This window comes from Primulina tabacum, chromosome 7, assembly GCF_025594145.1.
Source record: "Primulina tabacum isolate GXHZ01 chromosome 7, ASM2559414v2, whole genome shotgun sequence".
Classification (NCBI taxonomy): Eukaryota; Viridiplantae; Streptophyta; class Magnoliopsida; order Lamiales; family Gesneriaceae; genus Primulina; species Primulina tabacum.
In genome coordinates this window covers 36,602,512-36,672,198 of record NC_134556.1, presented here as the reverse complement: position 1 = coordinate 36,672,198, position 69,687 = coordinate 36,602,512, and the positions used below count along the sequence as shown (strand labels likewise).

The window sequence follows — 69,687 nt, the reverse complement described above, 5'->3', positions numbered from 1 at the left end:
AGCCTAATTCCCTGATCTACTCGTTGTGTTCTTCCCTTTCTGATTTCCTCAGTGCAGCTTCCTTGTCCTGATTTCTTGATCGAATCACCAGGTTCTTCTCTGTTCTCTTTCTCCTGAAAGTCTCGTTTCTTGACGTCAAGTTTTTTTCCCTTTTCTATTTTTTTAAGAAATGTTTATGCTTAACCTTCTTCCCTTCTTATTCACTCCATTAACCGTTTTTTTCTGGTATCCGAAAATGGGCTTCTTGTACTCATCAGTTAAGAAAAGCCCAGCTTCTTCCTTATGCTCATTGGACTTCTTCTTATGGAGCCCAATACCTTACAGCCCAAACAATAGAGGAACCCGGTCTACATAAAAGATATAAATAAAATTCTTAATTCTTAATTTCACATATCTGCATGTCGACCAAAGTTATTAACACACAAATTTACAACGTTCACAACAAAAACACACACACATATATACTAGTAAAAGATGCACATACGTTGCGTGTATTATTATTTTTAATTTGATCAAATAATACAAAACAATTAACACGAAATTTTTTTAATTTAGAAGGTTTGTTCAATTTAAAAGGAAAGTTTTGTTTAAATTTTTTCTATGTAAAATATGGAGTGACTTGAGAAGATTTTTAGTAACAACAAAAACTTGTGTGAGACAGTCTTACATGTCGTATTTTGTGAAATGAGTCTCTTATTTGGGTCATGCATGAAAAAGTATTACTTTTCATGCTAAGATTATTACTTTTTATTGTGAATATCGGTAGGGTTGACTCGTCCACATATAAAGATTCATGAGACCGTCTCACAAGAGACATGCTCTTTAGTAGGATAAGAAGGGTAATTATGAAATTAAATATTTTGGTGTCTTCCAAAGTAATTATTTTAAGAGTCTCGCGTTTAATAACATAGCATATATTAGTGTGTGTGTATATATATATTTATTTATTTATTTAAAAAATCATCTCAACCGGCGGGCTGGCCTTTGTAGGCCTACTTGTCTATTGTTGAGAAAACTTCGACTCAACCAACTTAAATTAGTTGACGGGCAGAGCCGATCCCATGAACCCAACCCATGTTGATATCTTTAATTTCAAACAAAGATTATAGCATTAGTTCTATTTTATAGAAAACAAATACCCTTGCATGCTATTTATATAGGTTTCAATGTCTCGAATATATTATCTACTTTCTACATTTAGGATTAGTTTGGAAGTTTGAAGGGAAAAGAAAAGAAGAGAAAAGAAAATAAGGAAAGAGAAAAAGAGAGAAGAGAAAGATGTATTTTTTTGTTGGGGAATTGGAAAAGAAAAAAAATAAATTAAATTTATTTGAGAACAAATTATTTTTTATTTGTGTTTCCTCTCATTTTTGTGAGAAAAATAATTTGGGTTTAAAAGAGAGAATTTTCTCTCCATTTCCTCTTCTTAAAAATCTATCGAACAACACATTTTTAAATCATTCTTTCTTAATCTTTTATTTTCCTTACTTTTTAACACTCCCAAATTAAGTCTTAATGACAATTTTTTTTCCTATTTTTGTTATTTAATATATATCCATTAACTAAATTATAGAAATGTATAATTTATTTTTAAAATAAATTAAATAAAAACAAAATAAGAAGTTTATTTTTAAATTTTCCACCATAGGCCTCAACAATATAAATATAAAAATAAAATGTATCCCGAGTTGAAAATATGGGCTCCATCACCGAGTTTTACAAGTAAGCCAAATTATTTATGGGCGTCGGCCCACATTATGAAGGCCCAATACTTTGTCCAAAATTCATAGCTTGAGGAAAAAGAAAGGCGACTCGAAGAAAATCCCGTCGATCGCTCATCTCTCCTCTCCTCTGCTGCAAAGTCGCCAGTGAGAGGGAGAGAGATACATATAGTTCGTTGCAACTACCCAACGACGCCGTATCGAAAATGTTTAGAAACCAGTACGACACTGACGTCACCACATGGTCGCCGGCGGGGAGGCTTTTCCAAGTTGAGTATGCCATGGAGGCTGTCAAGCAAGGGTCGGCTGCGATAGGGCTGAGATCCAAGAGCCACGTCGTGTTGGCTTGCGTCAACAAGGCCAGCTCTGAGCTGTCCTCTCACCAGAAGAAGATTTTCAAGGCCGACGATCACATCGGTGTCGCTATTGCTGGGCTTACAGCCGATGGCCGTGTTCTCTGTAGGTACATGCGGAACGAGTGCATTAATTATTCCTATACCTATGAATCTCAACTCCCCGTCGGCCGTCTTGTTGTTCAGCTTGCCGACAAGGCTCAGGTTTTAAATTTTATTATCATTATGTTTAACCTTTTCGGTTTCCCCCTTTCTTTTGATATTCTTTCTCGCGAGATTTGATGATTTGTGGCGCAAATGTGCTAAGATTGTGTAGTTTTGAGTTAGAATTTCATTTGAGGATTGGCTGGGCAATTTGCTAATTTATTTCAGGGAAAAGAAAAACTTTGAGCAAATTTAGTCCGTTTTGTGTTATACGAAGTAATCTAGTTGCTTCAAGGTTGGTGCATATGTCTGTTCATATAATGTTGACTTCTTTGTGTCATTTTTAATTCAGTACTCACTAGTATCTGAGTAGAAAGACAGAAGATTGTGTACTGATATTTTGTTGCAATATGTAATTATGGAAAGAATGTAGTTTAAACAGATACTTTTAAGGTTCTGCTGATAATTGAATGCCTTTATTCTAAGGTTGCCTATGTATGTTGATTCCCCACTGTTCTGGTTGGGGTGGGAGTTCTTCTTAATGAAGTTTGACATGTCAGTTAGCTTTTGCCTAGTTTGTTTGGAAAGTATGCAATTCATTCAGTATATTTGCACTTCTGAAGCTTGTCGAACACAGAATGTGTCTTTCAAATATAATGATTTCTTCTGATTGTGAAGTATTGTTATCCATGAAAAAAAGCTATTTCTTCAAGTTTGCATCTTTATAATCCTTAATCCGCATATGTATCATGTATGGCTATATCATCTATCTGGTCGTTGGTGTGGCGTAGAAGTAGCACATATGGGTGTTTCTCCGGAGGGGGAATCAGATTGCTACCCATTCTCAATGGAAAAGACAAACTGTTACATAGTTATTTCTCTCTTTCTTGATTAATTGATGTTTTATCTTGTATGTTACATATCCCAACGCATGAGTTTCCTAATATATGCTCTTACTCATTTTTTGGCTGCAGTCGCATTTCACATACTGGATGATGTCCATTTCAAGTTCGTCGAGAACTTTTAGTTTTTTTAAAAAATAATTACAGATGGGGAATTGTTTATTTCTTATTTTAAGTCCATAATTGCAGAATCTTTTGTTTTCGTTTAAAAGTTTATTTCCCTGCATTTTCATATCTTAACATAGGTTGCGTGACATAGGTCTGCACGCAACGCTCCTGGAAGCGGCCTTATGGTGTTGGGCTGCTGGTTGGTGGTCTAGATGAATCTGGAGCTCACCTATATTACAACTGTCCCAGCGGCAATTACTTTGAATACCAAGCATTTGCCATTGGATCTCGGTCACAGGCTGCAAAAACATACCTAGAGAGGAAGTTTGAGAATTTCATGGAATCTTCACGGGATGATCTGGTCAAGGATGCACTTTTTGCATTGAGAGAGACCTTGCAAGGAGAGAAACTGACAAGCTCAGTATGCACAATCTCCGTGCTAGGAGTAGGGGAGGCGTTCCACATATTGGAACAAGAAATCGTGCAAGCACTGATCAATGAATTCGATATTGTGGGCGAAGAGCCCCCTGCTGACGAGACTGCTGCTCCAGATACATCAAGTGGTGCTGGTGCTGGTGCTGGTGCTGGTGCTGGTGCTGGTGATCAGGGAAACCCTGCTGGCCGAGATGTTGCTCCTATGGATATCTGATGATCTCGTTCACTGTGGTTGCCTCTTGTGGTGTAACGAATTATTTCTTACCCCCAAACACCCCTTCCCCCCTAAAAAACTGCTTGTGGATACGAATATTTTATCTTGTTGAGCAGCATTTACCTCGTGCTTTTGAGCTATCCTCCTGTGCTTTGCTTCGTATTTATATTAGACGTTGAATGAAATATAACACAAAACTGTTCTCGTTTCTCGCATACATTCTGAAGTTTACAGTGAAATCTAAATGGTAAGTTACAAGAATTCACCAAATATTAGCATTCGGGTAGTTTAAGCAAAAAAAAAAAAATGGATATGGATACAACGTACTATTGATCTAGGGATAGCAACTTTTCCCATGGGTTTGGGGTCTCGCGGGGAAAGCCCGAACTGGGATGGGGATCCCCGATTTTTTTGGGTTTGGATTCTGGGATTAAAAAAAATCCCCAATGTAATTCGGGACGGGTATGAGATTACTGTCCCCATCCTCGAAATCCCCGAACTCGTCTTGAAAATAATATCAATAATAAAATAATAATAATATTATTAATATTAATAATATAATAATATTATTATTTTTTAAAATATTAATAATCTTATTATTATTAATATTGATATTGATATTAATATTAATATTATATCTAATAATAATAGATAATAATAAGTTTTGGTTTGAGAAAATCTTCGAATTCGTCATCGTCTTGTCATATTATTATTTTTGAAACGGGGATGAGGATGGGAAATTAATCCCCAAACCCGAAAAAGCGGGGATGTGAGTGGAGATGGAATTCGGGGATAGGGATGGCAAACTCGCCCCCGCCCATTGCCATCCCTTTAATTGATCTCGTTAGTTTTCCAAGAATTCAGGCACTGGTCATGCTATTCATTATCGTTCAGAGAATCAAATGCTGGATCAGAAGGCTCAGATTTCCATATGATAAATAAAATTATTGAATCAGTTAACATATAGTCTGCAGCAGTTAAAAGACATCAGTTGCAGGCATGAATAAAACCAGGGCCCTAAACTCCAACTCCTAATAATCATACAAGCATAATGACACCAGCAATCTTTGATTTCACAATCACAATTGTCTGGCTCAGGGGCTGGTAGTCATGTCGTCTGCATTTGTTTGTGCATCCATTGCCAGTTCTCTGGAGTTACCTCGCCACCAAGAGAACGTATGACAGAACCCCCGCTGCAAGAGCCAATCCGACAGCATTCTTCCAAAGATAGTCCCTTCACTAATCCATACAAAAACCCACTCGCAAAAAGATCACCAGCACCAGTGGCATCAATAGCCTTTGCCTCCCCAATGGCAGGAACACGGACAACCTTAAAATGAATCCACTTCGTTACATGAAATGAAGCACAAGAATCACAAAATAATGTAAAATACCAAACCTGGAGGCATTGTTTCAGAAAACGATGCCCCTGGACTAAACGCGAATATAATATTCGTCTACTAGTATAACCTGTTGAAAATCAAAATATTTTAACCCACAGTAACTAGAGCCCAAGACGTGGACATGGAGACGATTAAAAGCGAGACTCGGCCCGTTAAGGATGCCTCAAGAGTAGGAATTAAGAACTCAAAATGAAATACAGAGTACTGGAATTGATTTTTTCTTATGAACTAATATTTGATTTATGGTTATTCAATAGTTAATTAAATATCCATTAGATAATCAGTGACGAAATTTTCTTCCATGTATACAAATTCTAGGATACAATGACTTAATGTGCCTTGTTTCAATAAGAAGTGTCTTTCCTCGCGCTTGCACTTATGATACATATGCGCCTTAGTCTGCCCTGAGCCTCTAATAACTTCGCTTCCACCCTTGTCCTTCCGTTTTTGTTGATTGTGTTTTGTTTTGGTATTCAGGATCACAAACAAACAAATCAAGGATGTACCGAACTAAACAAACCTCTTTTCCGTGTCTTGCTATGCAGCCCTTAGAGCCTAATGTCACCACAGAGTATTGACAGTGTTTGGCCATAAATTCAAGTGCCGACTCAGGATCCACATTGTTTTCACTCCTGGAAATTGTTTCAAGTAAAGATAACAGAATATTCTCTCTTTAAAACACTGCCAAACATAAGAAGCAATGGCCCATCACCTTAGAAGTTCAGCTGCTTCATCCTCATTGGCAAAGCAAAGGTCTATGTTCCCCGACTCCAGTAACTGTAGAAGTGGCAACTTGAACTTCCGCACCATCTGCCATAGTAAGGTGACCAAATATCAGACAACTGCATTCCTAGTACACTTGGGGTGAGCTACCAAGTATCACGTCTCATTCTCAACAAGTATTCTATTATAGCTCCATCAAAAACATTTTATGGTTGACAAGCTGTTACCTCAAAACTTGCCAGATCAAGTGAAACAGACACACCCTCTTGCTTGGCAATCTTGATGGCTGCCTGAATAACGTCTATATTGAATATTGCATATCTCAGCAAGAGCCACTGTACAAATAGATAAGGAATAGATGTGTGAACAAATTTGGAAGAAACAAGTAAATAACTTGATGCGACCAAGCATTTAGAGGTATAATATCTTATAATTTGTAAAACAAGGAATCAAGTGAAAATCATGATATGCATCAAATACAGCTATCTCTGAACTTTAAAGAACAATCCAACCTCTTTCTAAGATCTGGCCAAAAAATTGAAGAGAAGAAAGGGATAGGCAAAAGAGAAAGATCATGTCGTGATTTTGTCGGAGATTCCTCACCTTGGAACCTTTCAAATCTGCTGTAGTCAATTCATCTGCCTGGTAAAGGAAAAGATATGAGATATGTTAGCAAATATTGACCAACAAGCCCAAGATATTCTTGAAAATCATAAACTCAAATAGCAGACTAGATTCGAGTCTTAACATGTACCTTAACTTTTACCGCCGTAGAGAGACATGGACGCATTGTTCGATTGCCTAACTCGTCAACCAAGCAAACACACTGAATCATGAATTTGGAAATTCATGTCTCAGTACCAGTAAGTAACTATTCTAAGATTCTTACGTCAGAGGCAAAAGGCTAACCTGCCCAGTAGGTCCATTTTTCAGCCTCAATCTTGAGAGATCAACCTTGGAAGAGGTCATATTGTTTATGAACAAGCTTCCTTGATCATCATCCCCACATGCCCCAATTATACCACAAGTGACCCCAAACCCAGAAGCCAGGCCTCTGATAGTGTTGGCAACACTTCCTCCGGCGATGGTTATCAAGGGAGACGTAGTTTCAGGAGAAGCCGTGATGTGAGTATTAACCTCATTCAAGATGAACTTCAACTCTTCAGCTGCAACCTAGGACAGTAAAAAATGTAACTAAAAAAGTTAACGAGTGTTGTGGCATATTGAAAACCCACAAAAATCATCGGATTCTGGGTGAAAAACCAAGAAAGTTCAGTCTAGGCAAATCTTCACTTTATTGACGGATTCTGCTTGGCAAGTTCACGTATTTCGAACACCAGGTATACGAGTTACGACAACTATCAAAACATATAAACCTCTTACTATATAACATTAATCAATAGACAGATAGAAAAATATACCTAGAGCAAAAAATCTCGATAAAATTAGATTCAAACATGATTGATGATACTTTTCACAATTTACGCACAAGAAACGCACAGAACACGAGGATCAAAATACCAACAATAATTTTCATTTATTAGATTTTAGCTAAAACAATTTGCTCCAGATTTGAGTTCGTTCAACAATATTCGCTTTCAAATTGAAATGGGCATCCATAAACTCTAAAAAAATGAAAAAGATTCCAAATTTATCATAATAGGAAGCACAACGAACACAGAAAGCAATCAATCATCAACAATCTAAACATTGATTTGAGTCCAACAAACAACATTCACTTCCAAATTCCAGATGGGCATCCATGAACTTCATATAGAAACCCAAAGATTCAGCAAAAAAAAAATAGAACCAACAATCACCACCACAGAACAAACAGAGGAAAAGATTACGCACAGGAAACGAGCCACCGCGCTCGCCAGGAATTCGGGAGAGGAGGGACCAATCAACCCTGGCCACGTGGTCCACCAGGGCCGAGGGCTGGAGTCCCAGTATCAGAGGCGCAGGAGCAGCAGCAGCAGCAGCATTATTATTATTATTTTCATTCTTGATTTTTTGTTGAATTTCAACCCCCATCACTTTAGAGGGATATCCGTAAATTTGGGGGGAGGGTTTTAGGGTTTTGAAACAGGAATCTCCCTTGTTAATTTCCCTGCTCTGCTGCCCTCACCACGTCCTCCCCTCTCTGTTTGCTCTTTTGCTTTGTATTTATAGAGGCTCAACCCATGCCCTGAATTCTTTCGTTCCTTTTATTTTTTTGGGCCATATTAGCAAATCGAAAAATGACATTATATTTTTTGAAATTATATTTACATTCATCTTCACTTTTTCTTTTATAAATCGACAACATTAATTGTTTTAGATCATTTTGCTAATGATTCTCAGACATAAGATGACAAAAAAATAACATTAAATTTTTTCATATCCATAAAAATTCAATAAAACATATACAAAATTTTATTTATCAATTTATCATTTAAATATTTTTGTAAAAATTAATTTAAAAATGAGCTTACTTTAATTAATATTTTAAAATACAATGTATATCATCAAAAAATAAATAGAGTTAAGATAATAATTTTAATTTTAATTTATAAAAAACATGAATTTAATAATTAGTTATTTTGTAAAATAATATAATACTTCAATTTTAATTGTAAATTCTAATTTATTTCTCATTTGATTCTCAACTTGTTCAATTAAAAGTGTTAATACTTAAAATTAATAAATGTTTTATTTTAACAAATCAACCAAAAAAATTTATGCCCCGATATTTTTAGGGGTAGCTTAGTTATTTTGTATTGATTATTAACTTTTAAAATATGAAAAAAAAAATTATTAACATATTATGTTTATTTATTTTTTTTGGTAAATCAACATATATTATAAAGGAAAGCAGGGAATGTATGAATAAGAAAATAAAACAAAAAGTAATTGACTGGGGGTAATCTTCTCGAAAAATAAATATAAAATCAAATGAACGTATTTAACAAATTATGGAGTATAAATATCATTTTTTTATATTTTTCTCTTTATTAATTTGTTTTAACTTACACAATTTTATAATGAATTTTTTGAGGCACTGCTGGGTAAAGCGTATATGAGTGAGAGCAGACTGATATGAATTATCTCCTGAGAAGTTATCATGCGTCAAGATGTTGATGTTGCGAAGCTTGATTTGGTTGGCTAGATTGACCGTAAAAGACTGACACCATATCTTAACGGGTAATATTGTTTCTGCTGGAGACAGGACCGACGGTAGAGAAATGGCAAGACTGATCTCAACGAGATATAAGACAACACCAGCAAATAAACACGCACATCTCCGGACTAATGTGACTAATGGCCCGACCCATTAACACCCAAACAAGTTCACTTTGCACAGTCACAGATATAAAGTCGTGTCTTGGGCTCTTGACTAATAGCTATAATTTTTGACACATTTTATTTTTGTTCAGTTTGATAATCAGGAACCAGAGCATTATAATGTCACCCTCAACCAGTCCTTAAACTCCGCGAATTAGGGCCTCAAATAGACCCCAAGTTACCCAAAATCACAACTAAGACAGTGGTGGTTGACGAAAGCGAAACAGAATGTAGACGGCGACGGGCTTACCAAATTCGAAATTTTTCTACACAGAAATAGTATACATGACTATAGGTTAACATACATGAATATAATGAAATTTGGATCCGGTGATGTGCACAATACGTCAAATAAAGTGAACTATGTGTGATGTCCACATGATCCAACGACTCTAAAATGCACAATACTGTGCTCTGAAGAGAATCCAAATATGACATAATGTGTCAATGGCAACTCAGTGTTTACATCCAAAGAGTAATCATCAAACAAAAAATTCAATGAGATTGTGTTAAGTTAATTTTGTGAAACTGATATCGGACCCGACTCAATATTTTTCAATGTAGATATGAACTGAATAGATTCGTCTCACGGATGTATCATCTCACATGAGACTACTCTTACCAAATGAATTTATGTTTGTAATTACAATTATGTAATACGAATTCGAATATATAGTTTAAGAAAAATTGATGATAGCATGAGGTCTAGTTGGGATCGTTTTGGAAGAGCTAATTAATCCACACGATATAAAAGAATACGAGCGCTTATTTTGTTAAAAAGTTTTCCAAAAAAAGAATTTTATAATAAAAGAATATATTAATTGAGCTCTCCAACCAGAACGAGACGCTAAAATATTTGGTATAAATTGCACTATTTTGAAATTACTGTCGCATTAAAATAAAGTGATGAGTTTGAAATGAACCCAAGAGTAAATTTGTGTGGCCACCTTTGATCATCGTGTAATCCAGTCAGCAACTGAAAAAGAGTGTGTGGAATATGACATATAAATCCAAATTCCACGATCTTCAATCTCAGAGCAGCAACAGCACATGGATTAGTCTCTGTAATTTTGAAAATCATTCAATCCAAACATAATTTAGTTCGAGAGACATGAGCTTCAAATCCACATTATATGTACATAATCTTATATTTTAGCTTAATTGTCTAGATTCTCTAGTTTCAAATATGCTTTTGTCACTTTTTAATTTATGGAAATATCGTCTCAAATTTAGAGTCTTGATAGAAAATAGACTACCAATTATAGTTGATATGGTTATTTTTCAATGAAAAAATAAATCAAACCAGGGTATTAATCTAGTAGCGTATAGAGACAATAAGATAGATTCACGGGAAAAAGAAGAATCCAAGAAAATAACAAGAAATGAATAGGTACTAATCATTTGGATAGCGCCATGATTGGGGGCATGCTCTTTTTTTGTCCTTTTTAAATCAACGAAGAGAGCAGAATTTAAGGGAAAAGGGAGAGCTCCTCGGCTTTTCGAATTCCAACCAGCCGATCATGCTTTGTTTTTCTTAAAGATTCCCCCAACAATAATTCAAGAAAACTATATTATACTTTATATAGCCTACAGACAATCCTTTTATGTTAAAAATAAAAGTTTTTAACGACCTCAATAATTTATGCACATGGATTAGGTGTGCTAGGAACAACCATATGTTGGAGTTTTTTGCAGAGATATCTGCAAGGAGTATATAGATTTTTAAATTTTTGATGTGGATGATTACTTTCCCCGGAAGTCGAAGAGTACGATGATCTCAAACCCCATATCTCGTCCTAATAGTGTTTGATTGGTAAACTTAGAAATTTTCAAATAGTGATGTATGTTTTGTGTCTACTTCTTCTTTGACATAAATCCATAAATAAATACGCAAGGAACATCGGGTCGACCGGGGACTTAAACGCAGGACATGATTTTCATTAGACTGGCTTCTAACTGAAATGCGTCGTTGAAAATTCATATATGTATGACAAATACAAAGAATTATTATGCATATAATTGCCGGCATGGTCCAAACATCAACCATTCATCAAACAAATCGTCCCAAAACATGTCCTAACTTTATTCAGAAGAACACGAATGAACTGGTCACAAAGGTCTGCAAAGGTAGCTTCAACAAGAAATGTTTCAAGTGCGTAACACTCGAAACAAACTAACCGAGTTCGAATAAGTATTAGACGACTGCCTTTTTGGATTTATCTGGTAAGATGTTATCGGGAAGAACAAGTTCTGGTGGTGTTTCACGAACGACGCCGAGCATTGAATCATACTCTTCATCACGGCGAGCATATTTTTTACGCAGCATTTTTTCAAACTCGATCTCGTCGAAGGGCTTAGCGTTTTCAGCAGCATGGACCTTTGCAAGATTGATGTAATTTGTGGCAGATTGGGAGATGAAAGCGATCTCCTCAGACGTGAGCTTTCTCAGGAATTTGGCGGGATTTCCACCCCACACCTGTAATGAAAAAACAACAAGAACAATGTAAGTTATGGAAACTAATGAAAAGGAATTGGGAATTTAATTTTCATAAGAATCAATGTTAAGGTCTGTATAATTGATGAAAAAGTTGATGCAGATGCCACCTGCACAAGCAAATTGTTGATAAAACTCTAAGTATGAAGTCTACGAGTGTAACAAGAATACAGAGTCCGTTTTTTTACTGTGTACAGAGTCCGTTTTCGTTTCCAAAAAATACAAGCCAATGTCCGTTTGTATTTAAAAAAATAAAGCAGATACAGAAAATTTTTAAAAATTGAAATCAAAAATAAAGAAATATTATTCACTATTAGATACCAACATAAAACCGCCTCTACTTTTCTTGAAAATACATCTAAAGAACCTTCATGATTTTCGAAGCTGAACGTCTGCATCCAAACTAGCATTGTGACAGAACAAGCGAATAATGTCAATGCACACAAGCATTCGAATATCTTTACAATTTAAAGTACGGAAATTCATATCAATTTACTTGTTTTTTGGTCTGGAAGGCGATTCAATGCATACCTCTCCATAAGGGACCCTAGTATTCTGTCTCACAAGAGCTCCTGCAGCAACCATGGCATGCTTTTCCACGACCACACCGTCGAGCAATGTAGCTCCCATACCAACAAATGCCTCGTCCTCAATTGTGCAACCATGTACGACAGCACTATGACCTACGAGTCCACCAAATCTCAAGTTACCGTCAATGGGAATTAGGATGAAGCTCGAATGCAGTCCTTATGCGACGATCGTTATATCAATTTTTTTTTGCTTTTTTTTTAAAAAATCGCAATAAACCCCAGACATAGACACTTTTAAAACTAACAAGGCAGACTGGCAGAGGAAGTAAACCAAGAGATGACTCACCAATGGTGACATTATCTCCAATGATAGTTGGCAAAACCTTCCCGCTTAGGTTAGACTTTGCCACGTGCACAAGGGAGTTGTCTTGTATATTAGTCCCAGACCCAACAGTGATGTTATTCACATCACCTGCATTCAGGAAGAAGTCAAAGTGACCACCCATGCCACATCTTAAAACACAAATGATCTGATTCAAAACAAACACAGATGATCAAATTCTCTTAACAGGTGAGTGGGTAAAAGTGTCTCCCAATTTTCATTTTCGGAAATATAAAATGTCTGAAATTTTTAGAGTTGTTGGGGAAAAGTAAAGCTGAAACAGGAGCGACAGCAACAGAAGGTGGAAATTGGAAGCCTGTTGGTTGGCCAATCTCAGGATGATTAATCCTAGTCATACCAATATAAATGAGGAAAGTGACATTCACATCCAGCAAATAGTGAAAGCATTATACGTGTAATGGGTTTACAATGGCAAAGAAATGCTCCAAAGTCTACATCACAGGTGTAAAATTACCATATCCGACATCCAACTCTGGAAGGTAATCGGTTATTTTACTTGTGACATGGAGTAAGGCAGTTTGGCATAACTTAGCTATCCCAAACATCAAATTTGTGGAATTAATTTCTCATCTCAATACACAGAAGAAAATTATTGTTAGAAGCAGATCCTGAAATTTTCTGGCCTATGCAGGATTGCTGATCTCATTAAATCTTCTATTTTCCCTCATGTCCCTAAAAGATGAGATTGAATAATGAATAATTAATCTGAAACAACTGAATGAACACCTGATATGGTTAATCTTCAAGCTATTTCAAGGCTATCGGCCTACGACTGCAGAAAAATAGGAATCAAAAGATAACCTAGAATCATGACTGTATTCTCATCCTTTGCATGTCTTATTGACACAAAAGTATTACCCAAAACTTTCAGTCATTCAGTACCCAAACACAATGAGACACTACATTCTAAATACAATCTTCTCATACAATTTCTTTAGCTGGATCTTGCATGGTTAGCTGGCTCTTGCATGAATAACATAGTATTTATTCCACCATCCCTCTCAATAATCCCATAATTAAGGTGTATGAATTAGGTGATTGTTTGACAAGCAAACGAAATAGAGTGCACCACTATCAAACTCAGTCAGTCAATTTGCATTCTTTTCTACAAATGAAAATTATCAAATTACATAACTTCAAATGAAGAACCTTGGTTAAGTTAAATATTAATAAGGTAGAAAATATTCAACCACATGAAATCAAGACTGAATATTTTATTAAGGGCTTACCTCGAAGTACACATCCATACCATATGGATGATCCTTGACCCACCCGAACATCCCCAATGACAGAGGCACTTGGAGCAACAAAAGCATCCTTATCAACCACCGGAAATTTATCAAAGAGGTTCATCAGAGTCCGGTGCCTAGACACTGAAAATAAAAACCTATGAGATATTATGAATTTGAAGCAATCCTAAATAGAAGAAAGAAGAGAAAATGAAAGGTAAAAATGAGCATGAAATGCTCCTGAAAATTTCGTCTTTATGATTATTCACATAGACCACCAGATTCTACTGAAAATTTCTAATATTTCTATCATGTTCTCTTCTGTGAAATTATACATTTGCACTAAAAAAGACCAATTATGTACATTGATTTGCACTGTTAAACATATTTTACTTAAAAAATAAATTGTACGAGACTATTTCTTTAACCCTAATGTTTTACAAGAAGAAAGTAATATAGTGTCATCTACAAGCTCTTTTACAAAACTATTAGCTTGTATATAGCAATTAAAATATTATGGACAACAAACACCTAGTCACCACAGCAAAGAATTCTGGAAATGCAGTCCATTCATCAATGTAATTAGAAAAGCCTCAGTTGTATACTATTTGAGAATTGCAATTAGTTATCAAGTATCAACCACTCTTCTTCATCGAGCTCTATGTAATATTACAAAATAAGCGACTCGATTCACTTAAGTCATTTTTACTAACTTCGTACCAAGTAAATTTTGGCACTCCCCTCTTCCATAATCTGCTATTCATATTCCCTCTCACTTTATCAAAGATGCCTCCAGCTGTGGTATATAAAATGTCCAAACCATTTTATACATCCAATCCTGATAATATCTTTTCATTTACCTTCAATTCTAACTCGATGAACTTCTGTAGAAATTTTCAGTCCACCTTTGCACTAGAATATACAACATTAACGTTAAATACTTTCACTACCCATGTCATGTTAATTTTGACACTAGTTTACTTTCAGTTCAAGTAAATTGATACGAATGAGCTGCAATATCTATGATCCCCTTACTCACAACCTAAATCTGAGCTGCAATATATATGATATCCTCAACTCACAATCCAAATCTTCAAAATGATGTCCAAAGAATTCATATTCATGGAAACCATTTTAACCACATGATCTTATTATAAGACGAAACCCAAATGCATATGAGCACCAACTTATATATACTCATAAGAACCTCCTGATTTACAATTTCTTGTTTGACCCCCAAAAATCAAGAAAAAAGATAAGACGCCTCAGCTAACTCTTTCAATCCATAAAGTCTCCCCCTTTCCACAAAATTTCCAAGTATAATTTAGGTAATTCCAAAATCTAAAATCATATAAACTAGACAATTTCATACAGAACTAAAAGAAATAAGGTCTGCACATCCCAAACGTCATATAAAATCAAAACAAACCGCGACAGAAAATTTAAATAAATAAAAACGTGGGTAGCATTGTATCTAAAAAGAAAAGCTTTAAATACCGAACATACGTTGTTCATGGAAATAGTAATTTCCTTGGAGACGGCAGCCCAGGCGATCCATGGCTTGACCAGTTTCTCTGATCCAGTTTCCCAGCGAATACACCACCCTTCCCAAGCTCCCCATACCCTTCTGCCTGCAGATTGCTCCGTTGATAGTTGAACGTGGGGAAATTCTTGATTGTGTCCGACTAGTGAAGAGCTAACGCGAGTTCTTTTAGGGCGTTCGAGGGCTACAAGGAAATGGGGGCAGTGTCACTTGCAAGCCTTGGCTTAGAGGGGTAAAGTTGGTATTTAAAGTTTATTTGTAGGCCTTGTTTGTGTGATGAGTAGGTTTCTTGTGAGACGGTCTCACGAATCTTTATCACGGATTAACTTTACTGATATTCAGAATAAAAAATAATATTCTTTGTATAAAAAGAAGTACTTTTTCATGGATGACACAAATAAGATATCTGTATCACAAAATACGACTCGTGAGACCATCTCACAAGAGTTTTTGCCTTGTCTAATATAGACAGCAAATTAGCAACGCATAATCGCATAGGATCAATTATAGCTCGGATTGTTTTCGGATCGATTTGAGTTTTAATATTGTGTATAATTAGTATATACTCTACATGATGATAAAGTGATACTCATTATTTTTCTCAAGACAAAAAATACTAGAATTCGTTTTCTTATTAGTTATGGAGTAATTATACGGTTGGGTTTTGAACTCGAGAACTCATCCCAACAATTAAATTAGAAACTCGATGTCAAATGAGCTATAAATCCTTGACTTAAACTCCTATGTTTTACCGCACTCATTTCTAATTTCCCTTAACCTAACTCTTCTACTGTCCACAAATCTAATTTACCCCGACGCAAAATTAAAGATGATATTTTACACTCTGTTTTTATTTTTTTCATTAAAAATGGACAAAATATATCCTTAAAATTTCTTTTTTTAGTTCCATCAAAAAAATTAATAATTTTAAAACATAATTTTTAAACTTTAATTTATTTTACTTTTGGTAGATTTTATATTAATTATAAATTATTTATTTATTTGGTAAAATAAAATTAATAAAAGCAATATTTTAAATGAATGAGTGGAAAAAATTAAAATAAAATGTATAGATTTAAAATTAACATCATAATATTAACTAATCATTTATTCTTGTATATTAAGTCGACATAATAAATTTCATTTCACTGCATGGCAATTAAAAATAATGTTTCTATCTATTTGTACTCAAAATATTGACCACGCTCTATTTTGAATTCTTATATTACAAAATGAACAAAATTTCACTTTGTCAATTCTTTTAATCTACGAAACGAAAGAATAATTTTCAAATCATTACTCAATTTTCGTATTTTTTTTATATGCAAAATTTTAATACTTATTTATTTTTATAATTTGTTATATATGCTTATTGTTGAGATTGTACTTTCAAAATAAGGACTTTTCATATTTCCTAAGCAATATATTCTAAATTAGTTGTGGATATTCTTTGAATTAATTGAATTTTTTATCCCCATAAATCCTTTTATATTAGTGATGTTATTGCAATTATTTTATTTTTCAATTTGGGTTTGATTTTTATATGATATTATTATTATTTTAGTTATGTATATATCTCTAATCAAATATTTTAAATTACTACAAACGAAATGTGAAATTAGATATTAAAAATTTATTTTTATTTTAAATATATATACATATTTTATTTTAAATTTGAATGCTTTGTGTTGTCTATTTAAGAATAAAATTGAATTGAATAATTTACACGATTAAATCATTAGTTATTTTTCTGGATGCATATAAATAATATCAAAGTTGTAAAATTTATTTTAACTTTTTTCAATCATCCATTTAAAATATTATATTTTAATTATGTTCCAAATAAATAAAATAATTTGTAATTGATATAATTTTTTTCCAAAATTAAAAACAAATAGCTAAAAATAATGCTTTTAAAGTGTTTATTTCATGGTGGAGCTAAAAAAAACATTAAAAGTAATTTTGTCAATTAAATTTAAATAGCATCTCTCACACGAAATATACCACAAACCGTAACATTTCATGTAAAAAAAATAACACATCTCAGACAAACTGATCGAGGTATTCATCCACGGTGGTATACTTGACATCCGGATAGAGCTCCGACGCCTCCACTCCGAAAGACGGTTCGATCTCAAAATACGTTTGATCTCCCTTCACAAATATCGAGTGGTTGATGGATAATATGAATTTGTCGTCCACAGGAGACTCTGAAATATCGAAAAGGATAGAAAAGACAACAATCAAGAAATGCGACATTGTATGATCAGCTAATCAAATTCCATGATATCCAATGGTGCATGTAGTGTAGTCGAATAAAATTAATAAATTATTTTGATTAATCGTATATCAAGTAAATTTATTGGAGTTTAATTTCATTGAGTCTTATCAAGTCCATTTGAAGTCTCATAATATAAAATAGGATAAATTATATGAGCTATAACTTATTAGGCAAAAACTTGTGTGAGACGGTCTCACGGGTCGTATTTTGTGAGACGGATATCTTATTTGGATCATCCATGAAAAAATATTACTTTTATGCTAAGAGTATTACTTTTTATTGTGAATCTCGGTAGGAATAACAATTGAGTATGTCTCTTGTGAGACGGGCAACCTTACCGATATTCACAATAAAAAGTACTACTCTTAGCATAAAAAATAATATTTTTTCAAGAATAACCCAAATAAGATATCTGTTTCACAAAATACGACCCGTGAGACCGTCTCAGACAAGTTTTTGTCATTATCCTATTGTTAGATATTATTGGAATGACGTGAAACTAATTTTTGTGATTCGATTTTCTCGATCTTAGCTAACGGCATGTTACCTTGGATCTGTTTCAATACTTGTTCTTCTGGCACATACTCCTTCTCCAATGTCTTCCCAATCTTCTTCTCCCACAAAGCAACAAGTTCATTGAATGAATATACATTGTTAGGTGGATTAATGAAGAGAATCTTGTTCAGTGTTCTTGGATCATCCACTGCCTTGATCGTATACATGCCTATATCTCGTTCATCGTTGAATACAGCTACAAACAAGTATAGAAATTACAGACGCGGGAGCCGAAGATCATTGCATGAAACTAGATATTTTAACCAAATTACTGAACTAATTGATTGTTTTAACCTTTAACAATGATGAGTATAGTACATGTATATATGCGTACCTTTGGCATTTCCATCACCTAAGACGATCACTTTATCTCTGGGAGGAGCGGTGGAGCCTCGTTGCACCAGTGTCGGAAGGGAGTAGCCCGCGAAGTAGTTGGAGCAGACATGGGTGTAGGGAATGCCTTGTGCCTCAATAGCTCTCCGGATTCGGGCCTTGCATTCGTGCACGGATTTCGCCGGTTCAACAGCACGAGCACGATCTGCATCGTATCCGAAATCCGAAGGGAAGAATCTCTGCACATAGGATATAAATGAGTGCATATGACTTGATTCATATAGTTCTGGAAAGATCCAAGAATTGGGAAGCATAGCTTTTAATTATGTTCATAGGTTCGGTGAGACAACCGTGACTCCAATTTTTGGAATCGACATAATTCTTGAACATATGCATGATACGTTCAATTCAAGAACACATTAAATTAAAAGCCTTTTACAATTGTACTATTAATCATGAGATGAAATTAAGCTATTACTATAACTTTCATACAGAAATTTCTTATTTTAACCATATTTTCGAAGATCGTTTCCCTACTATGTTGACTGATTGGATTTTGAGACGTGAACTAGCTTGCAGTTTTAAAAAAAAAAAGGCATACATAAATATGTTTTATGGCGTCGCCTCAATTAATCAACCACTATTCAGAGTCACAGAACTTTTGACAACCCGAACTTCTGAGAATAGCTAATTTTAACTGGCAAAAGTATGGCAGAAACTGATACAATCTATATATTTTTATAGAATTTAAAAAAAGTAAATCAAGAAAAAAAGGGATTGTAAGAAAAGTGGGAAAACTAGAGAACAACCTTAACATTTCCAGCTTCTTTAGTAGCAGCAATGATGTTCACTTGATCAGCCAACTGAGCTATACCCACTGTGGAAATAACCACATCCACTAACCTTATAGCCTTCAATAAGCTTTCATGATCATTCAAATCACCCTGGAAAAAAATTTCCAAAAAAGACTAGAGTAATTCGATTACTTTGCAAGACTAAAAACCCAAAAAAAAAAATCAAATATACTAGATCAAATTCTTGTTTTCTAACAAAATTATCAACAACAATATTAAAAAAATTTATGGGTTTTTAAAAGCCATGGAGTCGAATTATTTACAGCAATAATGATAAAAAAAAATAAGTAACATACAGTAAGAATAGTGACACCGGAATTCTTGAAGTCTTGGATGAGTTTGGCCTTATCAGGATCAGAAATTGTGCGCTCTCTGCACAAAGCAAAAGTGGGGTGGCCAGATTTTGCACTTGCTTCCACTATATATTTGCCGATGTATCCTGTTCCTCCAATTACCAAAATCTTGCTTTTTTCGGCCATTTTTGGTCCAAAATCTGATCTCTATTATGTGGACGACAATGGAGATATGGTGGTACAAAAATATCTTCCTGTTAATGAATTTTACCACTTGGTATTTTTTTAAAATTGAAAATTATCCTGCTGAAGGATTATGAGGAAGGACAATTAAGGGTTCGTTTGGTAATAATTAAATTATTAATAATTTGATTGATAAATGATTGATATGATAAGATATATAATTTGAGAGATATATAATATCATGTGTGGTGTGAAACTAATAAGATGGATAAAATCATGATAAATATAGTAATGACCAAAATATCTTTCATTTTAATATTTAATTTATTTCCCATTATCGTTTTTTCCTCCCCAAACCTATGCCCTGTTTTCCGAAAAATCACACGCCAATTGTAAACCCTCTCCCTTTTGTTCGTCCCTGAAGATTGAAAGATGAGGTGAGATCCGTGAAAGATCTGAAGCGAAGAGTCAACAGAAACCTTGAGCATGTTGTTATGAGTTTAAAAAAATTTTTTTTACAGGTGAGATATCAGATATTAATTCTACAAATGTCGTTCGATACAGTGGAAGAAAGCAAGAGCTACCTGTGAGAACAAGTTATTGTGAGTAATTTTCGAAATTCTTATTCAATTAATCTTTTAATTCCGAGTTTAACAGAAACCAAATTGAACAAGGTTGTCCCCTGTCGATTTCGAAGTTCTTCAGCATGGGTCAATGGCACGAGTCTTCTGAAGAAATATATGCAGAAAAGAAAAGAAAACGTCGACTTGTGATTGATAAGAAAGAAGAGAAAACGATCGGATTGAAATTTGAGGGTTAATGATACTAAGTTACTAAATATTATGCCCACCCCTAGATGTTAGAGGAATTTAAATAAAAAATACGTTATTAAGAAGGAAGCTCACCATCTTAATCCAAACTCTTCAACTTCTTTACAAATTTTCTCAGCTCCTCATGGTTTGTCCAAAAACAATCATCTCTTCTTCATTTGACAAAACTTAGATACAGCATGGATTAAACAAAATGTTTATCAGAATATCTTCTCTCTACACGACAAAATCTAGAATATTCAGGTCCCAATATTTGTGAGATCAAGTTAAATGAGTGTAGACTTAAAATGAGTGTAGGACGAATAACCAGTTATGATTTAAAGTTTATAAATTTTTTTATTTTAATTTTTGTTAAAAATATTTATTTTTTAAAAAAATTATGAATATTATTATTTAGATATTCTAATGCATATGATGGGTCGAACTCGTTAACTTGAGGAAAAGTTGTCAGGTTCGTGCATATTAGGACAGAGCTAGATTTAAGCTTAAGCGGACATCAAACCGGAGTGAACATGCGTCCTTTATAATTTTAATTGTTCATCTACTCCTAAATCCGACCCATTGTCATACCTATCAGTTCGAAATTCAAAAGTAGATATGGATTTAGACTTAAAGAAATCGTTACGAACTTTTGATCCTTCATAGTTTGGATGAATCAAGTTTTCAAATCCTAATAAACCTGATCTCAACTCGGCAATAAACATTTTACAAGTTACCTACTCGTATCAATGTACACAAAAACATGAGACAACAAATGGGAAATCAATCTTTTCCCAAAAAGAAAAAATAATTCTCACATTAAAACGAAAGTAGATGTCTACAAAACCATGAAATATAAATATAAACTGTATATACAACGTTTATACTGCTATTTTATTTATAAATATTACATCATCAAACCACCACGTTTAACAGCCCCAACACGGTCATTGCGAGCCAAACTGACAAACATCAAGCACCGATCCCGGCCTGGCCTCGAGCCTCGGTCGAACCGGTTGCAACATGGAATTGTGACGCATACTTTTTGTTCGAGCCCTCCACTGCAATAACCGGCGGTTCATTTAAAAAAGCCGAGTTGCTGCTTATCCACCTAAAAATGGATCCACATACAAACTTATTTTAAAAAATAAATAAAATAATAATAATAATAAACAAAATCAAATTTTTTATTACCAGCCATTTTTCTGTATTAATTTTTCTAGCTTTGACGTATCATCCATGTCCAAGAGCTCCTTCCCTGCTTCATTACTTGCAGCTTCCTCGAACAAAATATCCTATTCAAGTAACGTAATTCCACATTCAAATATCCACCCTTTTTCTTCGATTTTTTGATTTCTTACATATGATGACAAGTCGAGATACAAGATTTCAGGAGGGGAAAAACCTCTCCTTAAAAAATCCATTCTTTTTTTTTCCTTTAGTTTAATAGGGGAAATGCCGTTCAACCTAAATTCTTGCCCTTTTGGATTTGAATTCTGACCTATCCACAGAATCCATTTCAAAATTTCAAGAGTTTCTAAATGCTTACAAAAATAATTATATCTACTTTTCCTTTATACCTTGACTTACGTAGCTTCTCGCGATCATATAATATTACATAATGGATAAAAGAAACTATAAAAATAAACATTCTGTGACAAATTATATACGGATTTAAGAGCTTGTGGTAAGAAAATGGAACCCGAGTTCTTGGAGACAGCACAGAAATATCTCTAAGGTGTTCCTCCTCTTTCAGCTTCTTGGTATTCCAAAACGACTCTATCCCTTCTTTTGTTAGTGACTTATTCCTTCTGAACTTCACTGGAAAAACCAAAAACATTTATGTTTTTAGAAATATAATCATAAATAAACACGTTGAAAACACACACAGACATATATACATGTATACATATTCACTATATTATAATAGATAAAAACTTGTGTTTCACGAGTCGTATTTTGTGATACAGATCTCTCATTTGGATCAAATATAAAACAATATTACTTTTTATGCTAAAAATATTATATTTTATTATGAATATCACATATAAAAAAACCGTCTCAGGAGAGACCTAGTCATTGTAATATCTATCTAAAATCCAAAGTATGCAGTTCCTTGATCTTGAGACACTGTCATTATAAGTCCGATGACGACGAATGATGGATAAATTGAAACATAAGAATAACATACTTATTTTCTAACTTTGATTTTCGAAAATCAAGTAATTTACCGAAAGATTACACGAAATACAAAAAGATCAATTAAATCAACAAATTAAGCAGAGCCATTTAATGTGAAACTTGTTGTTAGACAACCAAAAAAAAGTACATACAGAAATATACTAACCAGAATTAGGGTCTGATATAGGAGAATCCCAACCAGCCATGAGAGAACCCATAATCGCATGCAAAGTTTAATTTTTACTTCTTGCAGAGTGCGCCACTGAAATTTTCTAGAGTAGTCGCAATTTAATTATTAATCTCTATCAACTTTTGCAATGTGATAGAGATAATGGCTAAAACATATTTAATTGGTGGGGTCTAGTCAAATCTGTTTGCGATCTTATCCAACTTATATGTCTATTAATTTATTATATCTTGGTACTAGTAAAACAAAAGATAAACTTGAACCGCCTTACAAGTCAAACCAATTTTGAATATTTTATTTAGAAAGTTTTCTATAATAATACCACCTCACATAACTATAAATATTTGAGACAAGTTTTGTCCATCATATTTATATTAAAAAATGAGTTGGCTCTTGTGAGACATTTTCACGGATCATTATCTATAAGACGGGTGAATCCTATGGATATTTATAAAAAGTAATACTCTTAGCATATAGAGTAATATTTTTTATTGATGATCTAAATAAGATATCTGTCTTACAAAATACGATCTGTGTGACCTTCTCACACAAATTTTTGTCATAAAATAATAATAATATTTTTGATATAAAAATTAATATTTTTACGTGAAAATTGTTTTATAAAATTGATTTCCATGAGATAATCTCGAAAGTTTTTGTAATTTTATTTTTTTTATACCAATTTTTTTTTCCGGATTATGATAATTTATTTTTGCTGAATAAAATTTACAGGGTTTGCTGTTGCAACTTGCAAGAGCCCATAGAATTTCATGAGATATAAAATATTTGATTCACATGTATATCCGCTGTCACGTGGAATGTTATATCATCGTCATTCCCAAAGTCTTTGCCCAGATAACGATGGCATAAATAGATAGATATTATATTATTAGAATTAGTTACACTTTTCATCATAATGACTAATGCTGTCGATATTGTAAAAAAAATTAAATTAATTTGATTTACAATAATAAAAAATGGGATAAATTTCCCAAAAATACATCTGTCAATGTTTTCATTAAAATTCAGTACCCAACAATTATTTTCTAGAAATCAGTACCTGACAAATCTATATATTTAGTTTTAACTACCCATTAAGCAAACTTTACATTTTTACCTTTTATTATATAAATAAATATATTATTTTATCCACCAAAATTATATCATTTTTCTCCATTTAAAATATAATTTTATCAAAATATTGTTTCTCAATTATCATAGAATAAAAGTAAATACTTATTTTGACATACAAAGTACCTATTATGGGTTTCAGATACTTGATTTCGTTCTTTGAATACTCTAAATTTATAATAAAATAATATATTTTCGAGCATTCACCGAAAATTCAGTCATTGTTGGTATTTTAATGAAAAATGCATTAGGATGACTTATCCTTGTCATTTTATTTTTTTTAAAAAAAACATAGGTTATCACTCATCATGAAATAAGATTAAGTATTTATTTTGACCAACAAAATACCTATTTTGGAGTTCCAAATGCTTGATTTTACTCTTTGAATACTCCAAATGTGTAGAAAATACTGGATCTTCGAGCTATCACAATAAATTCAATAAAGTTGGTATTTTCATTGAAAATGCATTAAGATGGCTTATTCATGTCATCTAATTTTTGAAAAAATACAGTTTCTCACTCATTGTTGAATTAGAAAAATTACTTATTTTGATCAATAAAATACCTATTTTCGGGTTCCAAATATTTGACGTGGCTATTTGAATACTTCAAATGTGTAAGAAAATACTTAAGTTTCAAGTAATATTAAGCGACTTTTGATTGTGTCATTTGTGAAGTTAAAATGTGATACTTAAATTGGTACAAAGAGTGTCTAATTAGAGTATATAAATACATTATTTTACCCCGTAAATACTCATATCCAATTAATTGAGGATGCCAAAATATAATTTGAAGTTAATATTAAGTGACATCGATGATGATATTCGTGAAACAAAAATGTGATACCTAAATTAATACAAATAATACATAATTCGAGTTCACAAACACTTGATTTTACCTTTTAAATACTCAAATTCGATTGAGTATGTCAAAATATATAATTTGAAGATAATATTGAATATTTTTTGATGATGAGATTTGTGAATAAAAAACGTGCTACCTAAAATTGGTACAAATAGTACCTATTTTGATTTCACATATACTTGATTTTACCATTTTAAGACTCAATTTTGATTATTTCGAGATATAATAAAATATATTTAGTAATATTGAGTGACTTTTGATGTGTCATTTGTGAAGTTAAAATGTGATACCTAAATTAGTACAAAAAATATCTAATTCGATTCTACCAATACTTTATTTTACTTCCTAAATGAGAAGTATTTTAATTTGAGTTTGCAAATACTTGATTTCGTACATGATATACTCACACTATGTATTAAAATACTAGATATTCGAATAAGCAACGTAAGTTCATCAAGTGTTGGTATTTTTATGGAAGATAATGACATATTCATCTCATTTAATAATAGAAAACAAAACAAATTCTCAACTAAGCATGAAAATTTTAAAGTACTTAGTTTTACTTGAGAAGTAACTAATTTGAGTTTGCAAATACTTGATTTCGTAAATGAGATACTCACAATATGTATTAAAATACTATATTTTTGAATAGACAACGTAAGTTCACAAAGTATTGATATTTCCATGGAATAAGCATTTCGATGACATATTCATATCATTTAATATTTTTTCTGTAAAAGAAAAAACAAATTCCCAACTAAGCATAAAAATTTTAAAGTATTTGTTTTTATTTGAGAAGTACCTAATTTGAGATTGCAAATTTTAATTTGGTACATGAGATACTCATAATATGTAATAGAATACTGGATATTCGAATATGCAACGTAAGCTCACCAAGTGTTTATCTTTCCTTGGAATACGCATTTGGATGACATATTCATCTCATTTAAATAAAAAAATAATAATAAATATAATGAATAATTACCAATAAGTATTATGTCAAATAAGTATAATTGTCAAATAAGTCATTCAATGAATATCAAAAAGTATTGTCAATTAATATTTATGAGTATTTTATAAATCATTGATTCAAGAATCGATAGATATGCTTAAAGTGCAAACTTCAAGCTCATTTACAAACTATGTTCATAATGCATCTCTCAATTAGTCCATGATGAATAATGAACTATGCTTATTTATTTAAATGATATGAATAAGTATACTAATGAATTTTCCATGGAAAGATTGCATATTCGAATATCCAGTATTTTAATGCATATTGTGAGTATCTCATTTACAAAATCAAGTATTTGCAAACTCAAATTAGGTACTTTTCAAGTAAAACTAAGTACTTTAAAATTTTCATGATTATTTGAGAATTTTTTTACCAAAAAAATATTAAATAAGATGAATATATAATCCATGCTTAGTGATCGAGCAAAACTTTCATTGTAAAATTCTTAGTAAAAATTAATAATATTCAAGCTCGAAATAATCGCAAGTGCACGATGTCAAGTAATAATATAATCATGGACTTTCAATAATCGCAAGTGCACGATGTCAAGTAATAATATAATCATGGACTTTCAATAATCGCAAGTGCACGATGTCAAAATGTTCCATGCTTAGTGATTGACCAAAACTTTCATTGTCTAAGGACTGTATTTCTCAATTATTATTCTCAGTTATTCAATTTGTAGCAGCGATATTTCGGATGATTATTTACTACTACGATTATTAAATAAAAACTTAATGAAATGGTTCAAGGATTAAATGATGAAATAAATAAGCTAGAATGATTGATTAAAGTTCAATGAAAAATGAATTTGTTGGGAATCTCGGTTCACCTATCCCTCGTTAATCTACTTAATTCGTTCGACAATGATCTATGCTTTCGACGAGATTTCATATCCAACTGAACATGCCCTCTCAAGCTATGCCAAACTAATTCAACTCAGTGAAGTAATTAAATCTCTTTAATTATTTATCAATGGTGAATTGCATATCGTTTTATTAAATCCCATAGCTTTCGACCTACTGGACTATGACTATCGACATGTATCCGACTTCATATACTCTGAAAATTGTAAATCCACGGATTATACTTGTAAGGACCGTGTATCGTATTATCGTAAATCTTATATGATTATCGATAATTCAGGAATTTGTTATGTGATTATATATTTGATGTATATTATGACAATGAAATTGAGAAAATGAATATTGAATATGAATTGACATTGTAAGAGCTCGAGTGGAGAGGCCGGACGCTAATATAGTACAAAAATAAATATTTGTACAGAATGTGTGGCGCCCGGGCGGTAGAAAATGACCGCCCGAGCGCCAGGGTAAGTTAAATGAGTATGCGGGCAGAACATGCCGCGCCCGAGCGGTAGTTTGTGACCGCCCGAGCGCGGTACTAGTGAAAGCCGGGGGCAGAATGTCTCGCGCTCGGGCCCGAGAATTCTACCGCCCGAGCGCGAGAGGCGGTGGGATAAGGATAAGTTATTTTCTTTCTTTCCTCCGTCATTTATTTTCAGTAACTTCGAGGGAATTCGAAAGATTTCGAAATTATTTCTTCCAAATCGACTTCGAAACGCTGTCTGAACGCGAAACAAATTATATATTTGTGATCGTCGCGTTGAGGGCTTCTGACTGAGGTAATTTTCTTCTAGTTCCAGCAGCTCTAAATATCAAAGTGCTGGAATAGCATGTATTTGAAGTTGAATTTATGATATGTGATAGAATAACCGACAAGAAACTCATATTCGAAGTGTAATGAGTATGTTATTGATGTAGATAAAGTGTAATATCAATATCTTCAGGCTACATCAACTGGAAACGAAGAATTGAGGTATGTTGCGACCGGGTAACATACGACAGGTATCTGTATTATATGATATATGTCGGATTGATTTGATTGATTGGAATGAGATTATGTGTCTATATGCCTTATTTGTTGATTGATGTGGCATACATGACATTGAGATTGAGATATCGATGTATAAAATAAATGTTTTGTTAACACACATCATTTTATGCATACATCGATACATGACATGCACGTTGAGCTATGATCCTTGGATACCCTGATATGATTTGATTGGATTCCGGGGTTTGTGAATACAATCGCTATGCCGGTATTATATGACTCGTAAAGCATAGACAATTGTGGCCCCATATGATTGGATGTGAGATTTGGGATTTGATGGCGCTTTGCCGACGCTATCATACGAGTATCCCATATTGGCCGGTGTGCCAGCTCGAGGATTGATTTGATAGCGATTCGATTGATTCTGACATGTGCTCAGTGGATGAGCATTTGACCTGATACCTCCATGACATACATGCATTGCATACCATATATCATTGTTTAGATACTTGTGGTATATATGATTGGTTGTTTCATACGGAGCTTTGCTCACCCCAAGGGGGGCTGTTGTTGTCTTTGTGTGTGGACAATGGCAGGTACTCCAGGATATCAGGAGACCGGAGAGGGTATTTCTGGAGGGAGTCACAGTTTGAGTTGAGGTTTATGTTTTGTTCCTAGTATATATGTATATGTATCTATATACCAGGGCATGTCCCGAGGAAATGAGTGGTTTGTATATGATTGGTTTTGATTACGTGTGGGCATGTTTATGACGTGAGATGAAATACTATTTTAGTATTTAAATTATAGAAGAAATATTTCGGGCCCATTGTATAGAAATTTTAAACTCGCTTTCCGCTGTAATTACTTAACCCTAATCAGATTGTGTTGTAATAACGATTAGGAGCTAAGGGCCCCATAATACTACTCGTTCCTATCATGGGCTATTCTCTCGAAAACATTGTCCGGAAATCTTCAAATCTTCGCTCTAAGCCTTTTTTCTCTTTCGAAGCTTTGTGGCTGCTGAAATGTACTTGAACATGTCATCCAAATACATCTTGGATGGAAACACGAGCACTTGGTGAACTTACGTTACATATTCGAATATCCAGTATTTTAATACTCATTATGAGTATCTCATTTACCAAATCAAATATTTTAAAACTGAAATTATATATTTCGCAAGTAAAACTAAGTATTTGAAAAAGTTCAATACTTAGTTGTGAATTTTTTTTAACAATTAAAAAAACTATTAGATGAAATGAATATGTCATCCAAATGTATCTTGGATGGAAATGCGAGCACTTGGTGAACTTACATTGCATATTCGAATATCTAGTATTTTAATACTCATTCCGAGTATCTCATTTACCAAATCAAGTATTTTAAAATTGAAATTAGGTATTTCGCAAATAAAACTAAGTATTTGAAAAAGTTCAATGCTTAGTTACGAATTTGTTTTTTTAACAATAAAAAAAATAATTAAATGAAATGAACATGTCATCCAAATGCATCTTGGATGGAAATGTGAGCACTTGGTTAACTTACGTTGCATATTCGAATATCCAGTATTTTAATACTCATTCTGAGTATCTCATTTACCAAATCAAATATTTTAAAATTGAAATTAGGTATTTCGCAAGTAAAACTAAGTATTTGAAAAAGTTCAATGATTAGTTACAAATTTGTTTTTTTAAACAATAAAAAAAATAATTAAATGAAATGAACATGTCATCCAAATGCATCTTGGATGGAAATGTGAGCACTTGGTTAACTTACGTTGCATATTCGAATATCCAGTATTTTAATACCCATTCTGAGTATCTCATTTACCAAATCAAATATTTTAAAATTGAAATTAGGTATTTCGCAAGTAAAACTAAGTACTTGAAAAAGTTCAATGATTAGTTACAAATTTGTTTTTTTGAACAATAAAAAAAATAATTAAATGAAATGAACATGTCATCCAAATGCATCTTGGATGGAAATGTGAGCATTTGGTGAACTTACGTTGCATATTCAAATATCCTGTATTTTAATACCCATTCTGAGTATCTCATTTACCAAATCAGGTATTTTAAAATTGAAATTAGGTATTTCGCAAGTAAAACTATACACTTGAATAAGTTCAATGCTTAGTTGCGAATTTGTTTTTTTAATAATAAAAAAATAATAAAATGAAATGAACATGTCATACAAATGGATCTTGGATGGAAATGCGAGCATTTGGTGAACTTGCGTTGCATATTCGAATATTCAGTATTTAATACACATTCTGAGTATTTCATTTACTAAATCAAGTATTTTAAAAATGAAATTAAGTATTTCTCAAGTAAAACTAAGTATTTCAAAAAGTTCAATTAGTTGCGAATTTTTTTTTAAATAAAAAATATTTAAATTTAATTTACATGTCATCCAAATGCATTGAGAATGATGAGTGGAAAGAGAAGATGACCAATAGAAAATAGGTATTTATATCATTTTTTATTAATTAAAAGGGTAAAAAGGTAAAAATGCATAAAACATGTATTAAAAACTAAGTTGATCTTTTGTCAGGTATTAAAATACAAAAAAAAAAATTCCTGGGTACTGAATCTTAAATAAATCATAAACAGATGTATTTTTCTCCAAATTGCCCATAAAAAATCATAATTATAACAGTCGATATTGTAAAAAAAATATTAAACTATTTTGATTTATAATATATATATATATATAAACCATATCATAAATATAAATATTAGTGAGAAAATATAGTATAATTTGAGAAGATAATACTGAAAATAAGTCGAAGTTACAATTTTGAGAAAAACTACTAAGACAAAAATTTGTGTGAGACGGTCTCACAAGTCATATTTTGTTAGACATATCTTTTATTTGGGTTATCCATAAAAAGTAATACTTTTTATGCTAAGAGCATTACTTTTTATTGTGAATATCGGTAGGAATGATCCGTCTCATAGATAAAGATTCGTGATAGCATCTCACAAGAGACCTTTTCAACTACTAAAGGCAATTTGGCAACATATTGGTTTCTATAGCATGGATAAAGATTCTAATTAATTACTACCAACTGTGGTGAGGATATGCACATGTTCCGTGATTATATAATCGTTTATATATATAATGTTTTTTTGTGGAGAAATTAAGTATTTTTCTTTTCGATTTATTATATTTTTTGCTATGTATCATCGGTATTATTTTGGAAATTTTATTGAACAGGTTGGAGGCATTTTTTTTAGTAAACTATATGATGAAAATTTGAAAGAGTAAAATATAAATTTACTTTAGGGTGCAAACTCTTTATTTATAAATGGTATAAATAGAAAATAAAATATTGTTATACCATGAAAATTTGAATGATTAAAATATAAAATATTCTATATCTATCCCAAATCGAGAAAATTATGTATCGATGAGCCAAACAGTTCATCCCAGAAATCCAGTGTAGTAGCTCGAGTTCGAGCCTCCAACCCCATATATGAAAAGAAAATTTAACAAAAATAAATATTTTGACCTTTCTGCTCAGTTTTTTCACCCTAGTATCAGATATTGTCACTGATTCATTGCTATTTAAGATATAAATTATAATTTTGATTATGTCTATTAGTATTTTTGTGATTTTGATAATTTTATTTTGTCATATTTTGTCTTAGTCAAAGTATATTTATTTTCTTTCTAATTTCAAATTTTTTTATTTTTATATAGAACTGATGTGACACAAAGACATTACTAACTTGAAATCAATGTGACATTATATCAAATAAACACTATAGATAATAAAATAAAATAAAATTGTCAAAATTTGAAAAATATATTATTAGAACTTAACTTTAACAATATATATAAAATATCAAAATCGCAAATAAACAAGCATATATAATGAAAATTTTAATATTTTCTTCTCATTATGATGTTTTTACCTATTCTAGACCTAACATTGGTAAAAAAAAATAATTTGGAGTGGTTGTGTTATGCCCCGAGTACGGGTCGGCGGCTGCGTAACTGCATTATGGGCCCATATAGCAACTATTTCGCATTCATCCTTATTTTACGAAAATGATTAACCAAGTTGCTATAGAAGTCAATTATAAGCCCGTTACAAACCCATTTTAAATATTTAATTTTTAAGATGTGGACAAAGGATATTATAATTACCCGTCCTTCAGAACGCGACGTCCTTTTCACAGCCTGACCACTCGATCCACCAGCGCCGAGAATCTAGAGGTGGCTCCTACAGGTTCAAGAGGTGGCTCTCGTCGTGTAGCACTTTGCCCCGCAGGTTCAAGAGGTGGATCTAATGCACGTAGCATTTTGCCCCGCATAGCACTTATTTTCCTGTGTTCCTTGCTGTGGCCGGCTCCGATACCATTCTGTCACGCCCCGAGCCCGGCTCCGTGGCTGCGTCACTGCACAATGACCCCTATAGCAACTATTTTGTATTCGTTATCGCTTTACGAAAATGATTAACACAAGTTGCTATAGAAGTCAATTGTAAACCCATTATAAACTCATTTTAAATCTTTAATTTTTAAGATGTGAGACAAGGGATATCATATGTTGTTTATCTCAAAAGGAATGTGTGGTACTTAGTTTCCTCATGCATTATGAATATGGCAAAAACTTGTGTGAAACGGTCTCATGAGTCGTATTTTGTGAGACATATCTTTTATTTGGGTCATCCATGAAAAAATATTCATTTTTATGCTACGAGTATTATTTTCTATTGTGAATATCGGTAGAATTGACCTGTCTCACAAATAAAGATTCGTGAGACCGTCTCACAAAAGACTTAGTGCAATGAATATTGCTCCTTTTCATTTATTTCATCGATTAATTAATTATTTTTCGTAAAATTGTATTTCTGTTTATTTTATCCTCCCAATAACTCTCTTTCATAAATTTATTTATTTAATAGAAGTGAGTTACACTTCATAAAAATAATTTACAATTCACAAAAACTATCATAAGATAGAATCGTAGATAAATTTTGTGAGGCACGTTTTCAATTCGATTTGATTCAGAAAAAATATTATTTTGCACTACATATATAAGTCGAATTAATTCATCTCAGTGATATAGATACGTGAGATCAAAATATCTCCTCTTTATGGTTTTAGCGTGCGATTTAGTTTGTTAGGATTTTGGAAATGTGGAAATGATAATCAAATCTTAGTCGTTCTCGAATATTAGCCAGTGAAATTTAGAGGATGGAAATAAATCTATTTGGCTGGAACTTAAAAGGCCAATGTTCTTTTTTCAGTTGGATCCTATATATTTGTCATAATTCGATCTCCAAACTATGTATCATCTTCAGTTTGAGATTTTGGTGTTAAATTTATTATGATTTATAACTAATCCTGTTGTTTAAACAGATTTTGATTAATTCCCGTGCATTTGGTAAAGCGGTTCCAAACTTATTATTAGGAAAAAATGTGGTGGTGGGCCTCCTTTTCTATCTTCCCAGTTTATAATTTTTAATTTTAATATAGTCTATGATTTGTTCGACCATTTTTGTTGTTTAAGTTAGGCCGAGTTTGTTACAATAACGAAGTCGAATAATCGAGTATAATCTTGTGCGCCTCGGGTTATATAACTCAATTTAGATTTAGATGGATCCCATATCTGTTGATAGATGTTTTTTAAAAAATATTTCCGAGGTTGCAGTACCAAAAAATATCGAATTTGTCGAAATTTTCGGTATGATTTGTTATCGATACCGTAATATTTGGTACGATAACTATATGAAATTTGGAATTTTCGATATATCGTGAAATGATGAAATAATATATATATATAACATTTTTAACTAATAAACTTAATTTTTTTTTTAAATACAATATACAACGATATATATTGATATTATATCGAAATATAGGTATACCATAATATTTCAATATAATCGGTATGATAATTATATGTAACGAAAATTTTCAATACGATGTCAATATAAATATTTTTAATATCATAATTTTTAATACGATATATAATATTTTAAAACGGTATGGTTCAATATACGACCCCAGTTACAATGATTAGACCAAACACTTAATTTTTGAAGATAATATGTAGAGGTCGGTGTCTGATTACATGACAACCTCCCAATATTTGACATCGACAAACCGGACCAGGTGCTTCTTTTTCTCAAATTACTGGTATCAAATATTTTAATTTTTTTTAAAAACGAATTCAATTTTTGTTAATTTTCTCTGAATCGCACATATTCATTTATTTTTAAAGTTTTCGTAATCGAGAAATTTACTGCAAACATTAAGGACCGGAAAATTAATTAATAATTATACATTCTATAATAATTGCGACCGGAATATTAATTAATAATTATATATTCTATGATAATTGCGACTCGTCTTAGAAGTTGATTTAAGGCAACAATTTGTGTTAAACGGTCTCGCGGGTCATATTTTGTGAGACTGATATCTTATTCATCCATGAAAAAAATATTACTTTTTAGGCAAAAATTTGTGTGTGACGGTCTCACAAGTCGTATTTCGTGAGACGGATTTCTTATTTGGGTCATCCATGAAAAATTATTACTTTTTAGGTTAAGAGTATTACTTTTTATTGTGAATATCGGTAGGGTTAACCCGTCTCACAGATAAAGATTCGTGAGACTGTCTCGTTGACCCGTCTCACAGATAAAGATTCGTGAGACCGTCTCACAAAAGACCTACTCTTGAATTAAAAACATTGTCGGTAAATTAACATATTCAATCAAATCGAAAAAGAAATCACCAATTTATAATATATTGTTCAAAAAATAAAATATTCTTATTTCTAAAATTTTAAAATATAAAGGAAAATTTATTACATAGAGTGAAAAGGAAAAAAAAAACATTTAAGCTATAATTTTTCACAAATTTTTTTTATTAATTTCATATATTAAAATACTCGAATATATTTAATCCTTGTAGCGCTTGTCACGTTGTAAATTGGATCCTTCCTTTATGGAAATATGCATACACGTTGTGAATGCTCCTCTCAGTCCAGGGTGGATTGATTTGGATCGGAAGTGGATGGCCATCTTCACCTAATCCAAAATTTTTAAATTTCTGCACACAAATTTTAAGAAAATTTGTGCAGTAACTCTCACGTGAGACGGACTCAATGATTTATATTTGTGAAACATATCGTCCTAGTTCATATCAACAGTGAATCAAATTTATTGGTTCGTCTCTACGCCCCAAATTGATCCCTAAGAAAGAATTAAAATTAATTTGTATCTAATTTTTGAAATATATACACATACAAGAATGGATAACATATAAATTTTATTGCGAATCGGCTAAGAACCATAATAGACAGCCAATCAGAACTGGGTTCATGTTTGAATCGGACAAAATTGTGGGCTCATGGCACTTGATTCCAATGGCAAGAACACAAATAATAAATGGTGAGGCAAACTGTCGGGGCTCCACATTGAGTCGGGTCATTGTTTTCAGCATCTCACCTAATCTTTTCAAGAACTCTTCTACTTTAGTGGCTTGTGGTTTTCAATTTCTTAACAATGTACTGAAAAATATAGGCCTCTCCTTTTATGAAATAAACATCGTCCGTGCAATCAATTTTTGAATGAATTAAGCAGGGATACAATAAAAAGTTTGTGAGTAGGTATCTTGTGAGACGGTGTCATGAATCTTTATTTGTGAGACGGTCAACCCTATCGATATTCACGATAAAAAAGTAACACTCTTAGCATAAAAGTAATACTTTTTCATGGATAACCCAAATAAGAGACCCGTCTTACCGTGAGACCGTCTCACAAAAGTTTTTGCCAAAGTTAGTAGGTAATTTTGTTTTTTTCGATTATTTTCTTAATATATGTAGAAAAACAAACAAATCAATATATTTGAGACGAAACAAATATATAATAAATTGATCGTTCATTTTGATAATTTGGTTAACATGACCAATTATTATACATCAACAACCTCACATCGATGATCATACCAGCTAATAACTCATAGAAGTAATAATATAATTTTTTAAGATAAATTACCAAGCTAATGTTGTGGTGTTTTTAACAAAACTAGTTACTTTGCTTGCGATTTTTTAAATATAAGATAATCTCAGATTATGTTCTCACCTAGAACAATCAATGTAGTGGATATCGTAATTGTATATGGTAATTTGATGTAAATTTAACATTAAGTCTCAACGTTGAAATATCAAAGCAGTTGGTTTTTTTTTTTTTTTTGAGGCGTTTCATACACTATATTTATAAGACTGGTTGACCCGATTCATACTTATCATGGAAAGTAATATTTTTTGATATAAAAAATAATATTTTTTCATGAGTTGAGTAGGATCGAATATCTGTTTCACATCCCTATCCCCGCCCCTATTCTCGTTTAAAAAATATTAATATGGCAAAACGATGACGTATTCGGAAATTTTTTCGAACCAAAACTTATTATTATCTATTATTATTAGTTATAATATTAATAATGATAATGTTATTAATATTTTAAAAAATAATAATATTATTATATTATTAATACTATTATTTTATTATTGATATTATTTTCAGGGCGTGTTCGGGGATGATGATAGTAATCTCATACCCGCACCGAACTACCTCGAGGATTTAAACCGAACCCAAAAAATTCGGGGATCCCCATCCCCGTTTCGGGTTTTCCCCTCGGAGCTCCAAACCCGTGGAGAAAGTTTTCATCCCTACAAGAGCTCCACGTTACGTTATTTTCAACTCATGAATCCAAAACGTGTTATCATACAATATATCTTTAAAATGTTTTGATTGATACAAATTCAATTAAATGTTTTGAGACACTTATGTATAGTTTGGTACATGGGATAAGAGATATATTGATAAATAATCCATCTTATCTCATGTTTGATGTCTTTTTAGAAAGCCCATGATTAAATAATTTTATATAGATATAAATATCCCTTTTTGTGAGATGTGATAATTTTAATCTAATAATAAAAACATCACAAATGACTTAATTGCCCTCAATATATAAAAATCATAAACCATATTGTTTTCTCATTTCACTTGTAGGTAGAAATTAAAATCAAATAAGATTTTTATTTATTTTATGTATTATATAATATGATAATTATATAAATGAACTCGAGATAATTATATAAATGATTTGTACAAATCTCAATAAAATTATTCGTATCACCCGATTAACCTTAAAAATGTATATTTGACTTGACTCACAAAATTAAGGGCTCAATTATCATATTAAATAATATATAAAATTAGGTAAAAAATCATGCAAGCACTGTCGACGCATTAACAGATAAGAAATATGAACTCAAGCAACAACTTTGAAATTATAAAATTTATTATGATAAGATTAATTTTGTCATTACAATCTAATATATAAATTTAATCACTTTAATTAAAATCATACCAAATATTAAATATAATATCCTACATCTTATTTATCATTAACTTATCTTTATATTATATATAATATGTTTATCCTATCATGTGTACCAAATTATGCCTTAGAGTATGGTCTGTTTTAATAATTATATATATCAATAAAGTGTAAATTTGTTTAATATAAATTATATGTAGTTCAACGGGTAGAGTTTTTGTTTCTTTTACAAATTGTAGGTTCAATTCCTACTTGGATATTTTTTATTTCTTTTTTTTTATTTATTTTGTTAATTTATATATCAAAATTACAGTGCAGTCTCTCACTACTTTTTATAATTATATTTTGATTCTTATTTAAATATAAACCAAATTAATTATAAAAAAATATTATAAAAACACGTAACGCGTACATCAATGTACTATTGTAAAGAAAATTTTCCCTAATCAAATTACCTTTGTACCAACAACGTTTTTACAAAATTGTCATAGTAAATTATTTTCAATTGTATTTATCTTAAATTGTCCTCGTTAATTATACAATTAAAATATGATTTTTATTTTAATATAAATCAAATTAATTAGAAAAACTTATTTATTTTCAATATTATTTATCTCAAATTACAATATGATTTCTCATTAAATTCTAAAATTATAATATGAATTTTATTTTTATATAAATCAAATTAATTAAAAACCAAGATGGATTAAGCGTGTATTAAAAATATAGCCTGCAGTCCACTCTCCAGCGCATTTGACAGCGTCGCAATCACCTGACCGTTAATTTAGCGGAAAACATGAAAAGGACAGTTGAGTTTCCATTAAAAAAAGCTTCAACAATTTCAAGATACATAGAAAGCATTCGGGGAATCCCAAGTATCGCTTGCGGCCATCGTGCTCTACGTATACGCGGTGGCGGTGGGGTGGCTGTGGCGCTTGGGCTCGTGTTTTATGGATATCCCCAATGTTCCGTTTCTCAATTTTCAAGATAACAACAAAACCCCATTTGTTACGAACATTTTATTATTAAAAAAAAGGATTCAATTTGTTACAAGAGAAATAGAAGTGGGGACATGGTGGGATGTTTGAAGTATTAGCTGGGCTCTTTTCTGATTCATCGATTTGTTTGTCTTTGATTTTCTTCAGACATTGGGACCCTTTTAGGTGTAGAGGCTATACAGATACATAAAAGTATATCAATATGCGTGTTTCTATTATTGTGTAAGGGAGACATCGAAACGTGACAAAGCTTCAAAAAGATTCGTTTTTTGATCTCGATAACCATTGGGATTGAGGTAAACATGAATAATTCTTCCTCACTTTCATATATTTTATTTATTACAGTTTAAAAAAAATCGGTTTCTGAAAATATTTAAACGGGGGTTTCAAGAAAATGCCGACTTTGTTTTCTTTGTGGGAAGGTGTAGGTTTGATACCCATGGATTTTTTGAGATCAAGTCTTGACTAATTGGTGGGGGGAGGGGTGTATTGCCATTCTAAAGTTTTGTCCCTGTAATTTCTTGCTCTGTTTTATCAGGTGAACCATAAACAAATTTGATACGTGATCAATTATTAAATTCTTTCGAGTTTCAATCACTCAAAGTGGTCTATTCCAAGAAAAATGCCATTCAATTGCTCTTTAAGAGAGTGTCTCACTGGAGAAAATAGCAGAGATGAAAAGGGAAAGCAACAAACTGAACAAAAGAGACCGATAGACCTTAGAAGTCACCATTTTGCACCCGAGGAATCATCGTGTTCTTATCCACTTGTACAACAGAGTCCATGGGCAAACATGCCCCCCGAGTTGCTTAACGATATTATCGGTAGAGTAGATGCCAATGAGACCACTTGGCCGGCTCGAAGGGCCGTGGTTTTTTGTGCAGCAGTCTGTAAATCATGGAGGGAAATAACTAGGGAGGCCATTAGGACCCCGGAGGAGTGTGGTTTACTCACCTTTCCCAAGTCACTCAAGCAGGTAGTTTGAATTATTTTAATCAATGGAGGGTGATTTATGGTAACTTTGTAATAGTTTCTTGAAATTATATATTAGACTGGACCGAGAGATTCTCCAATCCAATGCTTTATCAGAAGGGAAAGGGCGACTTCAACATTCCGATTGTACCTTGGTTTGAGCCCCGGTACGATCTACTGTACTAATCGCGATTTTCTATTTTATATCAGTGACAAGTTAAGATTCATATTTCAGTAAAGATTCTTGTTTACTGACTTTTTTTAGATTCATTTCAGCTCTTTCAGGGGATGCAAGTAAATTTTTGTTGGGAGCAAAAAGGATCCGGAAAGCAACAAAAACAGATTTTCCAATATCCATGGCCGCAGATGATTTTTCTCGGAGCAGTAATAGCTATTTAGGGAAACTGAGGTTCCTTTCCATTCTAGTTCTTACTCATGTCTGGCGGATTAGTTTTTTGCGTTTCACAGAACGTACTGCTTATTGTAACAGGTCCAACTTTTTTGGTTCCAAGTTTTTTATTCACGACTGTCAAACTCCATCCAACTCCGAAATCCCATCAAATGGTCGGTCTCGAAAAAGAATTTCAACAAAGAAAGTCTCGCCAAGGCTGCCTCTTTGCAACTATAAAGTGGCCACTATATCATATGAGCTCAACGTTCTTCGTACAAGAGGGCCAAGACGAATGAATTGCACCATGCACACGATTCCTGTTCCGGAAATTTCTACTTCCACCAGTTTTCACAAGTCAAAGGAATCAGGTGGTGGAGCTACAGAACCAGTACTGGTTTTAAGAAACAAAACTCCAAGATGGCATGAACAACTGCAGTGCTGGTGCTTGAACTTCAGAGGGCGCGTAACTGTGGCTTCTGTCAAGAACTTTCAGCTTGTTGCTGCTGTTGAATCTTCGCAGAATGTTCCAGTTTCCGAACAAGAGAAAATGATCTTGCAATTTGGCAAGATAGGGAAAGATATATTTACAATGGATTATCGATATCCCCTTTCGGCCTTTCAGGCCTTTGCAATCTGTTTAAGCAGCTTTGATACAAAACCAGCATGCGAGTAGTTACTATGTGTTGAAACCATGGAGTGTAAAGATGTTTTTTTCCTTTGGAATGAGTTTTTTATAGATATTCTCTTTCCTCTCACTTTTTCTTTCCCTTTAATATAAAATGAAAAGAAACCAAGTTATTGGTTTGTGTTTGAAAGCTACTTTTGGACTGAAACGATTATTTACGAGTACCTTCAAGATTTGCCACGCCCGTCCCCCATCAATTATCTGTATCAAGATCTAATAATTTAGGGGACAATCAAGTGTTAGATTCTTGTTCCATTCAAGCTTAGACTAGCCATTGGCGTTATTTGATGTTAACTTAGCTTCAGCCAAGGTGCTCGAGAGGGGATTGACGTGTTATTCCAATTTAAGCCTGGCCTGGCAAAAAATAAATGCAGGTGATCCGATGAAGTGCATATTTCCGATAGGGAAGAGGCCTAGTGCGATGAATGGAAGATCGGATAAGATGCGGAACAAGATTTCAGATGCTTTCAAGCATTTAGGTGGTCTAAGAAGTAAGACACCTCCATGATAAATATGAAGGCCTATGAGATGATCAAGATTCAGGTTATCCGAGAAGAGGTTGACGTACGCAAGTTGTGATGAGGTTGGGATGGGTAAAAGATTTCGGCAAGGTGGGTGAGATCCCCACACCCTACGCTATCTCCATCTTTGCGTTTATGTTGGTATTGCATAATTTCTTCTATAAAGATTAGAATATGTTTCCAAACAAACTTCCATTTTACAACTACCCAATACTTAGCCTACTGGTGCAAGAATCTCCAATACAAAACTTAGGAACAAAGTAAGGCAATGAACCTTTTCCATTCAGTTTTCCGATGATATTCTTAACATGACCAAGATTTAAGATCACAAACAGAGAATTCTACAAGAAGCTTATCCCTGAAATCAACATGCAGCGTCTCATTCGTGCCGTTAGATCTTGCTGTGAATCTACAAAAATCTTGAAAACAGAAAATCTGCACATCGGGAACACACCCGAGCTGATAAATGTTTTATCACAACGTGGGCTCATCTCGTCATCTCAGTTGTCTCCCAAAAAGAAGAATGATAAATGTTTTAATGGGGTAATGTTGGCAAAATCCCACACCATACCAGAGAAAGGGTTACAGAATACAACAGTTGCTGAAGTACTAATGACAAAGGGAGAAGGAAAGGTCGAATCTTGGCTGTGGTGTCGCACAGATGACACCGTGTATGATGCTGTGAAACATGTGAGATTCAAGGACTTGAAAACTACCACAGAGTATAGGCGCTATGTTTAGTTTTTACTACATATAAAAAATATGACACTTTTAATGTCCGTCAGATGGCGAAAAATAATGTAGGATCTTTGGTTGTTATGAAGCCCGGAGAACAACAGACAATTGCGGGGATTTTGACAGAGAGAGGTACTGTATTTACAGATTCTTCATACACGTTTGTTATTACGATAAATGAATCCTTCAGTTAAAGAGATTCAGTGATGGATGGATCATTTAAAGATTCTGTGGATCCCATAACATAATCTTGATCGCAGAAAAGCTTGATTTCTTGAATTAGCCCATCAAAAGTTCTGTCTTGAACAAAAACCTAATGTAAGTTTGTCTAAACAGATTATCTGCTGAAGATGATTGTACAGGACAGGTCCTCTAAACACACACAAGTAAAAGATATCATGACTAATCAGGTTGGTGTTATCCTCGAGTACAGATATAATGACATACTGTGATCTCTTTTAGCTAATACTTTGTCGATTTTTCATCCCCTCAACAGGACAAGCTTATATCAGTTACATCAGATACAGGCATTCTCAATGCGATGCAGGTCATGACAGGCAAGTTCTTAGTCAGGAAAAAAAAACACACACACATGAACTGGTCACGACACACACTACATAGTCGTTCTGTAATAAAAAGCGGGATGTTTGTGTTTATAGAGAACCATATAAGGCATATCCCGGTGATAGATGGGAAGCTGGTAGGCATGATCTCGATCGTGGATGTCGTTCGAGCAGTGGTGGAGCAGCAGGGAGGCGAGGTGAGGCGATTGAATGAGTTTATACGAGGAGAATACTATTAGAGTTTGATGAACATTTGAGCCATTGAGAATTAATCTATTGTAACATCATAAAAATGCTAAGTGATTGTCATTGCATACAATGAAAAGGACGGAACATACATCATAATCATCCAAAGAATGTGGATAATTTGTCGCAATTAAATCGAGGTCGAATCTCCAGAGCATGTCTGTCTCTTATAACTCATGTGTCTATCTCCTTTATCTTTTGGAACATTTCATCTCTACGCGGAAATCATTTGCACAAGGCCAAAACTTATTACCCTTTAATTCAAAGATTCTAACCAATCTCTGGTCCCCAAGCTTTACTGTGCTTCCTCATGATTGAGCCAAGGATATGGAGGTAGTATCCTCCACTACTCGAAAGCTAGCGAATGGATCACATTATTGGTCCCAAATGCGTGGACACCATACAGTAATATGAAAATTATAGTCCAAATTACATTAAAATAGGATTTTCTATATTTTGGGATGAATGAAATTTGAAACTTTTTGGGATAGTATTCGTTGAGTGAAATAATTATTTATGCCAATATATATTGTTTGAGCTGATGTACGATTTATAAATTGATTAATATCCAACAATATTTATTATTATTATCATTATTACTTCGTGTATTAATTTTAAAATTAGCATTTCAATTGTTATTAATAATAATTTTATTATAATAATAATTAGTATTTATTATTCATACTATTATTACATGAATAATAATTAATATAATTATTATTTCATAGTGTTATAACTTATGCATTTATGGTAATTACCAAGAGGAAAAGATTTTATAATACCAAACACATGAACAATGGCAAGATTAATTATTTTATTTTATTCAAACACTTTAACAACTTATTTTTAAAATAAGATTATACGACGATGAGGGTTATTTACACTCCAAAAAGTGTTAATAAAACTCTCTCTCTTTTTTATTCTTTTATTTGAAACAAATACCCTTATTTATGACTTATTTAATATATAAAATCTTGATAGACATTCCAGACTTATAATTTTCTATTTATTATTGTTAAAATTATTATGTTTAAATCAATATTATTTTTGTATTACATATTAATCAAACAACAAAATTTTTACACTTATCTCGAATTTTACAAAAAAAAAATAAAAATAGAACTTTGGTTAAATCAAATTAAATATCAACAATTATCTAAAATCATAAAATAAAATTTGATTTTTTATATCCTATATTATCTCGATTATTAATTAGACACAGATGTTATCTTAATTCAATTCATTAAATATTTGAAATTTGAACAAGAAATAAAATTATTTTTTAATTCAATTTTTTTGGAAAAAAATTATTCAGTTATCTTTATTTATTGAAAATATTTACCTTATTTTCTTATTTAGAAATAAATTAAATTTTTGTGACTTTTAGTTATTTTATTTTATCGGTTATAACAAAATCGAGATTATACAATATTATATACATTATTTAATTTATTCTTGAAGTCAGTATTATAAAATCACGAAATATTTATAAAAATAAATAAAATATTATGATTTTACTAATATAAGTATGACTACACTTTTGAATAAACTATATTATTATTGAGAAATTATATTATTACGATGGTAATAAAAATATCTAATTACATTAACTGATAAAATTTAAATCTTAAAAATTTTGTACTATGTCAATATTTATGCAATTCATTTAAATTTGATATTTCTGAAATTGTACAAATATTTAATATAAAAGGATAATATTTTCAATTTGTAAAATAAAAAAAGTAAATGTAGTGTGATTAAACACTTTTTGAGTATAAATAATATTCAAATTATAAGACATATGGAACAGTCTCTGCAAATTGAACATGTCTTCTTTTATGAAAGGAGTCGAGTAATATTTTCATTTGAAAGGGTAATTGCCTTGTTTGACTTAGGACACTTGCGGAGAAATCCCAACCGCTGGAAATTATGATTCTTGAGGGGAAAAATATAATTTCCGTGGGGAAAGGGGGCAGCCTATTTGTGAAACTTTTCATGGAAAGAGATGGAATTTAGATATTATAAAGTTTCTAAAACATCAAAAACGGGTTTCCTATTTTGGTATAGATTCTTTGGAAGCATTTAACCCTAATGTTACCTTATAATGTCCTTCCTTTAAAGAAACTATATGAGCAAGATGTCAAGCTCAGGTGATCGCTGGTGGAGGAGTTTGTTATAATTAGATTTAGATAATCTAAGATTTTGATGTCAAACGAGTTAATGAAAAACGTGTCAAAAAATTAAACGTAGTAAGTTAGGATATTGTATTACCTGGTTAAAAATTATTTTGTTAATTCGGGGCGTTGTGATTGTTTTGAAATTTTTTAAAAAATAAAATAGTTTATTTTTGAATGCTGTTTTTTTTCCCCAAAGAAAACTTGAAGTAGAAAAACCAAAAGTGCTTTTTTTAAGGGAATTTTTTCTTAGAAAACAATTAGCGAGTTCTAAAACACACCAATCAAAGCTTTTCTTGATTTTTTTTTCCTAATAAAACTAAACTTGATTCCTAATTTTAAAAGACAGCAAAGTCAAAATTCAAGAACACGAGGAAGTGGGAATCAATCTGGCCATGTAGTAAAAGTAATGCTGATGAAATTATAAGATTTGGTATATATGATGAGGAATCAAATTCCAATCCAATGGAAGGACTGAAAATAGTTAGGCATAAAGATTTAGGTAAATCTGATTCCAAGGATACATTATCCTATCTTAATTTTTGGCCACGAAATTTGAATAATCGAAGGGACAATATTGTGAAACAATATCTCCAGTACTACACTGTCCACTATGCTTTTATACGGTAAATCTGATTTTTAACTTAATTTTTTTTCAATATTTGTCTAAGTTGAATTTTTAACTAGTCAAGTAAATCGTATTGGACAAACTCTTTACAACAAGCTCTGATGAGAAAGTGTTGATAAGAGAAATCGAGCTCATGATCATTGATCAAACGATCACTTGCTCACCAAATTGAAAACCCCTATGGGATTGAACTTGTGATCTTACTTGAGCTCAAATGTTTTTCTAAACAAACACAATTAGGAGTCTCGAACACGAGATTTTTATACTATTTTATATATTTGGTGTCACTTGAGCTAAATTTCAACGGCGCTCGAGCCTTTATTAGGTTCGAGCTGCTCGAGCTTTCATGTCTCAAACTCTACTATTATTACGGAGTACTCGAGCTTGAGTGATAATATTTTTTAGTTTTTGAAAACAATTCAAATTACCATTTGCTCTTATTTATCACGAAGTTAAATAATTTAATATCAACAATATAAAATTTAAAGAGTTTTTTATTAGGCAAAAACTTGTGTGAGACGGTTTTATGGGTCGTATTTTGTGAGATAGATCTCTTAATTGAGTCATTCATGAAAAAAATTACTTTTTCATGTTAAGAATATTACTTTTTATTTGAACATCGGTAGGGTTGACTCATCTCACAGATAAAGATTCGTGAGACCGTCTCAGAAAAAACCTGCTCTTTTTATTATGAGTGGGTCTCATGTGAGACCGTCTCACGGATCCTAATCTGTAAGACGGGTCAATCCTACCGATATTCACAATAAAAAGTAACACTCTTAGCATAAGAAATAATACTTTTTCATGGATGACTCAAATAAGAGATCCGTCTCACAAATACGACACGTGAAACCGTCTCACACAAATTTTTGTCATTTATTATATGCGGCTTAACTTTAATTTTTCTTTCATTTGTTTTTCCTTTTTTTAATTTTTTGTTTTTGTTTTTTGGTTAAGTGACGACCCCATCTATGTAAAGGGCATCTAACCGAACAAGTAGGACTCGAGATTGGGGGAACCAATCCCACCAGCTATCGAAAATTCCATTTGGTAATCCACTTGTTCATGATGCTACCATTTTCATTTTATATTATATATTATATTATCATCAAATGGATAAAAAGACGATGAAAATGACGTTTCAATGAATTCACCAAATCTCTTCAAATTGTGACCTCTTTTTTTACTCCTCCAAAAGTCAACAACTTGTAGCCTTGTGCCCTTCCACCACCTTTTCCTCTCTATATAAGCACTCCCTACTCAAACAAATCTTTGAACAAACACACATTCGCATCATTCCCAATAACATCGAGCTCCAATGACCAGCTCGTCGTCGCGCTGCTCGACATGGACACCAAGACAAAACAAGCAATTCGAGGATGCTTTAGCCCAGTACGACAAAGACACGCCGGATCGATGGCACAACATCGCGAGGGCGGTCAGCGGGAAATCAGCGGAGGAAGTGAAGAGACATTACGAAGCTCTAGTCAAAGACATCATGCACATTGAAACTGATCAAGTCCCTATACCCAACTACAGGCCTATTTCAAGCAATCCCAGAGGATATGGCAATGAGCATAGGTAATGTTGGAAGCAGTCATTTTTCTTCTAATATTTTAGTCCACTCCTCGTGATAATGAGTATGTTAATTTTAGAGTTCTTGCGTTAATGTTCCATTTCTTGCGCTTGAAGTCAAGACAAGATGGAAGAACATAAAATGATAAAAATATAATATCCACGTCCAATTTAGTTAACTTGAAGTCATCTTTTTTTTTAAAAAAAATAATAATAATTAAAAAAAAGACAAAAACTTAGGTGAAACGGTCTCACGGGTCGTATTTTGTGAGACAGATATCTTATTTGGGTCATCAATGAAAAAATATTAATTTTTATGCTAAGAGTATTACTTTTTATTGTGAATATCGATAGGGTTGACCCGTCTCACAGATAAAAATTCGTGAAACCGTATCACAAGATACCTACTCTTAAGAGAAATCCCACATTAAACAAATGTAGTTATATTTGTTTTAGATCGTAGCACATGGTCTTTTCTTGATCCTAAACTAGCTTATTTTAAGGAAAAATCTTGTAGATAGGGATAGATCATCACATGCTACAACTATTTTCTAAAATCATAATTCTACAAACCAAATTCTAAAATATTTATTAATCTTTCTAATATGTAATTCGTTACAATTAAGTTTTATGCTATGCTTCATGTTACAGCATCTATTTATTTGACTAAATTTTATTACGTCTCCTATTCTCTAAGCATATTCCAAAACAATTAATTTCTTGATTTTGATAGGTTTTTGAAGAATCTGAAGCTTTAGTGAAACTAAATACTTCATGATTTACCATTAGAGAATGATCAATAAGAAAGCAGATGCAAGCACATCCGAAGTCGACCTTCAAATTAAAGAGATGTCTCCTTATAATCCCAGAAAAATATATGTATTTTTATCGACGTCCATTAGCTTCAAGAAAAATTTAAAAAATATATTAATGTTCGACGACGTATATTATTGTACTGAAACATAGTTCGAGTATCATATTTATCAGTAAAAATGTGGCTTATATATAATTAATATATGTTTCTGATCCTATTTTTCACTTAATACACCAAACATAATTGCATGTTGTATTATTCGTTTCATAGCATTGCCAAATCGAAATTAATTATAGTCACTAAATAAATTTCCTTGTAGTGTCAAATTTATAATTACACTATTTATTAAGTTAATCTAATTCAATATTTTTAAAATCTTTAAAAGTTAAAATTCAAAACTTATAATTAAGAATATAAAGCATGCAACTTCTAAGAAGATTTTTTTTTTAAAAAAAACAAATACATGGCTAGCTAAAATAAATCTTTTTTATCCGTGGAGTTTCTCATCCATTCAAAGGATTGCAGCCAGAAAACTTCGTAATCAATTTTTCCACGAACCCCTTTGATCTGGCCTGTATCAAAATCAAACCTCCATTAATTCTTTAAACGAAAAGGATTTTAAGTATATAAAATAAAAAAAGGGGATCGAACATTTGAATAGTGAATTCACTCTATAATATAATAAATTATTAATTCATCGATTAATTGATATCTTTAAATGAAAAAAAAATAATGCTATCTAGGATTTTTATTTTTGGAAATACATAATGCTAGGATTTTGTAGAAGTTAAATTGCAACTCTTTTAAAATGAAAGGAAAAGAAAGAAAGAAGAAAAGGAAGCCTAGATCACGTTGAGTTAAAGTAGAATTTGCACAGCTTTTCAACCCAATTACTAGTGCGTGGCCCTTTTGTGAGTGGCCCATTAGGATATACAGACGTCAAATCAAATTTTATAAATAAACTTTTCGGTCGTCAACTTTTAATCTCAATTGTCGTGAGATCGAATACATGTCGTTTTAGCAAATAATATAACTGATGGTAATAATATAATATCATTATTTTAAATTAGAATAACTTAAATGTCATTTTTCGATCACACTCTTAGTATGATAATTATATATTGTTTGATAGTGATCAACATCTCAATAATTGCATTCTTTGTAATCTATAAAAATCGTATACGTAACATTGATTCTGATACGAATTGTATGATCAAACATTTATTGTTTTACTAAAAATTATAATCGTTAATAACGATGCTAACTCATTATTTTTAAATCATAAATCAATTCAAACATCATATTTTGGTCGGTTTTCTAATAGGGATAGTAACAACTTTTAAAATTGAATTCCTGTATAATCATTAAGCTTGAAGCAATATAAAGCGCTAGCAACCAAATCTCAGAGGTAAATATACTAATTAATCCCCTTGGTTGCATTGATACAACATTTCGGAAATGGGATAATGGAGGTAAATACACAATAAAGTCGGATTATCATGTAGAGATGAGAACTTTTGAGTCACAGCCAAATTAATCTGTACATTCTCTTCAAACTTGGTGGAAATCTATCTGGAGTTTGAAAATTCCATCCGAGCAGCCTTCAATCATATTCCTATAGAACTCAACTTAGCATACCATCATGTCCCCACGACAGGTATTTGCTTTATATGTAAGTTGAGTTTGGCCTCTACTTGTCGCTCATTATTTTCCTGGTAAAAAAGTCAATCTTGTTGGAAGAAAGGACAATTTTGGATTTTTTTTTTCTGTAATGCTCAAGAACAGTACTTCTTGGACATCCGGTATAACATTTCGCAGAGTGTGGCTACTGATGATTTAATTCTTTTTTGTGTCTTATCTTGGGCTGTTTGGGTGGATATTTGTCGTAGAAAGCATGATGTTGTTTTTCTTAATCAGCCTAGCTATTGTAGTTTCTTGGGCTTATATGCTGGTTTCTGAGTTCCAAGTTGCGTGCAAAGCCAAAACGCCTGCTCTTAGAAATTTGGACAAGGTCGGAAATTCTATATGGTTCAAACCACAGGTTGACCATCTTCGACTGGATGTAGATGCGGGATTTAATGCTAGAAAGGGAAGCCATACCAACGGTGCGATCATTCAGGATAGCCAAGGAAAAATCTCAGCTTCCATAGCAAATAAAATTTGGAATCCAGGATCTGTGCTTAACAGCGAGTTATCTGAGATTCTATCTGGTCTGAATTTTTGCATTACAAATAATTTTGCCAACGTTTGAGATTTTCTCAGATTCATTACAATCGGTCCGAGTGGTGACCTCTATATATTAATGAATATCATGGTCAGGATTTCTCTTTGATTGCTCAAATTCACTTGTGTAAAAAATGCACATACCACGGTGCTTGTTTTCAACCACAGCAGAAATTGACTGTACTTAAGAAAATTAAAGAACATTAATCAATTTGAACGGAATAAACTCATGTTTACAAAATGTCATGTGGAATATTAATTTCCCCATGCACAATTCAAACAATAACACATCGATCCCACTTTTCAAAATACATTTAAATTACATGCATCAAAGCTAATTAGCAAAATAAAATATGTCCCAACTCCAAAATAATCTCTAAATGTGGCAATAAATTATATTATTTAATTAAATTTCTTGGGAATTTTTCTTGGATGAACTGATCTTGTTATTATGCATCCAAACTTTGAAAACCTGTCTCTTAACACCAACTTCAGCACAAAACCTCTGCATTTCACTGTCATCTTCTCTCGGAATCCTCCATCCCACCTTCTCCGCGAATTTCATCATCTTCTCCTTCTGCTCCGCCGTGAACTTCGTCCGGGACCGCTTCTTGCTCACGAAATGCGGTGGTGGCGGAGCCACCTGCAACGAGTTGAAGTTCAGCTCCTCGCTGGATGAATCAGTACCGACACTTCCTCCACCGCCGCTGCCGAAGGCCATTTTCACAGGCTGCATCATTGGACTCCAGTGACTGGACACCCCTCGGTGATGGCTCATTAAGGGGGAAGGAAGCGGCGGCGGGAGATGGAGGTGGTGGACAATCCCCGCCCCCCTCGTGGAACATTCGCTGTGGTGCTCTTTCCTATGGAAATTGCGGTGGCAACTGCAGGCGGCGCACATGAGCGCTTCGAGGGTTCCTTCCTCGCCGTTGGGCATGAATTCTCCACACCCATCGGTGACGTTTCCTCCGATGTTGGCCGCGTGGTTCCTGAGGCACGCGTGGTAGCTGATCCTATGGCATGTAAGCTTGGATTTGGATTTGGATCCACCGGGACTAGGGTCGAGGATTCTTGTTCTCTCTTGCTCGGTCGAAGGGTTCTCCAGCGAGTTATCGAAGCCTGAGGAAGAGCTATGTATCCTCATATCCTTGTCTTCACCAGCATTCAATGCCATTTACAAGAAACCCTAGTAAAATGTATCTCCTCCAAAATCAAATATTTAATGACCAAGAAAGTAGCTTAACTATCTAGAAATATGAATAAAACCAAAAATTAGATTTTATGTGCTAATCTCACCATCCCAAATCCCAAATCCACAAAAATTTCTTGAAACATAACCTAAAAGTTTAAAACCTAGAACACTACAGCTCTATTAATGGAGGTTTTTGTAAGGGGACTGAAAGGATTCTCAAATAGTAGTGTACAGCAGATGAAGGTGTTTTGGGATCCGGGAGTGTGTTGCTGTGGTTCCAACAGCCAACTGAGTATCCAACAAAGGACAGCTTGGTTGCTTATGATGAAGCTCAGGAAAGAGAAGAGATAAGTGGGAAACAACCTCACTGATAGAGATTTATATTAAATCCATTCTCTCAGATTCGCTATCAAATAATTGTACATATTTTGTTCTGTACCAAAAAAAAAAAAAAAAAACAATTGGGGCAGCGGATCCATGCTACCATTAGGTTTTTAACTTGATAGATCTTCTCAAACTTGACATATTAATACCAAGATTCAGATAAATTACAAGTTATCTACGTCATTATTGTTTAAATTTGTAGATATCAAAATTATCCTATTATTTATCATTTCTTACATTGAAATAAAAAAAAATCGACCCCATTTGATATATTTAGAGCTTTTTTATTCAAACAATGTAAGAATAATTAAATCGATTCTTGGTAGAAATTAATTAACGCCAACATTATTAATTACTTTTTATATATAAAAAAAATAACCTGATCAACGTATATCGATTTTTATGATTTTTCAGATTTCAATAAGTTATAATAAGTTAGGTTTTTTTTTTTTTTGGATTTTATAATTATAAAGTTACTTAGATTAAGTAGCATGCCACAAAATAACTTTGTATAATGTATGTATCATGGTGGCTAGAAAAGTGAGAGAAAAAGAAAAGACTGAGACAGGGTCATGTTCTACCTCTCCCACGCCCTGCCGCTCGGCCCCATTTCTCCCTTCATAATTGCAACTTGAACTCACCCTTTATTTTCTTTTGACTTTCATTTTCTTTTGTATTTTTTTTTTTAAACTCTTTTTTGTGTATATTAAATATACAAATATCATGTAATTTTAAATAAATATTTTTTGTGTGTATTAGTATATCTATAATAATAATAATAATAATAATAATAATAATAATGGAAATTGTGATTTTGATTTTATATTTTTATTTTATTGTGTTTTAGTATTTCAAAAAAACTTTTGTGAATTAGTCTCACGAGTCAATTTTGTAACACAAATATTTTATTTGAGTCATACATAAAAATATATTATTTATATGTCAAAAATATTACTTATTATTGTGAATATGGATATGGTTGATCCGCATCATGAATAAAGATATGTGAGATCGTCTCACGAATTTCAATTTTAGCCTCAATTTTAGTCTTATTCATCGAGAGTTCTGATTTTACAATGCACATGTGCGTTAGATTTGATTTGATAAATAATTTGTACTTGCATAAAAATATTTTTAAATTAAAGATTTGAGTACTTGCATAAAAATATTTTTAAATTAAAGATTTGATTCGAGAAAATATTTAAAATATATTTCAAATCGATTTAGCATTGTGGAGTAATGGGGCCAAACTCATCCTGTGATATACTACAAAGGACCCATTTTGGATTTATCGGAGTGGGAGAGTAACCAATCCAAAACCGGATCCGAATTGAACCGATTACAGCCATATTGGAAGCAAATTTGAAGGTTGATAAGATATATTATATCAAAGATATCAAATTTATGTAGTCTAAACTCTGAGGCTTCATACATAGTATAGATACATTAAGTAAAATTGATATCTCGAGACTGGACTATAGGGATTTTGACTGGTGGAATTGGAGAATGCATTTGTTATAAAATAAAGATGCGAGAGTAGGTTTGGAGAAAGAGTAGGTCTCTTATGAGACGGTCTCACGAATCTTAATCTGTGAGACGGGTCAAACTTACCGATATTAACAATAAAAAGTAATACTCTTATCATAAAAAGTAAAATTTTTTCTTGGATGACCCAAATAATAAATATGTATCAGAAAATAGGACCCGTGAGACCGTCTCATACAATTTTTTACTTTGGAGAAATGTGGTGATGATTAAGTTGGTACATTTAATTAAAATAATAATCGAATCAAACCGGTTCCCAATTCATTTGAAAACAATAGAATCTGGTTCAATATTGGTATTAGATTTTGTTCAACCCAGAACCGACTCTATTGGTTCTGAATTAAACCAGACCAATTCTAGATTTTATGATTTGTTTAATATAACTAAGGGTAAAAATGAATTGAATCAATTAGCGAGCTTCTCGAGCTGATTAAAAATATTTGATTTGTATTCAAAATTATCGAATTCTAGCTGAACGCAAACACATTCGAACATTTTTTGAGCCGGACTCGAACCTGAATTATTTTAGTTTCATAACTTTCTTAGTAGCTTACTTTAACATTTATTTAATATATAATATAATTATATATTAAATAAATATATTTTTAGAATTTATTTTCGAATAGCTCGTGAATATGTGGCTATTTCGAACTCGAGCCTTGGTTCAAACTAAAAAATGTTAAAAAAAAATTAGCTTTGAATCGAATTTAAGGTTTAATTTTTTTTTTTTCATATTCGATTCGATTAAGTTCATTTACATCCACCCCAACAATGGAAAATTACGTAAGTAGATTAACGGCCGGCCCAAAAATTTTTTTAGTTGCCCTGGCCTAACATCAAAAGGGTTTTTTTTAAAAATAATATATTTTTAAAACTTATTTATTAAAATATAACAGATTCTAAAACATTATGAAAATATGATAAACCGTCGCGGATAGCTTTTATCAAACCTAATCTTATTTCACCAAAAACCGTCACTATAATAGAATAACGGCCGGCCCAAAAATTACGTAAGTAGATTAACGACGGTTTGATAAACTGCGACGGTTTGATAAACCTATCGCCAATCGCCGATTTCCTTTTTTTAAAAAAAAAAATTAAAATCAGATTCTTAGAATCCGTGTCAGTCTGTCCCGGATTCTGACCGGGACAGTGAATCCGGAATTTCAAACTCCGGATTGTCATATTTTCATAATGTTTTAGAATCTGTTATATTTTAATAAATAAGTTTTAAAAATATATTATTTTTAAAAAAAACCCACATCAAAATACCTTAACGACCCAACAAAAAATAGCACTATCTCAGCACTAAAAAACATGACTCGTGGCATCAATATCTCAACAAAGGGGCGATATCTCGAGTTCAACAATAACAATACCAATAACAATAACAATAACAATAACATGCATGATGGTCAATGTGTTTCGTCTTACTCTTCAAAATTTTATATTTCATCGACGCAGTGTGATTCAATATAATTTTTGTTATTTGTGCCTAAAATTTTATACACCACTACAAGAAAAACCGTCAACGATAACGGATTTTATCAAATGTCTTTGTGTAAAAAAACTGTTGTTGAAAGTTGTTTTGGTAAAAGTAAACGTAAAAATAATGGATAAAAATCGTTTTCTTTTTAGTCGAAGACAAATGTCTTGCGACAGATAAAAACTGTTGTTTTTTAACACAAAGACAATGGTTTTGGGACGCATAATAACCTTTGTTTTTATAGTTTAAGACAACAGTTTTACGATAGATAAAATATGTTGTTTTTTATTTTCTAAAACAACGATTTTGCAATGGATAAAAGTTACTGTCTTTTATTTCGTTGTCTATTATATTTATACCATGAACTGTTTAACCTTTATAAAGACATCAATTCAAAGATCATGGAAGTAGAACCGATAAAAAAAAACATACAATTCAAATAGAGTGTCATTATCAACAAGCATTTCAAATAGAAAGTATATAGCCTAAATCCACAAAGTTTCGATCCAAGTTAGGTCTACAAAACCAGAAAACCTACATAATAGACATGCATATCACTATGCTTTTCGAATGTTGCACTCAAATTTTTTAAATGTTGCAAGAAACAAGATAGGTTGATCCAAGAAGCAAGATAGGTTGAAAATCACATAATCACGACATTATAAGTTAAGCATATCGACTCAAATCATTATTAAATTAATATTTCGAAGTAAAACTTACATTTTTACCTAAAATGCATCACACTCATACACACACATGGATATAGAACAGGTAAAACTTGCAGATTCCTACATAGCAGAGAGCAAAGAAACATGGTTTCTATAAGTTTTAGTTTCAAGCATGATCCCTTCTCCTCCTTCCACCATAACTTTCTTCTCTTTGCCTTCTTTTTCCCCTGCGTTTTCCCTTATTATTCTTTTAAACAATAAACTATTACCATTGGCCTCGAACTCCATTTTCATTACAACCTTCAATTTACCCTCTACCAACTTATTCTTAACTGCCCATCTTTGAATTTTCCCAGAAGTAGTCTTGGGAAGACTCCCACACTTGACAAGAACCACCCATCCGAGTTCCAAGTTCTCTTTATTCTTCACTTCTTTTCTGATCATTTCACTCATTTTCATGAACAAAAGTGGCTCCCCTTCACTTATTTGCACCTCTGCTACAAGGACTATTTGTCTTGCAACTTCAAATGCTGCAACACAACCTCCTCGAATGAGATTCAGACAGCTGTTATAGGCCGCTGTCTCTATGTAATGAGGGTGAATTTCTTGACCATTTTCGAGTTTGATGATGTCTGAGCAGCGTCCAGTCACGAATAGATACCTCTCTTTTCCTATCACAATTCCTCTGTCCCCTGTTCTTACAAAGCATCCAGCTGTGTTAATGTTTTTGAGTCTACCGTTGAACACTTCGCGTGTTAAGGAGGGGTGATCAAGGTATCCAGAGGCATTGCTTGGAGAAGAAATCCAAATCTCTCCTTCAACTCCATCATTAACTAGCTCATGTGTTTCTTGATTCACTATTATGATTTGAATTTCTTCTGCTTCTTCTTCTACAGAAAAATTCAGTCTTGCAGTAGGCAAGAGGCTTTTGTAAACTGGCAACTTTTCATCATCTCCACTTCTCCAAGCCGTTGAAACAAAAGTGCAGTTCTCTGCTAAGCCATAGGATGGAGAAATACAGGAGGGTTTCAGCCCAAAAGGGCCAAAAGCATCCACGAATTCGTCTACCAAAGCCTTGTATATGGGCTCATTGATGATGATCAAATTCTTCATGCTCTCTAGGCTTATACGAGAACTCCCTTTTCCCACACCTCCACGTTTTAAAACGAGTGGCAGAGTGAATGACGGTACCGGCGTGCAAGTCGCCTTGTACTCAGAAATCAACTCCAACCAAAGCCCAGGCCGGTTTATGAAAGATTTAGGAGACGTTAACACGCATGTTGCACCAGATACTATTGTTAGTAACAGGAACATTAGGCCGCAATCATGGTACTGAGGCAGCCAAGAAACGATGACACTATTCGGGTGAAGATTATAGGCTCTTCTTGCTGTTCTCACATTATGCGCTGCCGCACCAGCAGTAACGAGAACCGGCTTAGGAACCCCGGTCGCACCAGAAGTGTACTGAATCAAGTAAATATCATCCGCCTTACAGCCACTATATCTCGAAAAATCCCATTGCCCGTTACTCTCCTTCTGATGAGTCTGCCCCTTTATTTCCTCCACGGGGATCCATTCGATCATTTGCAGAAGTTCAGAAAGCCGGTTAAAAGAAGAGGAGTTCGAAGACACGTACTCCCTAACGCGGTTTATGTAACATTTCGCCGCTACGGCTGCCTTAGGCTTTGTTTGAGACAGAACTCTCACCAGGTGGTGGTGATTTCCACCAGCAAAGGAAGGGTGTGGAGGTGTGGTAGGAACAGCCGTAAGCCCTGCCCGCTGGCAAGCAAATATGACCTCAACAAGCTCCAGGCCCGGGTCACATAAAATGACAACAGTGTCACCCCTTCGCAACTGACGTTGCAGCAGATTTGATGAAACACATTGCACTGAGGTGTTCAGCTGCTCGTATGTCATGCTTGAGGAAGAACCCGTCGGGGCCGGGGCATCGTCGACCCATATGAAAGCAGGCTTCAGGTGGAATGCCGGAAGATTGGCCCAAGTGCGGAGGTAGAGATCCACCACGGGCTGGTCGGGGAAACATGGGTCATAATTTTCGTAATTCATTATACTTATTATTATTATAATATAATATTTTGGTGTAATATAGCGTTATGTTTCATTCTATGTATATATAGTGAAAGAAAGAAAGAAGCAGTGATTGAAACTTTAAGGTAAAAAATTGTCTCTTTTAGGAATAATACGGAATTTATGAGAGGTGATTCGCAGATATTCGATGAATATCCTAATCTCATTTTGGGGATAGTGTAAAAAAGGGTATGCTTTCGTTATTATCTATGTTAATAGTTGACGCTGGCTAATCCTAGCATATGGATATCTAGTTATCGATTTTATCGTACATAGAAGTTCTGATTTTTGCTCATGATTTGTAGCTCTTCTACGTCAAAGTCATAAGTTTGAGACGAGATTTCATTTCTTCCAACTCAAAAAAAAAAAATTCTATTTTTTTGTCTATATTTAGATTTTTTGGTCTATGCTAAATTAATTTTTTTTGAATTATTGTGATAATTTGAAACCAACATTAAACTATCTTGAAATATTTTGATGTGCTGTGTATATAAATTTTACATTAAAAAACGAATAAGAGATGGTTTTACGGATATATATTTGTTAGACTGGTCGACATGGTGTATATCAACAACGAAAAGTAATATTTTTAACATAAAAAATAATATTTTTCATGATTCGAGTATGCTTGAATATTCTTTTTATAAAATTGATTCACGAGACCATCTCATATGAGTTTGTATATAAAAAAAATACAAAAGTCATTTCTTTCTCATATTTTGTTGTCTGATCCTAGTATCAATTAATATTAATAGAAGGAGAAAAACACCGATGGTATAATTTATTTATCATTTTGCGATTTTTGTATTTTATGTTGTCAAATTTAAATTATTGTACGGGGTGTTTTTTTTTTTTTTTTGAAGTTTTTTTTGATGTGATGTTGACATGACGTTGAAAATCAGAATTTAATTAGTAGTGTTTAATAAAATAACAAAAATAATTTTATCTGAGATCTCTTCGTTTATTTGAATGAATATAAAAATTAATTTTGAAAATAAAAATAAAAAATAGTTGATGAGCTTCACCGCGCGGAGACTCTCTACAAAGGCCCACCAACAACATCACACAGACGGATAGTTCCTCGTGTCGTTTCCTTAAAGAGCACGGAAGAAACGCTTCTTCACTCGTCTTCCTCGCCTGCTGTCTGTACATGCTTTTATGGATTCATTAGAATCGCTGTTAGTTTATGGCTTTGCTTGTTATATATAATATGATTAAGGCAAAAACTTATGTGAGACGATTTCAAGGATTGTATTTTGTAATACGAATCTCTTATTTGGGTCATCAATAAAAAAATATTAATTTTTATGCTAAGAGTATTATTTTTTATTGTGAATATCGGTATGGTTGACCCGTCTCACAGATAAAGATTCGTGAGACCGTCTCACAAATTTTCAAAGTTGACACTTTTGCCTCTATTAGCTTTGTACTTTTTTCTGATGTTTCGTCTTCATTCTATTGAGCTTTTCTCTATTTCAAATTATATGTTTACTTCTTTTGCTTAAACATCTCATTTGGACTCCACGGTTTTGCTCGGTCTTCCTCTGACAAACAACAATATCATCTCAAGGTACATTCAATTAAATAATTATTTTTTTTTTTAAAAAAATCATGTTATCAATTATCAGGGGCGGAGCCAGAAATATGGCTCTGCCCGGCTGGAATTTTAAACTCTAGTATCTTCTAATATTTTAAATTGATCTATCCGGGCTAATATCGTATTATTCCAAAATTATACAAAATTTATATATACATTTTTTTTAAAAAAAATTGGGTCATCGAGCTAAAGCCTGGATAAACAAGTACATGCCTCCGCCCCCTGCCAATTATGATGATTTGATATGTGAGGATGATATATTCATTGTAGTATATCAGTAACGACTCCACCAATCTAATGATCTTATGATTTTGGTTAAGTTTAAATGTTTGGCATTTTTTTCTTTTAGTCTCTATACCACCACCTTCCCAACTTGAATTATCTTCTAAATTTGGACTATTTTGGTTGATTACCTTATGATCTTTCTATGTCATCTATAATTAGTTTAACTTTTGAGAATTTTATCATGTCGACACTGTTGATTCTATCGTTTGACGTTGCTCTTATATTTCAAGATCTCTTTCAATCTCAACATGCATACATATATTGAATGTTGTTATCATGTACACTATCGTGCGCACTTTCCGCACCAGATCCGCTTTTTTTTTTTTTTTTTTTAAATGCTTCGGAGGATGTTATTGCGAATGTTGAGGGAATCATTTACTGCATCAAGTTTTTTGAGCTTCGAAAAGGTGTGTGAGGAAACAACCAGTCTGACATTTCACAAAATATTCTCGCGAATATGTTGCGACGTTTATGAGGTACCCAACCAAATATAGATATATATGCATAAATAAAAAAAAGGATGGTAAAAAACAAAACTAAATTAAAACGATTAATTTAAAAATGGAAAAAAAAAAAATTGGAAAATAGAACCGTGAATCCAATCACGCGAAGAATAATTTTCTTGTCATATGATCTTATAATTGGTTGATTCGTGATACAGATCGTATACATTTTTTAAACATAAATATCAGCTTAAATGTTAATTTCACAAAAATTTACCACTTCAAATTTCTTTTATAATATTTGGCTGAAAATAATATAATTTGTCATGTTCCCCTTGTTATATATGCCTTATGATTGGATGTACAAAATATTTTAAATCATGGTTAAAAAAAATTTAGAATTTCAACAATATCAAAGCTACGACAATTTTAAGGGAATCCAAAATTTTCACGTTAATAAAATATAATCCTCACCTCATCTTCGTTCCAAGTAATTGTATTAACTGTACTAAAAAAATAAAATTTCCGATGTTATTTTACTGAAAATATCAATGAAACGTTTCATGGTCCAATCATATTAATGGCGCTAATAATTTACATTTATTTGGAGGAGCTAAATAATCTTAATCTGGATATATTGTCTTTTTCCTTGAACAGAATCATGCATCGAGCTCACAAAATCTCATGTTGACCAACCAAAATATTGTCTTATTTAAAATTCTTGTCCACCTTAGACAGATGATAGGTAGACACGACTCTTTTTAAGTAGGATTTATTACTACTTCGTGAATCCGTGGCACGATAGTTCTTGATTTTATGATCAGAATGAGCGTTTCTTGATCTTTTTTATGTTTTGTTTTGTTCATTACTGAAATTGGGTACTCGTTTCTTGAGAAAAGGACAGTTTGTCGATTTCATGTGCGAAAAAGAATCATTCTTGATCAGTTTCCTGAACTGGGATCTCATTTTCTTGGAAATACGAAATTCTTGATCAGTTTCCTGAACCGGGTTCTCATTTTCTTGGAAATAAAACTGGTCCGTGGACATTCCATGTGCAAAACGAACGACTCTTGATCTGATTTTTCAAATACGGTTTTCATTTTATAGGATTGACTTAAGTGGAAAAAGAGGAAGAAAAGGTAACAAGAAAAGGGAGAGGATGAGTTCAAGGGACGAGGTAGAAGATGGAAGAGGGGATCTGAGGAAGCCATTTCTGCACACTGGGAGTTGGTACAGGATGGGCTCGAGGCAATCTAGTTTGATGGGCTCTCAAGCTATTAGGGACAGCTCTGTCTCGGTCTTGGCGTGTGTCTTGATCGTGGCTTTGGGTCCTGTTCAGTTTGGTTTCACAGTAATATTATGGTTCTGTCATTTTCATTTTTTTCGAAATGTTTGTACAAATATGCTATGATTGCGATTTGCGAGTGTGTGATTCGAAATTTGATTTTAAGTAAACTGATACTTGTTGGAATATGCTGCGATTTTGATATCTTGTGGATATTGGGACCAGGTCTTACGTGGGAAGACTGTGTTTTAGTGTGTTTGAACTAAATAGACTTGACTTTTTCCTTATTGAGATATTTGCGATTCTTTAAGTTGCTCATTGGAGAGGTGCTGTACTGTGGCGGACAAACATATTAAATTTTCACATGAACGCATGTATTTTTCTTGTGCTAAGTATTATAAAAAGGTGATTACACCTTAGAATTAGAAATGCATCAGAAAAAAATTTTGTATCGACCATCATACCACGAGTTTCTTGAACTGCTACTTTGATGTTGAATTTGAGATTCCCCTACTAGAAGATAATTACTGATTCCTTATGTGCAACATACCTTTTACTGAATTAATTATCTGTTTCTTGGTTATGTAGTGTGGTTATTCTTCACCAACACAGACAGCCATTAGTGATGATCTCGGCCTTACAGTCTCACAGGTTAGTGTTTCTCGACCTTTCTTGCCATTATTTTATCAGCAGCTCTCAATTTGGATGATTAACAATGTAATTGAAACAGTTCTCCTTATTCGGCTCTTTATCCAATGTGGGCGCTATGGTCGGTGCTATAGCTAGTGGTCAAATTGCCGAGTACATAGGGAGAAAAGGGGTATGAGATATGTCATTTGTCTTCGATATATATAATCATTTCTATTTCTTGATGGTGTGAAAGACCTGATCCTGTTCATTAATTTGCAGTCTTTAATGATTGCTGCTGTACCTAACATCATCGGTTGGCTTTCAATCTCGTTTTGCCGAGTGAGACATCCTACATTTTTACACCATCTATTTTTTGTTCTTATTCGGCATTGAGGTATAATTGTTATGTTTTTCCTTTTGCATTAGGATTTGTCCTTTCTTTACATGGGAAGATTGATGGAAGGATTTGGTGTGGGTATAATCTCTTACACGGTAAGCACCAAAAAGTGGTAGTGATTCTAGTGTTGAGAAAAATTATGATTGGTTTAACTTTATATATTTGATTTAGGTGCCTGTATATATTGCTGAGATAGCACCTCAAAATCTTAGAGGAGCGCTTGGCTCGGTGAACCAGGTACGTCAATCGAACTGTCTTATCATTTAGATCCATCTCACCACAAGTTTTAACTCAACTTTCTTTTGTTGCAAAGCTATCAGTGACAATTGGAATCCTGTTAGCATATCTATTGGGACTATTTGTTGATTGGAGATTGCTTGCAGTGCTAGGTAATTCAACGGAACCGGTGAAAGTTCATATTAACTTTCAATTTGTTCAGCTTAATGAGGTGTATCATATGATTTTTGGTGCTTGTGGCATTGTCACTTTGATGGTTTTGTTCCTTTTTAATTTATGATTATGGTTCCTTGGACAGATTGAAATCTGTAATTATACATATTCAACTTTAAGTTTAGTTTGTATCCATAATCATGTTTTATGATCCAATTGCTTATGTGTTTACCAAAGCAAAATAACAACCGGAGATTCAAGATTTTCACGTTTTAAAAACTACTTGTCTGGTGTCAAAGTTTCAGCAAAGATTTCTGAGAGTGATTAGTATCCATTTACTTTTACAGGAACATTACCTTGCCTAATTTTGATACCTGGCCTCTTTTTCATTCCGGAATCTCCTCGGTGGTTGGTGAGGCTACAAAAAAGTATCGATCCCGAATTTCCTGTTATCTCCAATACAAGTACTGATTTATATATTCTTCGTGAAAATTAGGCTAAAATGGGAATGACTGATGATTTTGAAGCCTCTCTACAAGTTCTTCGGGGATTCGACACTGATATTACGCTTGAAGTAAATGAAATCAAAGTAAATATCCTCTCATTATTTTTATCAGACCCGGAACAGATGTTTTTTTTCCTCCTATAGCATTGCTTTTTATTTGATTCATTATGTATCATCCATATCCATCTGAGATACAGCAATTATTTTCTCGAACAGTTTAAAAATGAGATTTTAATGATACTAACTTTTTGGGGTTGTAGAGATCTGTTGCTTCAACAGGCAGAAGAACAGCGCTTCGTTTCACAGACCTCAAATTGAGAAGATATTGGTTACCCCTAATGGTATGATTTCTTCCTCAAGGTGTCTCATTTTCCTATGTTAATTTTTCATCCTGTTCTTAAACATGGCTTGCCACACTTCTCCTTTTGGTTCTTTTTTCCCCGCAGATAGGAATCGGATTACTTCTACTCCAACAGCTATCCGGAGCTAATGGTGTTATCTTCTATTCCGCTACCATTTTCGAATCAGCTGGTGGGTAGAAGTTACCTCTTTTTTTTTCGGAAAAAAAAACTAATAATAGATTAAAATTCCTGTTATGTTACCTTGTATAAACAGGTATTTCTTCGAGCAATGCTGCAACAGTTGGTGTTGGAACTATTCAGGTGAAGCTTTAAAATTGTTATGTACTTTATTTTTCTCATACAAATGTTATAAATAACAATGCTAGCTTTAACAAACTCTTAAGAAGATTTAAAATATGGCATTCTCAGGTTATAGCTACCGCAATTTCTACTTGGTTGGTGGACAGGGCAGGCCGTAGGGTTCTTCTACTCGTAAGTTTGTTTGAAATAACATGTTAAGGTATAAAAAGTTATCAGATTATATGAGAATATGGAGGTATATTTTACAGGTATCCTCTTCAGGCATGGCGATTAGTCTTTTTCTAGTTTCCGTCTCGTTCTTTGTTAAGGTAATGTTATTATTCGTTTCATACATCTATCGCTCGTTCATTGTTTATGTTTTCCTGATATGCATATGTTTGATACTTTTACAATCTGAACTTGTTCTAAGGGCTTTGTGGCAGAGGATTCTTCATTGTATGACATATTCGGAATCCTATCCGTGGTTGGGGTGGTGGTATGTCTTAGTTAAGATTCATGAGTTGTCATTAATCAGTATTTTTTTGAAAAATAAAAATCTTGCTTGGTTTAAATCAATTTATTTACTTCAATGTAGTGCATGATTCTCTCTTTTTCCCTTGGAATGGGGCCGATTCCGTGGCTGATAATGTCTGAGGTACGGTACTCTTCTCCATCGTATGGATACTCGTAAATTACGGCACTCTTCTCCATCACCTGTGCTATAGACTCAATTTGCTTCATTTGTCAAATTAATAAATGGTGTCATGATCCAAATCCCAGTTCTACAAGTTCTTGATATGGAAGCTTGAGTCATACCTTAGTTTTCTTGGAATATTTTTTGTTGATAGGATTTGTTTAGTCATATTTAATTTACATGACAGATTCTTCCGATTAAGATCAAAAGTCTGGGCGGCAGTGTGGCAACTTTGGCCAACTGGTTCGTCTCATGGGTCATTACTATGACTGCTCCTTTGCTTCTGGCTTGGAGCAGCGGAGGTTCGTTCCCTTCCGACATATTATATCAATTGTTGTGTGTTTCCACATCGAATACTAGAGTACTGTTTGGTACAACGGACGAGGAGAGTGTTATATAATTTTAGTGTTCGTGTGGCATAACAAATCCTAATCTATCTTTGTGGGGAAATTTCGCCATATCTGTGGGTAAAATACCTTACGTATGAATCTAGAGAGATACATTTATCATCACATGTAAGGTCCACTAAAAATTAAAAATATATCGATGATAATTTAAGTAAGTTTATGTGGATGCACGAGGAACGAAACAGACGATAATAGCAATGTAGTTGGTAATGAACCCATTGTCCTAAAAGGGTTAAGGTCTACCATTTACCGTAGCATATATATGATCCAGTTGTATTTGTTCAAGAGGAACTATTTAAAGTGTTTGTGCATTTTTGCAGGAACTTTCTTTATTTACATGATAGTGAGCCTTTTCACATTAGCATTTGTGGCGATTTGGGTACCAGAGACAAAAGGAAAAACTTTGGAAGAAATCCAGTTCTCTTTTACATGATAATGTCTTCTTGATTTTTTTTCCCATGTTCAAATTTTTGTTGCTGTTGGGTACCTTTGTCTTTAGTTAATACGACTTCGATTCGTGCTTGAGACAAGTCCATTTTGTTTTGTTAAATTTTTTTAGACAGGCATACTTTGGAATTTGGATATATTATTATTTCATCTAAAAACATATTTTAAAAAGTCTAAAACAAAAAAGAGAATCATGTTTGTTCGGTATATGTTAGTCAATGATAATGTTTTCAAAATCAGGCCGAACAGGTCGATTCGACCGGGAATCGGTCACTTATCTTGTTTGAAATATTTTCAAAAACCGTTTTAATGATCAAAATCGATCAAATCAGTCGAACCGGAAAAACAGATTCAATCAGCTGAATCGGTTTTTTGATTTTTTTTTTCTGAAAATTAATTTTTAAATTTTTTTAAACCTCGAATTTAATATTTTGTTATATATACACGTGATTATTTTGAACTTTGGATTTTGTAAAAAATATTATTTTAATAATGCTATAACTAAAGTTATTTGATCGAATACGACTCAAAAAAAAAAGTTATTTGATTGAATAATATATCGTATACCTTTTTTTTTTTTGCATTTAATTGAAATATTACACATCATGATATTTTAAGTTTACGACGAACATCTCTGTTGAGGATCGGGGTTGAGTTTAGAAAGGGGGTTGAATAAACTCAACGGCAAACTTAACCGATTTTTCGGAATGATGTGCTAGAGTCCTGTTAAAGATACTAGCAGATTCTTGTTCAAGTTTAAAGACCAGCAGATCACAAGATAATGTGCGGAAACGATCTGTTGGTTAATAGGTGAAAAATAGTGAAACAGAAAAACAGTAGATGGCACAAGGTTTGGTTCTAGAAGTTCGAAGATGAATCTTCTACGTCTCCCCTTCTTCTGTTTCCAGAAGGATATCACTAAAAGACTTTGGTGAATACAGTACAACAGTTGTACACACCAACTTCAGCAGGACTTACCCTTCGCCTATCGAAACTCTTAGTTTTACAACTCAACTTCTTGAATGATCTTAAGTTCTGGAAAAGACTCTTTTCCAGTTACAAATTCTTCTATCAATGAAATAGTGAAGTGAATAGCTTGAGAAGATATAACGAAAATAGCTAGCACAATATGATCTCAATGATCAAGAGTATGCAATGAAGCGTGTGCTGCTTTTTCAGTGTTGAGCTTTTGGGATGACTGAAAGTTCTAGCGATGCTCAAATGATATTCTTTGATTTAGATTCGTTTAACTTCTTTTTCTTGAAAAGTGCTTCGTCTCCATATATATAGACTTTATCCAACTGTTAAAATCTGAACGGCTCTTTTTGACTTTTCAGTGGTTCAACTTTATTGCCGAAAATGGACCCTGTAGAATACATTAAAGCAATCAGTCTCAGTTCATACTAAAAATGATAAACCGTCTTAAATGTTTTCGTACAACATTTAATGGCATTTAATGTAAAATCCAAGAATTTTAAGTTTTATCATTTAAGTTTTATCACGATAGTATATTTTGGATACCAGGATTTATCTCATTTGAGGATGTGAGATTTGTAAGATTTTACCAAGATTGAGTGAATAATAATATCGTGTATATTATTATTTGAAATTTCGCAGATAAATGCCTAAGATTTGAGTTGATATGGAGATACCGGGATAAAAATCAGGCAAAGGATAATAAAATCCCTAGAATTCGAAATTTACAGTGTATATATTTGAGAATTTCGAAAATTGAGAGATAAAAGATTTAGAGTTCGAATTTATATCACGGATAGATCACGATTCTCGATAAAGATTTGATTCAGATTCAAACGCGATATCACTCGATCACGATAGCAGCCAACCCCTATAAATAGGAGGGCCCTGTAGACTCGAAAATCACACCACATATCACACCAAATTTTCGAAAATTTGTGCTCTAGTCTCCTTAGGAATTTTCGAGCGCAGCGAAGCCCTGCCGCCGTCCAACCAGTGAAGTAGGAATTTCGAAGAACCCTAGCCTTTTTACGTTTTTCATCAAGAATTTAAGGTAAGTGGGCTTGTTTTAAATTATTGAATTTCGATGCATATATTTTCGGTTTTATAAAAATTCGGGCGAGTACAATTCTTCTTCTACACCATTCTGGTTACGATATTTTGCATGAATAAATGTTTTGACACTGTGAGAATTCAACTTGATATGGGTGGGAATCCCAACCATACGTACCCTTACGCGGTGGGGGAGATAACCGCTATACGGCCTCGTCCCCTTAGAGGAGTAAAAATTAGGGACTGATATCAGTAAACCATTGAAAGTAGATGAATCTCAGTGTCGGGTTAATGATGCGCACATGATAAGAATTATGTTTGCATGGTATGTATATTTCGAAATTGCATGTTGTTTTGTTGTACTCGAACGGCCCCCACTTGCTGAGTATTTCCCAAAATACTCACCCCTTACAACCTTCCCAGATAAATCCGAAGAGCAGATTGAAGAAGAAGAATCGGAACAATTTTGGGGTTGGTGAATTGTTTTAATCTCGAGAGTTGCTAGTAAAGAGGTTTCTGAATTTTGGTACTCAAGTTTTATGTAAAAACGTTTCCGCATTTATTTCATTAGTTATTTCAGTTGTAAAGACTTTGGTTTTTGAGATTATGATTAATAAACTGGTATTTCGGTTTATACTATGCTACGAGGCTGGTTGTTTCAATTGTGTGATTGTTAAACGACGCCGGTGTCAAATCCCGAGTTTCGGGGCGTGACATTTTAGTGGTATCAGAGCCGCCAGGTTCATAATACGAGTGGGAAAAATCGAGTTTCAAAAAAAAAAATTAAATTTCGAAAAAAAAAAAATTCGGCCAAACAGCCCCTACGCGTGCCGTCCGCGTTTTTCGCCGATTTCCGGTAGTGTTTCTTTGATCGGAGACCAGATCTAGAACCGTCTCGATGAGACGAACAAAAGCCCTCAAACAATTTCATATTTCGCGTTCGGATGAAACAGGAATTTCAGATCTACGAATTTGGCGTATGAACCCTAACCCGAAAATTATTTTGTCCAATTACCCTACCAATCCTACACCGATTTTCAATTCCTTATAGCCAACCAATCTATGATCCATGGGTAACTTTTACCAACAATCAATTTTGAGTTCGGATCACCCAATCGAAAACGCCCAATTTCATTGAGTTAACCGAGTTGCGCGAGTTCCCTGCCAAATTAGGTAGTTTTCCTATCGATTCCTGCCGTGCCACCACCGGTTCTGTGATCCTGACCCCTTCGCCGTCATAAGCATTTGCTCCGACCATACTCCGACGAGTCAACCCGGCCGAGTCAGCGAGTCAACCCGCCAGCATACGTCCTTCGATTTTTTTTGTAGGAAACTCCGAATTCGGTTCTGTCAACTGTTCTGAAACCCTCTCGACGAATTCTTTCAATCCATATGTTTATCTCTAGACTTTCATTTTTGGAAAATATCTCGAAAAATCTCGTTCAACGCGTTTCTTGTAGTGCTTATCGGATTTTTATGGAATTTTATTAAGGAAACAATTAATATTGACCTATATTGTTGGAATTGTACTTATCTGAGATAAGTTGACTTAAGCTTCTGATTTAAGGTGAAATATTTGATTTGGGGACAATAAATTATTTATGGGAAGAAAAAAAAACTAGTATGTGAAAATCTGAGATAAGAGTTATAATAAGTTTGATATTCCAATATGGAAGTTGATTTTGGGCAATAGTTAAATGTGTAAACATTAATTTGGGTTCTTAAAGAATGCTAAGCGTTAACTTTAAATATGTATAATTTTGGGTTACCTTGTCTAAAAGGAAGTTGGGAAACAATATCTTAAGGTTTAAGTAATTTATATTATTTTGGATAACTCGTAGATTACGATCTTATATGAATAAAATAAGTTATGAGATTATTGCTGGATATTGAGGAAAGTAAGGTTTAGTGCAAGTAAGATTTAACAAAAGCATTAATTGATGATTAATTTCATTTATACAAGGTTGAATAAGATTTTATTTTCTGACGACTGAGTTATAATTTTTGGGATTTAAATCAATAGGGTATAGATTGATATTGAATTAAGTTCCAAGATTTTATATGGGTTTTTAGTTTTGAGATAGTAATCGTGATAATTTCAAGATAGAATAAAATCATCATCTATTCGTATATATTCAGTGCCGACTTGATTCAAAGCACTTTGGTAAGATTTCGACGTCATCATATGGATGGATTGGTTATCTAAGAGCAGTGCAATAGCAGATTGCCGGAGTAAAAAAAAAAAATTCAAACTCCGAAACGCGAACCAAGAAGAAATAAGGTATCATGGCAATGCCAAGAGACAGAAATACATTCTTTCTGCTTCCCAGACTTGGAAAGCCATTAAATCAGGCAAAAAAAAAAAAGTTTACCTAGCAATGATGAACGAAGTGCAGGAAAAAAATTGAGCTCAAGCTGGAAGATACCCTAATAATGCGAGAATTTCCGAACATTTTTCTAGAAGAACTCCCAGGGATAGTCCCGGACCGCGAAGTTGAGTTCGAAATTAATCTGGTCCCTGGTGCAGCACCAATTTCGAAAGCACCTTACCGAATGACGCTAACTGAACTCCAAGAGCCAAAGGAACAACTCCAAGAATTGCCAGACAAG

At 33.0% G+C, this 69,687-nt stretch overlaps 11 protein-coding genes across 15 annotated transcripts; 5 read left to right on the top strand and 6 right to left on the bottom strand.

Annotated features, from left to right (window-relative positions):
• Nucleotides 1-1,792: 1,792 nt before the first annotated feature.
• On the top strand, nt 1,793-4,089 carry LOC142551600 (proteasome subunit alpha type-1-B-like). The gene is made up of 2 exons (XM_075660914.1): nt 1,793-2,278; nt 3,380-4,089. Exons 1-2 carry the CDS (start codon nt 1,928-1,930, stop codon nt 3,875-3,877), a joined length of 849 nt encoding a protein of 282 aa, XP_075517029.1. The 5' UTR covers nt 1,793-1,927; the 3' UTR covers nt 3,878-4,089.
• Nucleotides 4,090-4,783: 694 nt separating this feature from the next.
• On the bottom strand, nt 4,784-8,163 carry LOC142551598 (uncharacterized). Its single transcript, XM_075660913.1, has 8 exons — nt 7,858-8,163; nt 6,913-7,176; nt 6,758-6,829; nt 6,607-6,645; nt 6,231-6,338; nt 5,993-6,090; nt 5,801-5,912; nt 4,784-5,207 (listed from the first exon to the last, which is right to left on the bottom strand). The coding sequence occupies exons 1-8, from the start codon at nt 8,035-8,037 to the stop codon at nt 4,986-4,988; spliced, it is 1,095 nt and encodes a 364-aa protein (XP_075517028.1). The 5' UTR covers nt 8,038-8,163; the 3' UTR covers nt 4,784-4,985.
• Nucleotides 8,164-11,322: 3,159 nt separating this feature from the next.
• Nucleotides 11,323-15,751, bottom strand: LOC142551597 (gamma carbonic anhydrase 1, mitochondrial). The gene is made up of 5 exons (XM_075660912.1): nt 15,490-15,751; nt 13,984-14,127; nt 12,698-12,823; nt 12,353-12,504; nt 11,323-11,803 (listed from the first exon to the last, which is right to left on the bottom strand). Exons 1-5 carry the CDS (start codon nt 15,602-15,604, stop codon nt 11,522-11,524), a joined length of 819 nt encoding a protein of 272 aa, XP_075517027.1. The 5' UTR covers nt 15,605-15,751; the 3' UTR covers nt 11,323-11,521.
• A 1,674-nt stretch (nt 15,752-17,425) lies between these two features.
• LOC142551596 (isoflavone reductase-like protein) lies at nt 17,426-20,158 on the bottom strand. Of its 2 annotated transcripts, none has more exons than XM_075660910.1 (5): nt 19,846-20,158; nt 19,505-19,663; nt 18,697-18,934; nt 18,355-18,558; nt 17,426-17,736 (listed from the first exon to the last, which is right to left on the bottom strand). In XM_075660910.1, exons 1-5 carry the CDS (start codon nt 20,026-20,028, stop codon nt 17,570-17,572), a joined length of 951 nt encoding a protein of 316 aa, XP_075517025.1. In that variant the 5' UTR covers nt 20,029-20,158; the 3' UTR covers nt 17,426-17,569. The 2 variants fall into 2 exon arrangements, with proteins under 2 accessions (XP_075517025.1, XP_075517026.1); XM_075660911.1 differs by having other exon boundaries at nt 19,505-19,639; nt 19,846-20,152.
• A 1,440-nt stretch (nt 20,159-21,598) lies between these two features.
• On the bottom strand, nt 21,599-23,343 carry LOC142551595 (uncharacterized). Its single transcript, XM_075660909.1, has 4 exons — nt 23,182-23,343; nt 22,537-22,655; nt 22,029-22,129; nt 21,599-21,945 (listed from the first exon to the last, which is right to left on the bottom strand). The coding sequence occupies exons 1-4, from the start codon at nt 23,231-23,233 to the stop codon at nt 21,807-21,809; spliced, it is 411 nt and encodes a 136-aa protein (XP_075517024.1). The 5' UTR covers nt 23,234-23,343; the 3' UTR covers nt 21,599-21,806.
• A 14,906-nt stretch (nt 23,344-38,249) lies between these two features.
• LOC142551593 (tubby-like F-box protein 5) lies at nt 38,250-40,541 on the top strand. 3 transcript variants are annotated; one of them, XM_075660903.1, is made up of 5 exons: nt 38,250-38,734; nt 38,977-39,414; nt 39,490-39,589; nt 39,696-39,819; nt 39,901-40,541. In XM_075660903.1, the coding sequence occupies exons 2-5, from the start codon at nt 39,061-39,063 to the stop codon at nt 40,472-40,474; spliced, it is 1,152 nt and encodes a 383-aa protein (XP_075517018.1). In that variant the 5' UTR covers nt 38,250-38,734; nt 38,977-39,060; the 3' UTR covers nt 40,475-40,541. The 3 variants fall into 3 exon arrangements, with proteins under 3 accessions (XP_075517018.1, XP_075517020.1, XP_075517019.1); XM_075660905.1 differs by having other exon boundaries at nt 38,259-38,734; nt 39,490-39,577; nt 39,687-39,819; XM_075660904.1 differs by lacking the exon at nt 38,250-38,734 and having other exon boundaries at nt 38,774-39,414.
• A 129-nt stretch (nt 40,542-40,670) lies between these two features.
• LOC142551594 (CBS domain-containing protein CBSX3, mitochondrial) lies at nt 40,671-42,577 on the top strand. 2 transcript variants are annotated; one of them, XM_075660908.1, is made up of 5 exons: nt 40,671-41,697; nt 41,793-41,874; nt 42,079-42,152; nt 42,239-42,299; nt 42,402-42,577. In XM_075660908.1, the coding sequence occupies exons 1-5, from the start codon at nt 41,377-41,379 to the stop codon at nt 42,542-42,544; spliced, it is 681 nt and encodes a 226-aa protein (XP_075517023.1). In that variant the 5' UTR covers nt 40,671-41,376; the 3' UTR covers nt 42,545-42,577. The 2 variants fall into 2 exon arrangements, with proteins under 2 accessions (XP_075517023.1, XP_075517022.1); XM_075660907.1 differs by having other exon boundaries at nt 42,239-42,577.
• Nucleotides 42,578-46,615: 4,038 nt separating this feature from the next.
• On the top strand, nt 46,616-47,943 carry LOC142550926 (protein RADIALIS-like 4). Its single transcript, XM_075659973.1, has 2 exons — nt 46,616-46,934; nt 47,662-47,943. The coding sequence occupies exons 1-2, from the start codon at nt 46,672-46,674 to the stop codon at nt 47,684-47,686; spliced, it is 288 nt and encodes a 95-aa protein (XP_075516088.1). The 5' UTR covers nt 46,616-46,671; the 3' UTR covers nt 47,687-47,943.
• A 2,259-nt stretch (nt 47,944-50,202) lies between these two features.
• LOC142550925 (zinc-finger homeodomain protein 2-like) lies at nt 50,203-51,498 on the bottom strand. The gene has a single exon (XM_075659972.1). The coding sequence runs from the start codon at nt 51,137-51,139 to the stop codon at nt 50,372-50,374; it is 768 nt and encodes a 255-aa protein (XP_075516087.1). The 5' UTR covers nt 51,140-51,498; the 3' UTR covers nt 50,203-50,371.
• A 3,862-nt stretch (nt 51,499-55,360) lies between these two features.
• LOC142550734 (uncharacterized) lies at nt 55,361-57,307 on the bottom strand. Its single transcript, XM_075659806.1, has one exon. The coding sequence runs from the start codon at nt 57,305-57,307 to the stop codon at nt 55,361-55,363; it is 1,947 nt and encodes a 648-aa protein (XP_075515921.1).
• Nucleotides 57,308-60,251: 2,944 nt separating this feature from the next.
• LOC142551592 (sugar transporter ERD6-like 6) lies at nt 60,252-65,198 on the top strand. The gene is made up of 18 exons (XM_075660902.1): nt 60,252-61,004; nt 61,527-61,589; nt 61,669-61,758; nt 61,848-61,907; nt 61,995-62,060; nt 62,137-62,202; nt 62,279-62,354; nt 62,703-62,767; nt 62,852-62,944; nt 63,121-63,201; nt 63,307-63,391; nt 63,476-63,522; nt 63,631-63,693; nt 63,771-63,830; nt 63,932-63,997; nt 64,097-64,156; nt 64,383-64,497; nt 64,923-65,198. Exons 1-18 carry the CDS (start codon nt 60,813-60,815, stop codon nt 65,033-65,035), a joined length of 1,461 nt encoding a protein of 486 aa, XP_075517017.1. The 5' UTR covers nt 60,252-60,812; the 3' UTR covers nt 65,036-65,198.
• The last annotated feature ends 4,489 nt before the right edge of the window (nt 65,199-69,687 follow it).

Coding starts and splice junctions, on each gene's coding strand:
- LOC142551593 (XM_075660903.1), top strand. CDS start 39,061: ATGCCATTCAATTGCTCTTTAAGAGAGTGTCTCACTGGAGAAAATAGC. Junction 39,590..39,695: donor GAGCCCCGGTACGATCTACT/GTACTAATCGCG, acceptor CAGCTCTTTCAG/GGGATGCAAGTAAATTTTTG. Junction 39,820..39,900: donor AGCTATTTAGGGAAACTGAG/GTTCCTTTCCAT, acceptor TTATTGTAACAG/GTCCAACTTTTTTGGTTCCA.
- LOC142550925 (XM_075659972.1), bottom strand. CDS start 51,139: ATGGCATTGAATGCTGGTGAAGACAAGGATATGAGGATACATAGCTCT.
- LOC142551596 (XM_075660910.1), bottom strand. CDS start 20,028: ATGGCCGAAAAAAGCAAGATTTTGGTAATTGGAGGAACAGGATACATC. Junction 19,664..19,845: donor CCGGTGTCACTATTCTTACT/GTATGTTACTTA, acceptor GAATTACTCTAG/TCTTTTTTGGAAATTTTTTT. Junction 17,737..18,354: donor AGTATTGAAACAGATCCAAG/GTAACATGCCGT, acceptor TCGATATTTCAG/AGTCTCCTGTGGACGACAAA.
- LOC142551597 (XM_075660912.1), bottom strand. CDS start 15,604: ATGGGGAGCTTGGGAAGGGTGGTGTATTCGCTGGGAAACTGGATCAGA. Junction 14,128..15,489: donor TTACTATTTCCATGAACAAC/GTATGTTCGGTA, acceptor TTTTATTTTCAG/TGTCTAGGCACCGGACTCTG. Junction 12,824..13,983: donor GTATGGATGTGTACTTCGAG/GTAAGCCCTTAA, acceptor TCCTGAATGCAG/GTGATGTGAATAACATCACT.
- LOC142551598 (XM_075660913.1), bottom strand. CDS start 8,037: ATGGGGGTTGAAATTCAACAAAAAATCAAGAATGAAAATAATAATAAT. Junction 6,091..6,230: donor TTGATCTGGCAAGTTTTGAG/GTAACAGCTTGT, acceptor TTACTATGGCAG/ATGGTGCGGAAGTTCAAGTT. Junction 5,208..5,800: donor TAGCAAGACACGGAAAAGAG/GTTTGTTTAGTT, acceptor ATTCATTTTAAG/GTTGTCCGTGTTCCTGCCAT.
- LOC142551592 (XM_075660902.1), top strand. CDS start 60,813: ATGAGTTCAAGGGACGAGGTAGAAGATGGAAGAGGGGATCTGAGGAAG. Junction 61,005..61,526: donor CTGTTCAGTTTGGTTTCACA/GTAATATTATGG, acceptor TTGGTTATGTAG/TGTGGTTATTCTTCACCAAC. Junction 63,998..64,096: donor TATCCGTGGTTGGGGTGGTG/GTATGTCTTAGT, acceptor ACTTCAATGTAG/TGCATGATTCTCTCTTTTTC.
- LOC142551594 (XM_075660907.1), top strand. CDS start 41,377: ATGCAGCGTCTCATTCGTGCCGTTAGATCTTGCTGTGAATCTACAAAA. Junction 41,698..41,792: donor TGTATGATGCTGTGAAACAT/GTGAGATTCAAG, acceptor AATGTCCGTCAG/ATGGCGAAAAATAATGTAGG. Junction 41,875..42,078: donor GGGGATTTTGACAGAGAGAG/GTACTGTATTTA, acceptor TTGTCTAAACAG/ATTATCTGCTGAAGATGATT.
- LOC142551600 (XM_075660914.1), top strand. CDS start 1,928: ATGTTTAGAAACCAGTACGACACTGACGTCACCACATGGTCGCCGGCG. Junction 2,279..3,379: donor AGCTTGCCGACAAGGCTCAG/GTTTTAAATTTT, acceptor TGCGTGACATAG/GTCTGCACGCAACGCTCCTG.
- LOC142550926 (XM_075659973.1), top strand. CDS start 46,672: ATGACCAGCTCGTCGTCGCGCTGCTCGACATGGACACCAAGACAAAAC. Junction 46,935..47,661: donor GGATATGGCAATGAGCATAG/GTAATGTTGGAA, acceptor TGATTTTGATAG/GTTTTTGAAGAATCTGAAGC.
- LOC142551595 (XM_075660909.1), bottom strand. CDS start 23,233: ATGGGTTCTCTCATGGCTGGTTGGGATTCTCCTATATCAGACCCTAAT. Junction 22,656..23,181: donor TATATCAGACCCTAATTCTG/GTTAGTATATTT, acceptor TGGTTTTTCCAG/TGAAGTTCAGAAGGAATAAG. Junction 22,130..22,536: donor TGCTGTCTCCAAGAACTCGG/GTTCCATTTTCT, acceptor TTACTTGAATAG/GATATTTTGTTCGAGGAAGC.
- LOC142550734 (XM_075659806.1), bottom strand. CDS start 57,307: ATGAATTACGAAAATTATGACCCATGTTTCCCCGACCAGCCCGTGGTG.